The following is a 72089-nucleotide window of genomic DNA, read 5'->3' as shown; positions in this document are numbered from 1 at the left end:
TCTTCGCACTTTCACTTCTACAAGATATGCACATGGTTCACATATAAACATGAGCACATATGAAGTGAAGCTAACCAAGTCTTTAAAAATCTTAGAGAACTACAAACATTGTAAACATGGCTGATAATTCCCAGGAATGCCCAAATAGAGTTGTCTTGTTTGAAACCAAGGTCTAAGATGAGATATTTTAGTGGTTCAATCTTGTGCTCCTCAATGAAGAACAAAGAAGCAAGGGAAAGCAGCATGGGAGAATTGTGGCTTGTAGTTTGATTCTTTTACAATAGATTATGAGTCAGACTAGGAGAGAAATGGATAAAACGTGGGCTGTGTGGGTATTCAGGAAAGATCTTGTTTGAGGAATATAAAGCCTCATTAAGACATGGTAACACGGACAATTATATTCATTTTATATGATTTACCAGGCTGTTCTCAGTGAAGGACTACATGTGGAGAAATAACTGAAAATAGTTGCATCATCTGACAGTTATTAGTATATGAGGGGCCTTGCATTGGATGCAGTATAACCGAGCAACTTCTAAATTACTGAGTGGCAGATAAACACAGACATCGGTTTGTCAAAGTTTGAAGTGGGTAAAAGTAGTCAGCAGAGGAAATAGCTAGGAGTTATTTAAGGACATTTTGTGAGATTATATAATTTTTAGATTCGGATGATCTCAGGGGAAGAGAGTGAATACAGGAATATATATATATATATATATATTTATATATATATATATATATATAATCAAGAATAACTAATGTGAATTGTAGATGGGCAAACAGAAAAAAAAGTTTGTTTTTAATGACATTCAACAGAATCCCGAGATTCTACTTTATGCTTTGGAGTTTAACCCAGAAGATGTCTCGAAGCAGAGACAGAGGGTGGTGCTGGTGGTGGTAGGATGCGGGGAGGATGAGGATAAGGGAGATGGAGGGACAGTGTAGATGCAAACTGATCTCAGCAGAAGTCCCCGAGTCTACATTAATCATGACAACGCCACTTACACAGTTTACACGCTAGATTTTTACTTTGAATTCCCTATTACATTCTGATTTTTAAGCTGTCCTGTTTAACTCTAGTTTGATTCTTCTGGTGTCATGCAGAAGAAAGAGAGAGAGAGAGAGAGAGAGAGAGAGAGAGAGAGAGAGAGAGAGAGAGAGAGAGAGAGAGAGAGAGAGAGAGCGTCAGGTGGATTTGAGTTCTCTCACCCATCTGCTACTTCTCTAAAATAAAATTAATTGGAAAAATCCAACCTATCACATCCCACCTAAATAAAGGAATACTGTACAATCCTTAAGGTAAGAGATGCACTAAATATCTATGCTTATGCCCACGGACTGAGGCTAATCTCATCCTTAGTCAGAGATACCCCTCCTCTCTGTGAATGTAAAGCTGTATAAGACAGTGATGATACAGTACTGGCGAGGGCTCAGCCCTCAGTGAGAAATTTACACCACTCCCTTAAGGCACATGGATTGGTAGGAAAGAGGGCTGGAGAGCAGGTGTAAGTTACAGGGTGGGGCGAGGGGATGTGAAATATCACCTCTTAAGCAGAGTATGGATCCGAGAATGACAAACACAACAGTTATACGAAGAGTCCACAGAAGTTGGACCTTCTTAACACTCAGCTGTGGATGGGGAAGGGACCCATGGAGGTTGTATCACATAGTGCCGATACGTTTGTAGGTTCCGGGAGAGTAGGTAAGCACAGTGTAAAATTGTGTACCTACTGGTGCACTAGCCGGTGCTGATGGTTAGTCTCAAACTCAGGATCTCCCACAGGGTCACAGCTAATCTCTATATAACATTTAACAAAATAAAACTAAAAAAAAACATGTAGTGGAAAGTGGTGGTGGTAAGGGCAGGAGGGAATTGGGAGAAGGTAGGTGAAGAGTGTTCAAAATGCACTATGTATGTATGAAAGTGTGAAAGAGCAAAATTTGCTAGTAAAACTTTATGCCTGTCTATTGCAAGGGGTTTATTGAGTTGAGATTCATGAACTTCCTCATAGGGGTGTTTCATTAAGGTGATGTCATCTTAAAGCATCTCATTTTAGAACTGTTCTTTTGCAACTTTTCTGTCCTGAGACTGAGAACCAAGTGCACGTGGGTGCAGCTCAGATTCCCCGATCCTCTTAGGATGCTGTGATTTAAGCATATATGCTTTTGGTTTGCCTATCTCAGGGTTACTTGCTAGCCATAGTTGTTATTTATAAATTGTTATTTTCAGGACTGTCAGGGCAATCCCATTTCGCCTTCCTAAAGTAGAAAATACAAGCAGCCAGGGGAAGAAATCGAAATACCGACTATAATGTCAACATTGAGGAAGGTTCCATGGAATTGATTTTAGATATGTGATTTGATTTTGAATATAGAGCTACTTGATAAGATGTGCAACAGAGATATATGAAAGATAATAACTTTGAAAAAGGCAGAATTAGAACTAAACATTTGAATCATTGACATAGATATAATAGTCAGAAGTCTAACAATTTTTAAAAAAATTTTTAATATTTTATTAATATATTCATATTACATCTCAATTGTTAGAGGGTCCCTTGTGTCCTCCCATTCCTCCCTCCCTCCCGCTTTCGCCCTACTCCCCTCCCCTATGTCTGTGACTGAGGAGGACCTCCTCCCCCTGCATATGCTCATAGGGTATCGATTCTCTTCTTGGTAGGCAGCTACTCTTCCTCTCAGGGCCACCAGGCCTCCCCAGTGTAAGACTGAAGATCAGAAATGTGATTTAGGAATCTAATTGCAGGCTGCGGAAATTCCCTTGTCCTCCAGTTGCTGGTGTCACGCTGACCTTGTAGATAGCTTGACCTCTGTGCTCTGTCTTCCACCTGGAAGCCTGTTCTGTTATTCTGACTCATTCTCTGTGCTCTAAGTTTATTCAGGTCCCATTTTGCCGAGGCACTCTCCAGAAGGAAGATGATATATTGCTTTCTGACTTTTGGAAAAATAAGGAAATCCCATCATTGGATGAAATAATGCGGAATGTTTCCCTTTCCTCTACACAGCTGGTGATTAGTGTTCCACTGTGGAGCTCCACATGAGCCTCTCAGGGAGGGCCGAATGGGAGCCCATTTTCCCTGGGAACTACCACTGTCATTACTTGCTCATAGTCGTTTTTCAAAAACGCCATCTCAGCAACAGGGACATACTTTAGAGACCACAGTGCACTATGTAATATTCACAACCACAGTAAAATTGGCCTAAATAATTTTGAAAAATTCCAGATGTGGGCCAAGGTATAGAAAAATAGCTACATAATTTATAGGTCCCATTTAAGTGTCCTTCCTGTGAAAGTCAATCCCAATCCTTTCCTTACGACCACTGGAAACAACAGTTTCCTGGCACAAAGACTGTCTGTTAACTCCTAATGAACCTGCCAACCAGATGAACATGGAACCTGAGGTCAGGAAGAATCAAGGCAACTCCACTCCATTTTCCAGATGGATGAATCCAAGAGCTGATCATGACTAACCTAAGAGAAAGCAGTTGTGGTTTATGGGAGAGTGAAGCATGGTTTTGGAATGATGGTGTTCTATAATCTTGTCCAAGACTGCTGCGTTGTTCCAGGAGTTCTGCTCTGCTATTCCCTAGTCACAAATCACTGTTTTTTTAGCCTGCTGCACTACTGAACACTCGCCTCTTTTTTTTTAAACCATGTATCAATTGTTTGAGTAAAGCATTCAATTATGATATTTCTATATGTGTATGTAATGTTTGGTCACAGTCACCTCACACTACTCTTCGTTATCACTACTCCCTCCTTTTACTTCTACAACCTGAATATAATCCTCTTTCTACTTTCACCTTTTTCTTCTCTTATTCCAGGTTACATATGCTTGAAAACTTGGAATCTTTGTCTGTCTGGGTCTGGCCTTTTTTCCCCCCCTCTTAACATAATGATTTCCAGTTCCATGCATGTTTCTTAAAGCAGTGTAATTCATCTTCTCCAAGAGCAACTGTTCTTCCTGAAGGCAGCTTTCCTCTAATTATTACCACATATTATTTTAAAATAATAAAATATGCTTGAATTTTTTTCTGGTTTTAAAACAACAAATATCAATAAATATAAATATATATCCAAAGAAACAAAAAAGTGTCAGTTTGCCCCTCAAATAAATTTGCCTTTTAGAAGAAACACAGTTTTTACAATAAACATAAATTAAAAAAATTCCCCAGAGCTGGAGAAAAATGCTTTGATAAAGATCACACCTATCTTATATGTAGATTATTGAGAAGTCAGATTTTGAGTAAATTTCTAAGTTTAGTACTCAATGACAGCTCAAGATTCACAGTTGAATTAGTCTGGACTCTTACAAGTTATCAACCCAATTAAAACTGCCTAGGAGATAACAAAGGAAGTAAAGCAATTTCAGACAGATATCAGATCATGGATCTTCAAAACCGTGTCTGTTTATCATCCACCATTTACCTATCTCCACTTCTCAGTTTTGCTTTCCATGGGTTTGTTTCAGGTTGTCACTCTAGGCAAAGTGAAAGAATTAACTACAGTATCAATTTTACAACTCAGAAAGTTCAGGACAGAGTGAAAGGGAAGACAGCCTTTCTTAGGTGTGAGTCCTAGCTGTATTGTACATCTAACTTGAATGGTTATAAACTCGTTTCTTCTCAACTTAGAGACTATTTCATCTAATAATTACTAACTAGTTACTGACATGTATAGATGAAGTACATACCTCTCGAAGTATAAAGAAGGCCAAGGCTATTTTGTCTCTGTCGTTTAAAATAGAAAGTCAATACTTTCAGGAGGAAACCTGATAGTCTGTTACAGAAAATGAGAGAGAAGATTGGAGCAGGGAAGAGCTGCAGGTGTTTCTTAGGCACATATTGGCTGAATGCTGCCATATTACCATGAGGGATTAAATATATAAAGTACACTATTTTAACTACAACTTTAACTACTTTTTAAAAACCCCTTTTGCCAATGTGAGTCTAGTAGATAGGATCCTAGGCAATAAGGCATGCACATATCAGTACAATTTTCTTTCATATCTGTCAGTGTTTTGTCTTATATTCCTCTGTCCTCCATTTCTCTTACTTTGAGCTCAGAGAACACTTCCTAGAGTTAGTCATTCTACCAAAACCCTTTGACTTTCGTCCATTTTCTTTGTTTGTTTCTCCATTAGGTGATAATATGCTGCGATATAAGTCCTGATGTTCAGGGGCCTAGTTTGAACTCTTCCCTCACTTTGTCACCCTCTTCAGAGAAAAACAATCTCTGTTATGATTTTACTAGATAACTTGAGGGGAAAGTGTGGCGATGGGTGAGAGGACAAGAATGAGAGGAGAGGAGGGAAGGAGGCCATAAGCAGATCGTAAAGGAAATAAATAAATTAATGGGAAATAAAAGGGAAAATACACTAGTGGTTGTATTTAATCAGCTGCTCTGTGAAAAGCTCAGTTATAAAGCTTATCTCCTAGTCTGTGTTTAGTAAAATCTCTCCATTTTTTAAAAAGATTTTATTTTATTTTTTTGGTATATACATTTATATTATTACACATAAATTAAAAATAAAACAAAACTACATACAGCAAGAAGAACCATGAAACAATCAGAAGTTATATAAATGTTACATTCAAGGTGTTTTGGCTAATTTTACTTGGCAACCTTGAGGAAAACATTTTTTTCTATCTTGGTGTGTCTAAAATTCGGAATGAAAATCAATATCTATCATATCTCATCTCTATCAACTTAAAACATCTATCTAGACCTAAAAATATCTTAACCCCTAAGCAACTAAGCTTAATTGTAAGACTAAACTATCTGGTCTTTAACCCCATCAGAGACTTGAGAAGGAATAGGACTTAATTGCCTGAGTAAATTGGGAGTGTAGATTATCAGCTTCCAAAATGAGAAAATGACAGAGACAGTTTGCTGCCTGAACAGTCACCCAGAACTCTCTATAATGTTGGAGCATCATCCTCAGTTTTCTGGCCCAATATATCTGACAGACATATTGTTAGTTGATTAAATCATGATCATGTCAACTACCAGTCTATTTTTATCATATGAATATACATCTTAGGTTTAACAGATAGATATGATTCTATAGATAGATAAGGTAAAATAATTGAATAAGGTCTTCAAAAGCCTCAGAGACCTACAGAAAATGGCATTTAAAGATGCCTCTAATATTTTAAAGACTTTTTGACAACAAAACAGGTTAACTCCTGGCAACACTAAGCCTACCTCAAGAAGATGATGACGATCGAAGAACCTCCGTAGGGAGATGGCTTCAAACTTGGCAAACCAGCCACAGAGAAAAATATTCTCGTCTCTGCCAAAGAAAGAATTATGCCTAAAAATGGGAAAATAGGAATGCAGGCAGAGTCAATGGCCAAACTCTACCAAGACTGGGTAAACAAGTCCTCAGTAGTTTCTGCCTCATAAACATGTCTCTCTTTTTTCTTATTCTGATTCTCTGCAAAGATTTTCATCTCTCATTATCCTGAATTACAAACTTCCTTTAATTAAATTGCTGTTTCTAATCCTTAATATCTTTTATACATATCCAGACTATCTTTAATTTCAATATATGGTCAGGAAAAAGCAAAGCAACTAAGGCCAGACTTAACCTATACAAGAACAGCAACAGATACAACTTACGTGAGAATGAAAAATCTTCTCTCATCCATAAGCTTTCTCTCTACTCATCCATAGTGACAATACTCTTTGATATAATGTGCTATTGAATTAATCAGCCACAATTATGATCTCATTTATATGGACAGAATTATTAGCATGATTATAGAAAAACAAAAGTTAATCAGAGCAACCTAGAAAGTAGAGAAATTTGAAAGGAAAAGAAGCATGAGAATAGAACCAGAGCTGACAGTATACTTTAATGATGGCTAGAACCTTTGGTGTACCATAGCAGTGGCAGCATAGTCATAGTGGGGGGAAGTGGAGGCTGATTTCAGGGGACAAGGTACACAGCCATGCGTTTGTCCACCTATGTATTCATCCAGCAGATACAAAATACAATACAAAATTTGTCTCTGGGACACTTTGGTTGAAAAAGATAGGTAATGTTTTTATTCTGAGGCTTGTAGTATAGTGAATGTGACAGGCATTGAATTATATGAAATTTCTTATGAGATGCTTGCTCACATAAGGTCATAAAATGCCTTATAATTACAAAGTAGGTAACAGGCATTCTTTACAGGTAGACATATATCTATCATAGATTGCTTAAAATCTTGGGACACATTTTGTAATCTTTGTGGGCAGATTAGAGTAGAATTGGTATGGAATAAGAATCACTTGAAAAAACCAAACAGTGTGGATCAATAGCCATAATTTTGTTTTCTTTTTTTTTTTACATGAAAAAACCCTATTGAGTTTCATATGTATATTATTTACTAATTCTAAGATTTAATGCACTGAAATACAATCATATTATTGATGAGAAGTAATAACTTATTGAAAAAATAGATACTATAAATTACATAAAACAAAAAATAACTTGCCTAAAAATAATAAGAGTAAGCCAAGACTGAAAGGAGGTATGAAGGTATGAATAAGATAAGTCATAACTAGTTATTTATAACAAAATTATCTTTAGTCCTCATAATGAAATATTTCCAAAGTGAATGTGTAACTCTTGGGTGTTTTTTTTTTCTCACTAAGATTTTATTTTTAAAACTCTAAGTTGTTCAACTAAACAGAATCAATGCTTGGAGATAAATAAATAAATATATATTTACATATATATGGAAAAGTAAACAAGGAGATCCATTTTTACTTATTTTTATTTTTAAAGGATGGTTATGGACATTTATTATGTACAATAAATTATTTTAAAACATGACTTTCTATGAAATGGCTCTCCACTTTTGACTTTCCTAAACTCTTAAGTTTAACTAGTTCTGAAGGCTCGGTTACACTTAGGTTCTGCCCAGAAAGCAAAGGAAGATTCAAATGGGGAAAATGCTCTCTAAGTTAAATTCAGCATACTGTCATGTCCATCTCTTCTAAATAAGTCAGCAATGAAACCAGAATTTTGACCGCACATGTTATTTATAGCTATGGTGAGTACACATACTTGTTCTAGAAAGTTACAAATTCTGTATGTGATCTGTGTTCCCTATACTCATTCATGGTAAAGTGTGTTTGATCAAGACTGGATAGGTATTAAGTCATCAATTTCTTTCTCCTAAGCAAACAAGGCAACCATAGCTTGAGATCAATGTAAGGGAAAATGAATATGCGCCTGCTCAGGCATGACTAATAAACTTGAATCACTGTGGCATTTGTTCCCTTTCCATGACAAACAAGGATATTATGCATTAAACGTGGTGAACTCACAAGATGAAAGAAGACTGGGTCTCTAGGGAGCTGCACAGAGGAGCTTCCCACGGACAGCTGCCCATCAACCGTTATTCCTGTCAGGCAGACAGATTTGGCAAGGTTGTTACTGCAGCATAATCCTTAATGCAAACAGATTAATTCCCTTGAGGTTTGAAACTTTCCAAGAATATATACACATTGTGATTCATTAATTCCAAGGCATATTTTTTTCTAGATTGAGTTAGTTAATCAAAAGGAATGAAGAAAGTAATTTTTTCTTCCCTTCGTAAAACTCTGGCACAACAGTCTGGGCATCCATTACTGTCCTAGCTAGCTCTGTTTTGCATCCCTTGGTGTACTTTCTACTTATCATATCACACCTGGGAACACCTTAGTCCATCAAAGGAGGTCAGTGATTGAAACTGAGTCTCAAAGGGTGGTGTTTGCAGTGACTGTCACTTTCTCCACGTGGGCTCCAGATCCCTTTGTTGTTTTACTCCACTCACGCTCACAGAAGTGCTTTGTGGACCAGAGAGAACTGAGGGACACCCTGGGTTGGTATGTGAGAATCTCCTTTAAATCTTTCCTAAAGAGACTTGCAAAGGATAGCACACTTAGCGTGTAAGTAACGAATATCCATAACATAAAAAAAAATTGTGGGTACATGTGTGTGTGTATATGTGTGTATGTGTGTGTGTGTGCATGCACGTGTGTGCATGTATGTGCATGCTCTTAGACAGCCTCAAAAGGGAAAATAGGCTTCCCAGACATTTAAACTAGGGGAGTACAGCTCAGCTACACCTCCAGTCCTTAATTTTTTTCTATTATGATCTTTCCTTTTTCTTTTAGTTTGTAAATGAACTACAGGAAGGAGAGCAAGAAAGTAGGGAGCTCCGACACAGCAGCAGAAACTAAGGCATGATGTGACTCCTTAGCTGTAGTCAACTGGAAGTTCATGAGTAATCATTTCTCCACAGTGATTTCTGCTGAAGGCTTTCAGATCAACTCTAAGTTGATGTAAATTTCCTGATAAATTTTCAGCCATGTTGAATGAATGTAAATAATCTCTCAAGGCTGTATGGTAAAATAGGAAAGTGATTATTTTTGCATGAAAATTCTAACTTTTCTTTATTAACCATATATCACCTGACTTGTTTTGTAAAATATTTTTAAAGTATTGTTTTTATTTATTGGTGTATGAGAAATAGGAGTGGTAACATGTTGGTTGCACCTAGCTTCAGGTTATAAGAATTTTAGAACAAGTAAAAATTTTCCTTGGGAACACAGGACATGAAGAAATTACAACAACGTAGAAAAACCAGGGCTAAAAAAAAAATCACCAACATTTGTCTTGGTTTTCGTAAGAAAGGAAAGAAGGAGGAAAAGTGGAGTTGCCTGCAGACAGACCAATTGCAGTTAATCATGGGAAAGCACTCAGCTAACTTCAAGGAAGCTTAATATTTGTTATTGGCATAGGAGATGTTGAGCAGTGCATTAGCTACATATATTATGGGGAAGCTAAAAATAGATTTGGTCCTATACTACAGAATCAGACAGGAGACTCTAAATCTGTATGTGTTAATCACAGAAGCTCTGAAGACAGCTGTGCTCTGCTAGTGCACTGCACATCTGCCTGAGTCCCATGCACCATGCAGAGCAGAACAGTAACCCGCCACTGCAAATGCTAGTTTGTATCACCTGCAGTATCAGATCTATATGCAAGGGTCAGGAATTCCTACTCTTCTTGATATTCTTTCTTCGCATTAGCCATCACCAAAAATCTGGTATTGAAAATGCCTCAGAACCTATGCATTTGACATGACAAAAACAGTACTAATAAGTGAGAAGAAAAACCAGAAAGAACAAATGGAAGGATGTGGTATAGCCACAGCGCTTGTCCAGAGATAGGACAAATTGTCAGGCAACTACATTTTCTCCCCAGAAAATAACTCTGCTTTGCTTTTTTTCCATTGTCTGGGATTTTATGGGCTTCTTGCTTCTTGTCTCTAGTTGACCTTTTTATTATTCTTCAATATTTTCCTTGCCATGGTTATTTGAAAGCAACCTAAAGAAAGTTGTAATATGTCTTGGTGGCATGTGATGAAAGCATTCTGGAAAAATTATCTAAGCAAATTGTAGGATCAAAAGCATTCCGTTTTTTTTTTTTAATTTTTAATTTTTTTTTTTTTTTGGTATAAGCACTTTCAGGAAAAATCCTACTGGCAAGATCAGAGATCACAGGGCAACCATTTGACCTTCTATTTATTAAATAAGTCAGAAGCCAGAACAATGTGTAATATACCTTACAGCTTTGGGAAACAAGGAAACAATCCTGGAAGCAGATATGCTTGACAAGCAACTTATACAAGAAAAGAATTCCCAAGGCTTATAGTTCGGGGGAACTTAGCTCATTGTGGCCCAGATGGCATGGCTGCAGGCACATTAGGCGGTCAGGAATCAGAAAGCAGACAGGAAGTGGGACAAGGCTATAAAACACTAAGTTCCACACAAGTGACCCACTTTCTCCACCTAGGCTTCACCTCAAGCCTTTTCCCACCACCTCCAAGGCTGAAGACAGAGTGTTCAAGTACAGAAGCCTCAGCGGACATTTTACAATTAAACTGTATTAAGTAAAGTTAAATATTAGTTCATAACTTCCCATGGTAAACCTGGGAAACTTTTCTGCAATGAAGCAGAGAGATCATATTAACCAGTATCGAAGGAGTGACATTTAATCCCCCCCTTTCCTTGGCCATACTGCACATCCAATGAAGGATACAGTCATTTTTGGACAGGAGAGCACTGGGCTTTGAGGATGCCAGTCTTTTTCCAGCATGCACAGGGCATGATTGACACCCGTAAGCATACAGGGCAGACGTACCTTCACGTATGCCTCTATAAAGTTTTGTTGGACTAGAAAGAAAATACTTGAGGACTTTCTCATGGGCAATAACAAGAATGACACTGACTACAGTGGAAACCTCAGGGCTCAGCTTTGCAGCTACAGATGTTTTGTGAGCAAATCATAACTCTTTTTCCTGCAGTGATGTGCAGTGTCACGTTTTCAACATCTGCCACCGGAATTAGTCTCGTAACGGGTTTCTTGGCCTCCAGTGTAACTCACTGTTGTAGCCATGTAAATAATTCTAAAATTTAAACAGAAAATACTTCCTGCTTAAAACTTCTCAGCAGCACTTTAATGGGGGTGGGGAGAGAGACACACAGAGAGGGACAGAGACAGAGGCAGAGACAGAGGCAGAGACAGAGGCAGAGAGAGTAGGGAGAGAGAGGGAGGAGAGAGAGAGGGAGGGAGTGAAGCAGGGAGAGAAGAGAGAGAGAGAGAGAGAGAGAGAGAGAGAGAGAGAGAGAGAGAGAGAGAGAGAGAGAGAAGAATCTGTAATTTAGGACTCACAGTATTTCATCTTTCTAACCTTGAAGCATGTATATTTTTTTCCCATAAACTCACCTTCAGCTTGGCTGTAAGACTGTGTTTCCATCTTTTGTCTTTACTGTGCAGGTTTCATGCTGCTGTGCCCTTGCTCACACATGACTCCCTCAATTGGATTCCACTTTCTTTCCATTTTAACTTTTCATTAAGTCTTTAAAGACAAGACCACATTTTGCATGGGTCGTAAGGCATCTTGACTCCTCTGTCTGTGTGTTACCATAGGTTCCCCCCCCACACCCGCCACTTTGTGCTACTTGACCTATATTTATTACAAACCTGAGTTACAGATTGCTTGACATTCAGAATGAACTTTTCTTGCTCGAGTTTTTTTTCACTGCTTAGCAGAGGCTCTAAGATAGTTTGGTTGCTCTGACATTAGTGAATAGTTGAATTAATCTTTAAACTTTGTTATAAAGACATGTGGTGGTTATATGAGAGGAAAGGGGTCTGCCTTTGTCCTTTAGAACACTAAAAAATATAAGTCATTAAAAAGTGTTAATCATTGAGGTGAGGCCTCCTGATCAACTTCAGATCCTTCCCTTAGTCACCTTAGTGGTACCAAGGTTCCAATTATGTGCTATTTCATTTGACTAGATTGGAGGCTTGGTCTCTGGTGGATATTGTTAGAAAACCATCCTTACTTCAGATACTTGCAAGAGTTCTGGATAAAGATTCTGCTCGATTTCAAGAAAGAACATTTTTTCCCAGTGAAGGACTCAAAATAGATTTTATATTCATAGCCAGCTTAGGCTATACAATAAGCCCTTGGCTCAAAACAAACACACATATGTATGGCTTACATATTAACTCTTGACATCAAATCTATCCAATAAAAACTAAAATTATTACTTTCCCATATAGATTGCAAATTTGTTATCCACCAAGAAAAATTAAATCGTGACATTAGCAGAAAATGAATGGAGCTGGAAACCATTCTGTCAAGCTAACTGACTAAGCCAGAGCCAAAATGAAAGTACTTCATGCTCTCCCCTCATATATGGAGCATTAGGTTTAAAATTAAATAGAGGTGTGTGTGTGTGTGTGTGTGTGTGTGTGTGTGTGTGTGTGTGTGTGTGTGTGTAATCTTAAGTGGTGAGAGAGGGTAACAAAGTCACAGGGAAAGAAAGGCAGAAACAGGCTCTGTGGGGGTGGGGTGGGGGGAAAGGGATCAGGACGAGAAGAGAAGGGGAAGAAGGAAAGGGTTAAACTAGAAGAAGACAGTGTGCACGAAAATTCCATAAAGTGATTCATGCTTTGTGTGTTAAAATTTAATTAAAAAAAAAAGATAAAGCAGTGGAGTTCCCATTTCTTAAACAATTTTTGTTTTCTCACTATAATATTTTAAAATTTTATTTTATTAATTTATTCAGATTACACCTCAATTGTTATCCCTGTACTTTTATCTTCCCATTCCTTCCTCCCTCCCTCTTTCACCTTTTCCTCCTCCCCTAGGTCTGTGACAGAAAGGGACCTTTTTCCCCACCATGAGGTCACAGCCTCTCAAGTCTCATCCTGGTAGCCTGCTTATCTTTTTTCTGAGTGCCATCAGGCCTCCCCACCAAAGGGAAGTGATCAAATATAGGGCACCAGAGTTCATGTCAGAGTCAGTGCCTGCTCTCCACAACTGTGGAAAATGTCCTGGCCATTGGTTAGATCTGAATGGGAGCTCAAGGTTTTCTGTATGTATTGTCCTTGGTTAGGGCAGTAGTTTGAGCAGACCCTCCTGCCCCCCCACCCCGCCCTGGGTTCAGATCCGCCCATCATGATGTTTTCCTTCTGGGTTTCTATGACCTTCTGGATCCTTCTATTTCCCCATTCTCCCATTTTTCCACCACCTAGAGTCCCAATATTAAGTCCCCATTTCTATCCTGATCTCCTGGTAAGTGAAGACTTTCATTGGACATCCCTTTTGGGCTAGTGTCCAATTATAAGTGAGTATATATCATGTGAGTCTTTCTGGGTCTGGGTTAACTCACTCAGGATGATCATTTCTAGTTCCATCTGTTTGTCCATAAATTTCAGCATTTCCTTCTTTTTGATAGCTGAGTAGGACTTCATGGTGAGAAGCTTCTATAAGGCAGAAGACACTGTCAACAGAACAAAGCGACAGCCTACAGACTGGGAAAAGATCTTCACCAACCCTACATCTGACAAAGGTCTAATATCCAAAATATATAAAGAGCTCAAGAAATTAAACACCACAAAATCAAAGAACCCAATTAAGAAATGGGGCTCAGAACTAAACAGAGAATTCTCAACAGAGGAATATCGAATGGCTGAGCAACACTTAATGAAATGCTCAACTTCCTTAGTCATCAGGGAATTGTTTTTTCACTATAATTTAAACAAGAGTTTCTACATCAGGATTTTACATGTGTGTTGCTGAGATGATGGCAGACAGAGGGATCTCTTGCGGGTAGCTAACTTCAACTTCACTTCATTATGGGAACTGCAGTTGCTATTAAGCCTATAAGCAATATTCTCAGTGGTTCCAAAACTTTAATATCTTCTTTCAAATCTCCAAGGAGCCCAAGAACTGATATATGAGGGAACTCGTACAGTGGGGTCAGTCCAAACTTGCTCTCTTATATTTTTGAAACATGTTTATTCGGGGGAATTTAATATTTCTTTCATTTTATTTTATTATCCCATTGTGTTGCCGAAAAGAGGGTTTTCATTTTAAAGTATTCCATATTTGAAAATTTCCACTGCCTTTCATTTTAATGGCTCAGTCCTGTGATCCACTCCCTTCCCCTACGAAGCCTCATGCTGGCATATGCAGCTGTTTGAAGTTAAAGAGGTCTAAATGCATACTCACAAATGCTTTCCTCATGGAGCATTAAAGCGCACAGTATTACATGGAAGTACATGTCACCAAAGGAAACAGAAGAGCATAAGACATTCTGAGGCTGCTGGAGAAAGCATCGATGGAGACCAAAGTCATGGCTCCTATCAGCCGTGTGTTGCACACTCTGGGGGAAATCATGCTATTCACTTCTGTTTATGCACCATCTGTATTCAGGTAGCTGGCACTTTGTCATTTTATCCATTTATTTTTATTTATTGAGGAACAATAACCCTAGCATTTGAGAGTCTGTGGCTGTGGGATTGCAGAGTTCAAGCTCAGTCTGGCCTGTAACAAAAAGCATATTTGCCTGTAATATATATTACTACTTAAAAAAACCTTGACTTCAAAGCTAGCCACTGGACACTCAAATTATTTTCTTACCATACTCTTAAACCTCTAATCTTACAGCCAGCTCTAATTCAATATAATCTGACACATCACTGTGTCTACACATACTAAATGCAGCATGCATGCATTTGTTTGTTACATTTTTATAATGTTGCATCTGATCATATTTCCAAGGCACGATTCTGTATGTTTCCTTCTCAAGGTTACAGAGGGAACCAGAAATAAAAATTAGATTTTGTTGTTTGACTTTCCTGTAGATTTAGGATTCTGGTTAATGCTAAATGAAAGGTATATATTCTTCTCCATAAATGAGACCAGAGGACAGTTTCAGTACTGATATTTGTCCTCTTCACTCCTCTATTAAATCAATGGTGGAAATGCACCAGCCTTTAAGACAAAGGTGAACTGTAGTGCAGAGATTATGGTTGGTGATCTGAAGGTTGTTAACTCAAGTGGAAAGGAATCTTCTGCTTGATGGTGAAAAACCTTCAGACTCTTCTTTCTCTGCCTTTGCCTTACAGAGCTCCTCCTTTGTCTCTTATCTTCCATCCTCTTCTGAACTGCATGGTCTATTCTCTTCTATCCCACTCTCCTCTTTAACTCTTCATCTTACTATAGTATTTGAAGAATCATTCTTATGAGGTTTTTGAAGACCTCATCTAACTATTCTATCTTATCTTTCTATAGAAACATATCTATCTGCCTCACCTAAGATGTATATTCTTGTGATAAAAGTAGGCTAGTGATTGACATGACCATGATTTGATCAGCTAACAATTAACTGTATAATGTATTTATCCTTAACAGCTTGCAATAGCACTTTCAAAGTATTGGAAGTAAGCCTTGTATTATAATTGGGTTATATGTGTACAATACCACACATTAGAGTATATACATATATATAGAGAGAATATACATATATATTGTGTGTAAAGAATAAATCTACATTTGAATTCTATATTATTGTATTTAAAATTAAACTTATTCTGCATCTATATACAAAATTCTATACCAGAGAATAAAAAATAACCTTGTGACAATCGAGGCATTAAGTTGAGGAGTATCTTCACTAATTTACTTTTTGTTCTATCTTCCTTATATATTTCTACATTCCTCCTTCTTTCTTTTCAACCTTATCTACAAACCTAAAAATGTAAGATAAGGAAAAAGAGAGACATCACTGAGTCTAAACTTCTTTTCTTCCTAAATAAGACCAAAAATAACTTATAAACAACCCTTGATAAAAAAAAAACCCTTTATAGCACTATGGCATTTAAAAATATTTTTATTATTTTAATGACTAACTGACAATGAGACAGGTTACTCCTGACAACACCCAGCCTACCTCAGAGAGCATGATGAGCATCAAAGAACCTCCTTATGGAAATGGCTTCAAATGCGACAAACAAAATGTCCTCATTTCTACCACAGACAGAATTCAGCCAAAAAAAGGGCAAGCTTAGATGCAGGCAGAGTCGACAGCCAAACTCTGCCAAGACAGGGTAAGCAAGTCCTCTATAGTTTCTGCCTCACAAATATATCTGTTAGATATATTGGGCTAGAAGGCTGAGGAAGATGTTCCAACATAATAGAGTTTTGGGTGACTATTTGGGTAGCAAACTGTGTCTGTCATCTTCTCATTTGGAAAGCTACTAACCTGCACTCCCGGCATACTCAGATAATCAAATTTACTCCTTCTCAAGTCTCTGATGGAGTTGATGACCAGGTAGCCCAGTTTTACAATGAAGCTTAGTTGTTTAGAGTTTAAGATGTTTTTAGGTCTAGATAGATGTTTTAAGTTGATAATGACAAGATGTGACAGAGATTCATTTACATTCAGAATTTCAGACGCATCAAGATAGGAAAGATGTTTTCCTCAAGGCTGTCAAATACAAATAGCCAAAACACTAAGAATGCAGCATTTATATAATTCCTGATTGTGTCACGGTTCTTGTTGCTATAGGTAGTTTATTGTATATACATGTAATAATATAGATTTATATGTAAAAAATTTTAAATGCAATAAACATGAAGCAAAAAAGAATCATTCTTCTTTGTGGCACATGGACATAACTGAGTACTGTAAAACTGTTTATATTTGTGTCAAATATCTTTATATAGAAAATGTAAGCTGGATGTGGTGGTGCATGCCTTTAGTCCCAGCACTCGGGAGGCAGAGGCAGGTAGATCGCTGTGAGTTCGATGCCAGCCTGGTCTACAAAGTGAGTTCAGGATAGCCAAGGCTAACACAGAGAGACTCTGTCTCAAAAAACTAATAAATAAATAAATAAATAAATAAATAAATAAGCATATAATGCACTTAGTTTTTAAATTACAAAAAATCTATATGTGAAAAAATCATATTTTACTAAATATTTCCCTACTATACCTAGCATCTTATAAAACACAAAATTCTTGTGTGGGTGATGTGCTTGTACTGCTATATAGTGTGCCTTTGGTTTTCTATATTTTAAACTCTCTGCTTATTTAGTATACATTACAACTAATATTGCATGCCATTTTGAAGGAAACTTTAAGAACCTATCAGCTGCATTTATTGAATGCAGTTATTTTGCCTCTGCTAAATTTTTACTATAGTAAATAATTTAGAGCATATACCAAAGTCATAAAGAATATGTTAAATGAGAAAATTAAACTAAAATGAGATTTAAAACAAGTCAATGCTATGGTAATATTTCAACTACTTCAAACCCTAAGGGAGTAAACACATACAGGAGCATTTCTTTGGTGAAGGGCAACAGGACTCCAAGTGGAAGTGGCAACTGTGATTAGAATGCGGCTTGTTCCACCTCCTTTCTCCACTGATGTCTTGAGTCCCATTGTGGGCTAAGATTTCCCAGGCTTAATCAGTTAGCCCAGACAGACCTATGAGCTCTGCAAACCAGTTGTGCCTTCTGCTTCTTTCAGGAAAAAAATAAAACAACACACACACACACACACACACACACACACACACACATGCACACACACACACACCACACATACACCTCACATACAAGATACAGACAAATTCACACTTCACGCATACACACAAACACATACCCACACACATATATGTGTATATACACAAACACCACACACACATGTATACACACTCATCACACAAATACATACCAGACACACATTCCCCCCACACATCACAGACAAATAACACATGTCACACACACATTGTACACACCACATATACACATACACAGAGAGAACACAAACACATTATAATTAATTTAAAGTAAAAATAAACAAATTTTAAAGGAAGTAAACTATTTTCATACATATGTATTCTTTACATTTTTACTCTGTTTAATACTCTCCATCCTTAAAAGCAAGACTCAGATGATTCAGGGACTGTACCCAGGAGTTAAGCATGAGCAGACTGCCACCTCGTGGTCATTTAGCTCACTCTTTAACTGTCAGCTTACCCGTCCTTTAAATGACAACTGGTCACATGACATTTGTTTCTGACTTCAAGAGTTATGAGTACCAGTCCTGTTGATGTGTAGAGAAGAATGAAGTCTTACAGGCAGTTTATGACTTTCTGAAAAGAAAAGATTATTTTATTAGTGTGTTTCATTTCTATCTGTTTTGCTACCAACACTTTTCTGAATGAATTACTGTCTTTAGTCTGTGAAGGTCCTTTGACTTGAAGTTCACAAAGCACCTTACTGTATGTGTTTGCTTCATGCTGAGGACATTTCCCAAATGAGAGAAAGTCTGTCCATATAAGACTATACATTAATCTATTAGAAAAGGTATTATAGAGATGTCTTAGACTTAAATAGTATATGAGAAAGAAGAAGAAAAACCCTCAAACATACATAGTCCTCTATTCATTTGTTTTTCAGCCTTTTGGAAAAACAAACAAAAAACCGTATGATGGATTCCTGGTTGCTGTGCAGCATTTTTTAAGTGGCAGATGGTTTCTTAGTGAAATAATCAGTGATGGAATTACTAAAAATGTGAAATTGTCAGAAAGGCTTCTGATCTGCCCTACAGGTATCAATGACATGGAAAGTATTGTACTCAACAACCGTCACCAGTGCTATTGTATTTCCAGTCCCAGAAACAACCACAGCAGCAACACAGCTCCTAAGAAGCCAACTGGCCTGTAGAGATGTCAGTCCTCTTCTCCTTCTGACTTGAGTTCAGGGAAATGTGCTTTTCCCTGGCAATCACAATCACCAGGCTTTCTAAATGGCCTGAGTTTTTGTCCTTTCAATCATGTTTCTTCTCCTTTTATTTTTGTCAGTTCTGTCAAGAAACTCTCCTCAACCACCAAGTGAAAATTATCAAAATCCTTCATCCCTAAAAATTTAGAAAAAAGAAAAAAATGAAAGCAGTAAGGGCGTGTTTTGCTCCCTCCTCTATTTTGTTTAAACTTTCACTTCTCAGAGCCATTCTTTCTTTAAGTCTCTCCTTTGTTTTGGTAACGTGACCCAGACACAAGAACTCAACAGGATACATAGAAAAAGATACCATCAAGAGGATGGTATCACTTAAAGTTGTCATAGTGGAAAAGCATCCCAAAGAATAAATCTATTGAAAAATAGAACAAAATTGAGGAGTAAAGATTAAAAACTGTCCAATCATAAGAAGTGGCCAGAGAAATAAATGTCAGCAGAAGTGCCTCAGACAGAACTCTAAGCCACAGTGTTGTTTTCCTTGTTTTCAGTAAGAAAACTGAAAGAATATTGAAAATAAAAATGAGACAGAGAGAGAGAGAGAGAGAGAGAGAGAGAGAGAGAGAGAGAGAGAGAGAGAGAGAGGGGACTAAAGGATGAGAGAACCGTGGGGATTTAGAGTCATGGAGAACCAGACACAATAGCAGAAAGAGTATTAAAATCAAGAACAATAAATACATTGCTGTTCTCTATGTTAACCTCAGATTTTTATACTTGATAAACTAAGAGGTATGTTATTTACCAGTAAGTATGTAGCACATGTTCACAGCACAGTCAGTCAGGCCTCAGAAATTTCCTGTAGGGGACTAGATGAATGGAAGGTTGTGTGTTCAATTTATTGAGGCAGGGGCCATTGACTGGCTGCTCTGCTTTGTGATCTCATGGCAGCCTGTTTTTTTCTTGTTGCCAAAGTAATTTTGTTTGTCTTTGGTGGAATTAAAAAAGATTTATAAGAATAACAAATGAAATATATCAGACCACGTGCGTCCTCCCTTCTGCAAATGCACCAATGTTTTGTCATAATGAATGCCTTAAAAACTTTACCTTCTTCACAAGGCACTGTTTGCTGGCTGCATAGAAGAGCCTACCTAACCTGTTCCTATTTTATTCAAATTCTTGGCCTCAGCATTACAAAGCACTTTTTAAAGCCACCTTGTCTCTCACCTCATACTTCTGAACATACTTGCACCACCCTTCCTAGTTTTATATTCTCCACCCTTATCCAGTGTCATTGACTTCTAGGTTCAAGTTGTTGTCTGGGTATAACTCTTTAGGTCAAGGTTACTCAACACCCCCATCCTGGACAGATTTAATCTCTTCTAGACCTGAGCTTACTAGATACCTCTTATGAAATGTCCTTTTGGTAGATCTCTTTTGTTTCCTTTCACGATTCTTTCTGGATGCCTTTTTTTTTTTTTTTAATAGCATGGCTCTGCAGCAAAGCCACTCTCAATTTGTTACAACTAAGAGAGCACACCTGTGATTGTGGATGACCTTATTTACTTAATCTTTGTTATAATCTTCACTATCACCTTTTATAGTTTATAGTAAACCAAGGTTTCCAAAGGTCATACCTACTGAGCTAGTTGGCTTAAGGTGGTAGAGTAAATAAGTTTAATCAGAGCAAAGGTTGATGAGACTAAGTTTATATGGAAGACTCTTGGGAACATCCCAAAAGCTTCCACAAGCTCAACTGGACTTGGAATTTGTCTAAAGACCAGATGAAAAATACATTTTTGTAGCCGGTGCTGATGGCTATTTTTAATGCTGAGTTGCCAAAGAATCCTGGGTATAGATGAGCTCAGCTGGAGCAGAAAGAACAGGAGCCTGCCTAAGCTAAGCAAAGGGGAAGGGAAAAGAGAATGTGCACTGTGTGATCACCTTTCCCGAAGTGGGATGTTATACACATCTGATTCTTGAGACAAGTTCAAACATGGATCTCGTGTACATAGAGAATAAAATTCAATTTTTGATATTGCTTTATGGAGATACTTGCAATGTCCACAACTAAAAATTGCATAGAGTCACAGTTGAGACTTTGAGATTTATGAAAAAAAAGTATTAGGTGTATTAAAGATTACAGGAGTTTTTCAAGTTGTACCAAATAGATTTGTATTGTGAAATGGGGCTGTGGATACCATGTCATTGAATGTGAAATGTCCCCCATAGGGTCATGTGTTTACATATTTGGTCTTTAGTTAATAGGACTCTTAGTAAAGGAATATATTGAAACTTTAAGAGGCTAGTGTTGTTAGAAACTAGCTTCTAGGGAGTGAACCTTCAGGTTTACAGCCCGGCCCATTTTCTCTCTCTCTCTCTCTCTCTCTCTCTCTCTCTCTCTCTCTCTCTCTCTCTCTCTTCTCTCTCCCCTCTCCTCTCTCTCTCTCTCTTTTTTGTTTTGTTTTCATTTATTTTATAAATTTTTAAAAATATATTTTATTAATTTATTCATATTACATCTCAATTGTTATCCCATCCCTTGTATCCTCCCATTCCTCCCTACCTCCCATTTTCCCCTTACTTCCCTCCCCTATGACTGTGACTAAGGAGGACCTTCCCCCACCCCCTTTATGTGCTCATAAGGTATCAAGTCTCTTCTTGATAGCCTGCTATCCTTCTTCTGAGTGCCAGGAATTAAATGGTTGGTAAAGTTGAAATTTGCCAGTAAAAATTAACAATATTTTAAGACAAAAATGCTGCCATCCAGTTGATCCACTGCCTTCTACTGATTTCTTGGTGACCATATAATATCACATGTTTACCCTGTCAAAGGATTTGGCCAGGAAAATATGATGTATCATTTTCCTTAAGCCAGACTTACAGAACCAGACATTTGGTATACTCTGTAAAACTCTTGTTTCACCAGAACACAACAGTTATCCTAACATTACTTAAAGCATGTTTAAGAGAATTAAAAGATATAATTTATAGATCTCTTTCACGCCCCCCCCGACTTATACTCAAATATTAAGTGATAACCCGTAGCTTGAACTTTATTACATGATCCGTTGAGACTTATAACTCTGACAGGCTATCTCAGGGATACTCTACTGTTCAAGTCACTTTTATTGCCTTCTCATCTCATGAGAGTAAAGATGAGTTTCTCTTTGATTGCCTTCAGGGATGCAATTAAGTTGGGAACATTCGAACTCAAGGTGAGTCTCCTTCACCTTTGTCCTAATGCTTGATCTGGTTAGGGTAGCCAAAGACTCAAAGGTCTATTGTAAATGAAATGGCATGAGAACACTTGGATCTTTCTAGGGACAGGCAAATTGCACTGGATTTCAATTGCACACTTTCTGGAATCCTAAATCACTTCTCAGATACAACAGAATTTACACTGTCATGTTCTGGTGTGGATTTATCTTTTCATGGGATGCAAAAACACTCTGCCCTCTTGCCATATATTTTTCTTAGTTCTGTGATGAATTCTCAAAACTTTGTCCTACTCCGTGAAGGTCATAAAATAGAACTAGAGAAGAGGAAGAAGAAGAAATACAGAAAAATGGAGGAGATTAAGCAAATATAGGAAAGTTAAGTGTATTGTAAAGACCACTGAAGATTTGAGCAAGCGGGAAGAGTGTTATGTGGAGACATTTTAGGTATATTTTGTTTATTCTTTGAGAATTTTATAGCTGTATACAATTAGGACATATCCACTCCCTCTTCAACTCTTTTGAGATTATTTTCCAACATGTCCTCCTCCAAATTATATGTCTTCAAAAAGGTTTTTTTTTCATAACCACTGATTGCAATTAGTGTTGCCTGATGTGAGGGCCATGCTTTGAATCACAGGAAATCTCTGCAGGGTCATATCCACTAAAGGAAATCTCTCTCCTCTCACTCTTCCAGTAGTTACCTACTACTACTAGATTCCCTGGTAGGGATGTGGTCTTTGTGCTCCATCCCACCAAGGCTAACATATTGAGTGACTTGATCTTCTGCAGTTGCAGTGTGTTCCTAAGTGAAATGACCATGTCATCACCAGATGACACAGTAACATAACACTCTTCTCCAATCTCTGGCCTTTACAGTCTTTTCACTACCTCTTCCATGATATTCTCTAAACTTTAGGTGAGGGTATATTATGTCAATGTCCATCTAAGCCTGAGTACTCGACAGTCATTTATTCTTTGTACTTTGACCAAAAATGAGTGTCTGTATTAACCTTTGCTCACTGGAAAAAAAGAAGCTTCTCTGAGCAAGGCTGAGAGCTTCATTAATCTATAGCTATAAAGATAAACACTCAAAATGCAGTGTGATACTATGTCCATTTAACAAAATAAGGGCAGGAGGCTCTCCCCTTGGCCTTATGGCTCCCTAATTAGCTTTTATTTCCAACACAAAATTGTCTAGAGTCATCTGAAATGGAAGCCTTGACTGAAGAATTGCCTGCGTCAGATTGGCGTGTGCACATGTCTTAAGGGTTGTCTTGATTATTATTAGCTGATATAGAATGGCTTAGTCCATTGTAGATACTACCATATCTGTGAAGTTGGTCCTGGGTTGTATATGAACAATAGCTAAGCCTGAGCTGGGGAGTGAGCCACCAAACAGTATTCCTCCATGAGTTCGGCTTCAAGTTCTGACTTGAGTGTCTGCCTTGATTTCCCTCAGGATGGACACTGACTTAGATTTATAAGCTGAATTACACATGTTGCTTTTAACTAGAGTATTGTATAGTCACAGAAAGAAACTAATACTTCATAGCCATGACTTTCTATCTGAGTTTATAATACCAAGTATAAATTTGCTCCTGTGAAGCAGGGCTTATATCTGATTAGAAAGAAGCTGGTCACCCCCATCACATTCATATCACTATCATAATGATAGGAGTATCTTGCCATGCCAATCAGAATTTTGGCTTGCATAGCTCACAGTTAGGTAAAACTGTTGATGGCTTTTTTCTCCTAGAAGGCTGCAGAGCACCGACTGGCACATAGCTGGTTGGCAAGAAGGAAACTTCCAGGTCAGAACCAGCTTTATTTCTACATGTACTTTGGCCAAATGTGTGCTGCCTTCAGCAAAAAGATCTTACCATAAGTTCTTGTAGGCAATCAATAGCAATGGCAATAGCTTGTATTTCGGGGTGGGGTGGGGTTGGGAGTTCTCTGAGACCCTCAACCAACGACTCAAAGGAAAGTGTCCTACACTTAGCATTGAGAGTTTTGTTTAATAACTTGTGGCTTCTTAGAGCATTATTCTTCTGTGTTGGGTAACTTCATTTATACTCCTCTCTATTATAAGATTTAGTGAGTTTATAAAGTAGTAAGTTTCCATATGGGTTTTCTAAACACGCTGTATTGAGTTATCCCTCTCCCATCCACTCCTCTTTCTTACCTTCTCATCTTCCTCCCCATTTCCCCCTCCATACTCCATGAGTTCTACTATCTCCACCTCTTCAGGTATCCGCCAAACGGATGGGCCCATTCAAGTCTCATTATTTCCTCATGTACTCCAAGTTAAGCACACAAATTGTGGTATTTGTATTTCTGGGTATCTTTCTAGGTCTAGATAAATGTTTAAAGCAATCACTTTCCTCAATAGCAAATGCAGTTAAAGTCTGGCTCTGGAAGAGCTAGCTAATGCTCATCATGGGTACTCTTTGATTCTGTTATAGCCTTTGTTTCTGATCAGAAGCTTCTTTTAAATGACGATGAAGATGTGTTATTCACATATCAAGTTATTGTAAAATTTAAATGTGCTTTTCTCTATACCCAAGCTAATATCCTCTCATCAAGTGATAACATTGGATGAATAGGCAGCTAACAAATAATGTCTTTTTGCAGTGTGAAATCAAGATTTTGCTCTCTTAATGCTTCTTTGATGATGAAAATGCTCTTAATCTTCCTTAGGCTACAGAAAAATACAGGCTTGTTGTTATATGTGTGTTAAATTATGCACCAGGATCAGAGTTAATCATCTCATAAGTAAATATGTGATGTTGATGCATAATACATATATATCTTGCCAATATTTGACTTAAGTAGAAATTTAAAGGAAAGCAGAATGTTTCTTGTGATTTTAGTAGATTCTAGAAAGCTAGAGAATTAAACTATAACAGATTTTGACAGTTTGCTAATGAACAGTTCATGTTCACAGAAGTGGAGATGAAGGCAATTGTGTTTTTCACCCAGTCTCACAGTTCTGCCATCTAAAATAGCAATGCAGTGAAAAAGTTTTATTGGACTTGTTAGAAAACAGCACACATACTCCTCTTCATACTGCAGATTAGAGTATATCGTATAAATACATTTTCTACAAATACTACTTAATGTGCTTATGTTTGTATGTATTTATGCAATGTATGTTCAGGTGTCTAAGAAGCCTGTGATGTCATCAGATGCCCCAAAGGTAGAAGTACAGGTCATAGTGAACAGCCAAGTATAGGTGCTAGGAGCTGAACCTGAGTCCTCAGCAAGAGCAGAAAGTGTTCATAGCTGCAGAGCTATTTCCCCTGCTCTCTAAATAAATATTTTCAACAACATATACCTTACTTTTTCTACTACATGGGTGATGGCTTGGCAAACAGTTTTGTAAAGTGAGAAAAAGAGTGTTAGGCTTTGCAAACCATCACAGCTGGAACCAATTGTAAATGAGTGTCATGGTTTTTTTTTGCCAACTTTTTATATATAGACAAACAACTCTGATGAGGACCATTGTTAGCACATCATTGATATAATACCGGATTCTGAAAGTTCTAACTCACAAATCAGAAGATTTGAAAGTATGAGCCAATACTCGAATTGTCTGGAAATAGCTTCCATGACTGTATTACAAGATAGCAAATGACATCATGAAAAGAACACATACTAAAGAGCTACATTGAAGAGAGAGGAAGTTAGAGATGAAAGTCACAGCTAGATTATCTTTATATTTTCTTTAAGCAAAACAAAATAATCCCACTTTCATGAAGATCCAATAAGCACTAACTTAGTTTTTCTGAGGCAGCCATTGATCATTACTTACACTAGTTTCCATTTTTCACAAAGTTCACTGTCAGTAACTGTGAGCACAGAAACGATAAAGATATTTAGCATGCATGCATGTAAAAATATGTATGTATAATAATATCTATACGAAAGACATGCTCATTCACTAATTTAAAATACATATAAAATAAAATTTCTCTTTTCAAATTTATTTTCTCTTTTAATTATCAAATCAGTCATGACATATGAATGCAGGCATCATTATTTCATTATTTTTATTTGTTAGAAGGTGTTAAGATACTAGCTAATTTATGGAAGATAAACAAGTGCTCCCAATCCCATATCTGCTTTCTGCTTTGGATGATCTTTAAACGAATTCACTCATAAAAATAGTGATTCTGAAATAAGCATATACCCAGATTTTCAATGTTATTTATTATATAGTATAGTTACTAGGCACACCTAAATTACAGAAGATGATTAATATATTTTGTATTTGTTTGTAAATTCTAAGAGGAATTTACAGATATGTTTGCCATGTAAGAACATGGGCTTACATATCTAAAATGTGAACATATTCCTATGCAAGAACAGACACAAGTCAATTTGGATAGGGTGGCTGGCCATTGCGTGTCAGGGATCCACCTGCTTCTGCCTCTCCCAGGCTGGGATTCCAAGTGTACACCACTGTACAAGGCTTACTTATATGGTATCTAGTGACATATCTCAGGTCTTAATGCTTACAGGGCCAGCAACTTACTGGCTGAGCTATGCCCACAACTTTTGTACTTTATGGAGTAGGAAAAACAGTTTTTCTTTCAAAAAGAAAGATTACAACTTTTTAAAAAAAGATTTATTTATTTTATTTATTGTATATCAGTGCTTTATCTGCCGAAGAAGGCATCAGACCACATTATAGATGGTTGTGAGCCACCATGTGGTTGCTGGGAATTGAACTCAGGACCTCTGGAAGAGCAGTCAGTGCTCTTAACCACTGAGCCATTTCTCCAGCCCCAATTACAACTTATACTTCAAGATGTGGGAGCACGTTGCACACTTACAGTAATTAAGATAGTGTACAGCCGGAACAAGCATACAAACCAATTAGTGTAGAGAGCTCAGTGAACAAACACTGAGACAGCTGTCCAGATCACTGAGAAAGAAAAGGGCAAGTTAGTTCTACAAATGGTTTAAGAAAGAAAACAAAACCAAACCCAAAACAAGCAAAAAAGTCAAACATATACTCAGATGCAAAGGAGTGAAATAGAAACCGTCACACATAAAAGTAGACTCAAAAGTGGATTAACAACAGATAAGTTGTAGGATTTGTTTAGATAACAAATAAGTTATATAAAATGATAAGAATGCTAGAAGAAAAATATAAGAGAAAACTGAGGGATGTTGTGGTCAATAATGATTTCCTAGATTTGACATCAAAGCCAGAAAACAAAGGAAGAAAATACAAATGGAAAAATCAGACTTAAGAACTTCCATTCATCAAATGATACAATTAAAAAAGTGCAGAAAAGCAAAATAAAGAATAACAGAAAATGTGTGCAAAGCACATGTCAAATAAAGGGCTAGTATTGAGATTTAAAGAACTCCTTCCACTTTGCTATAAACACAAAAATCAATAATATTATGGCAGACAGACAAGGGGCTTAAGCAGTTATTGCTCCAGAGTGGAGACAGAGAAAACCACAAGCATATGAAGGAGGGTTCAATATCACTAATCACTCGAGAAATGCAAGTAAGCCATAAGGATGTATCACATCTCTTGTGAATTTTGAAAAACAAGTAACAAGTGTGGTTGAAGACAGAAAACCCGGAACCCTGTTATTTATAATTATGTACAACTGCTACATAAAACAGTATCAAAGTTTCTCAAAGATTAAAAATTGGGTGGTCATGTGAGCCAACAATCTTAGCTCTGACTATATATCCATATGAGCTCTAAGTGTCATAGAGATATTTCACACCCATGCTTTTTGTACTCTTGATCATAATAGCTAAGGGGTAGGAGCTACCAACAGCTGCATTGATGACTGTAATGTGTTGCCCAGATAGTGGCTTGTTTACCATCTTTTGAAAGATTGTAAATTATTTTGTTGTGGGAACAACATTACTTAGTGTAGCCCCTCAATGAATGTTCAGTTGCTTGTGGGTAAGCAGTGGGAAATCAACTTGCATTCATGATGCTTCATGTCTTAAGACTCCTTGAGAAAGTCTTTGATTCCCCTCTAACAACTAAATAATTCCAATTTCTTAACTACACTCCATGATTCTATGGAAAGACCTTCATCTTTCCTAAACACACAAAGGAAGTTATTTATATCTCATGCTCTTGTCCAGTGCACTTTGGTACGGATAAGCAGTAACATCTATCACAGGATAAAACAATAATTAACAAAAGCCAAAGTCCAAAATTAAACTTCTAACTGGAAGGAAAAATGGCTTGGCTATAGACAAATTTCCTAGAAAATATTTAGAAGTTTTAGTGGGATAATTTTTTTTGGTCTGGAATATTTATATACTTCATATTCTTTTGTTATTTCTCATACTGTTATTCATTGCTAAATCCTATGTTCTAACTCTTTGTACTAGCCACTATAAAAGCATATCTCTCTCTTTCTCTCTCTCTCTCTCTCTCTCTCTCTCTCTCTCTCTCTCTCTCTCTCTGTGTGTGTGTGTGTGTGTGTGTGTGCGTGTGTCTATCTGTCTATCGCTTAGCACTTGCAACTAACTTTCATGTGGCTATCACAATTTTACAGATGAAAACAATGGGTTTTGAACTGTCATAACTCTCCTTAAGTCCATAAAGCAGACTATAACTTATAACGTAGATTTGGCAAAACAAAACCCCCAAATTACAAGTAAATAAAAGACATGACTTGACTACTATATCCTATTTTCAGAAAACTTGACGTTTATCTCTTCTTTACAAGACCACCTATTGAATTTTAATCTATCCCATAAAGAACATCACGTCATATTTTCAAAGTTAGTTGATTCCTTATAATCAGAGGCCTTTCATTGGCAAATATGGTTTCTGTTCAAGGTATAAACATGACTGAACAGTACACAGAGTGACTTCCTAAGAAACATTGTGGGCTGATTCTTTTCTTTCTTTTTTTTCTATTATTTTAAAATTTTATTAATTTAGTCAGATTGCAACTCAATTATTGTCCCATAACTTGTATCCTCCCATTCCTCCCTCTCTCCCGCTTTCACCCTATTCCTCTCCCCTAGGTCTATGACCAAGGGGAACTCCTCCCCGACTATATGGTCACAGACTATCAAGTCTCATTTGGTATCCTGCTAATTCTTTCTTTGAGTGCCACCAGACCTCCCCACCAAGGGGAGGTAGTCAAATATGGAGTGCCAGAATTCATGCCAAAGCCAGTCCCTGCTCTCCACATAACTGTGGAGAATGTCCTGTCCATTGGGTAGATCAGAGTAGGGGTTTGATGTTTACTATTGTATTGTCCTTGGTTAGTGCAATAGTTTGAACAGACACCCCTGGGCCTCGATCCACCCATTATGATGCTCTTCTTGTAGGTTTCTAGGACCCTCTGGGTCCTTCTATTTCCCCATCTCCTATATTTCTCTTACCTAGAGTCTTAGTAGGATGTCCTCACATCTATCCCAATCTCCTGGTAAGTGAAGACTTTCGTGGGACATGCCTTTTGGGCTAGTGCCCAATTATAAGTGAGTATATACCATGTGAGTCTTTCTTCTTCTGGGTTAACTCACTCATTATGATCATCTCTAGTCTGTGGGCTGATTCTTACACGTAAATTACATGGGAAGTCAAATTTAACTCACGAACAAAAGCAAAAGTAGTTGTTTCTGTTGCTTTCCTAATATAAGTAGGCCTACTTTCTCTTGATTTTTATTTTCATGTCATTTTGATATTGACTTTCACCAATCAGGCATGTGGGACATTTCCATTATTTACTGACAGGAAATGAGCAAACCAAGAACTCTACCTTATAGACTGAAATACAACCATCAACACTTAGACTAATAGCACTGTTGGATGCTTTTCCTCCTGTATGAGAATGCTGACCATAGCAGGGCAGGCATCTTCTGCAGGACGTTGGAGAATGAGCTGCTCCTTTCATGACTATTTCCCTCATGCAAACTTAACCAGGGATTAGGTGCTAGAATGTGAGGACATCCTATAAATTTCTTTGATTAGAAACAAATAACCTCACCACTAGCCTACAATTTAGCCCAAGGCAGTGACTGCCTTTCCACTGGGTGGAAAGGGTGATTTCACAAGCTGTTTGCTGAAGGCAGTGCTGTGCAGGGTGACTCTTCACCGTCAGCATGCACAGTTTTCACAATGAATAATAAGTTCCATTCCGTCTCTGCTTGCAATAACCCTTCTTCATTTCTTCTTCATATTCCCATCCAACTGTCCATATTTTAGAGAATAAACCAGGGTTACAATACCTCCTCAGCACAGGACATGTGGTAGCTGGCAACATAAAAGATAGCAGGAACTGAGAAACAGAAAGAGCTAGAAATACAAGTAATATAATTAACGTGCCTTTAATACTGACTAGATTACAGTCTAACCAAACAAGGATCCTGAAGTCTTCAGGACGTTCTGGGCCTTTGAATATGTCTTGTTTTTTTGTTGTTGTTGTTGTTGTTGTTGTTTTGTTTTTTGTTTTTTGTTTTTTTAAGCTTTTGGTTGCAGTATATTGGCAGAAAGCCATTTGGAGAGGCTTCTATCTCAGTCTGTTTCTAGGACTCAAAGTCCCCTGCATTTCCCGGTGTCTGGGAGTTCCCGTCAACCAGGAAGGAGTGCTGACCTGAAAATGTTAGCTGTAAGAACAAAGTTTGGTTGTTCCATACGGTGAGGCATACAGTGAGAATCTGGGTGTTGTCATCTCACTAGAAACCTGAATGACAGCTGGAAACTGAAAGGATGGAACAAGATATTATAGGCAAAGGTATCAAAACCAAGTAGGAATATGTAGACTCATATCTGATAAAGCAAATTTTATATTAAAGCTACTGAAAAGATAAAAAGTTACTACATATTATACCCTCTGTGAAGAGAACATATAATAATTATATACATTCCAAATATTTTTGTACTTGATTTAATAGAGCAAACATTGCTGGGCATAAAGGTTTAGATAGAGTCTTATAATAAAATATACCTTTATTTGTAAATAAGGTCAGTTATTTTACATATTTTTATAGTTATATAAAGAGAAAAGTAAAATAAATGTAACTGTCAGCAACAGTTGACTCTTTCCCTCTTGGGGCTTAATTTTATTTTTTTTATTTTTTTTCCTTTATTAATTTATTCTTGTTACATCTCAATGGTTATCCCATCCCTTGTATCCTCCCATTCTTCCCTCCCTCCCATTTTCCCCTTATTCCCCTCCCCTATGACTGTTCCTGAGGGGAATTACCCCTCCCCCTGTATATGGGGCTTAATTTTTTAAATCCAATTTTCATGTCTATAAGCCCAAGCCAACCAAGAATTTCTCTTTATCTTCAGTTAAGCAAATCAGATCCTCAATAGGCCATGCTGCTTGTTTCACCTTTTGCTGCTCATTAGTTGAGGGATTGGTAAGGCTCCTGCAGTTGAGGAGCAAAGGCCCTTGCTCTTCCTAATCAATGGCTGTTTCAACTGGATATACGTTCTAAACATCCTACTTGTTAACTCTATGATTCTTTTGTCATTAGCCCGTTTTAGTATCAAATACTGTTCTCTGTTGTTCTTAATGTGTTGACTCTGAAATCTGCTTTCTTAAAATGTTTAATCGATATCTGTTGTCACAAATGCAAACATTTGTGACACCTGGAGCTCAGTGAGAAGATACTGGATTTTCTTTATGTCAAAATGGCACACTTCACCCTATTACCACTTCCTATATGAATTTTTGACCTAAAATTATACTACTGAATTTAAGAGTTCTTTTGTTTTTCTTGAAAAGTTGTTAATGTGATTCTGTGTATTACAAACTGGATGAACCTTGAATGGAATGATTTTTAACAGAGAATAGGAAAAGATTATGAGGACATTAAATGCTACTCAAAGTAAAAATTGGTAACAATGCAGAAAAAATAGCAGATCATAACAGACTGATAGATTGATATCATAGCTAATAAACATTTATATTCTAAATGCAATACACTCTTTTTACTGAAGCATTATTTAGAGCCTTGACAACCACTTTGCAACCAATGGGAATCACATGGATAATAGTTCTTCTGGGGTAAATTTTAATTAAAAGTATCAGTGCCCCTTGATTTTTCAGCTATAAACTTGTAGTACTTAACCTTGGACCTCATGGATGTAATGGTTGTGTTTTGAACAAGAATCCACTGTCTCTTACAAGGTGTTTACAAGTCTGGTAGATTGAATATTAACACATAATAATGTTAATATTAAACGAAATAGTTCAATCTCTGAAAGTCAAACAAGTCTCTGATTTTCCGCTGAGAATACCATAAGTCAAAATCAAAATAAAACAAAATAAAGGGGTGCCTTGGACATAATAGTGCTGTAGTACCAGACCACTGCAAGAAAGCAGAGTAGTAAAAGGGTCTCAGTATATATCTATTAAAGTTATGTTCTTATCATACTATGGTCTATGACTTGTACAGTAGCTTCTAAATGTATGTACTTGGATTGAAAAATATCTCATTGATTATCATAGTTCAGGTTACTGTTGCTGTGCTGAAATACCATGACAAAGAGCAACTTGGGGAGGGACAGGATTATTCAGCTTACATATGCTGAATTATAGTCAGCTGAGGAAAGGCAAGAGAGGAGCTCAAAACAGGGAGCAACTTGGAAGCAGCAATCATGAAAGAGTGTTACTTACTGGCTTGTTTCTCATGATTTTTCCAGATGAAGAGTAATTGTAATATCATCAGGCAAGAAAAACAATTGTATTTATCACTGTCACCATATTAGGTGACAAGGTACATTTTGAATAAATAATATTTTGAAAATTATCCTTTGTTGAGCAGTTGACTTAAATTATTCAGTGAATTGTGTTACAAAATGGATGTGTAGTCATCAAAGAATTACCATTTCACTTAGGGCATACTTGGAGCCCTAGAGATTTTCAGGATGGTAAATGGGCATTGATTTCCACTTAAAGTCATCAGTTACCCTAGCCCTTAAGAGGTATCTTGTCCTTTGATGTCCAGCATTGAACTTTATTCTCTGACTACTAAAAGCATGGATAATTTCTTAATGTAATAGTAAGTTACTTATCTGCATTGAAAAATCTGTTACCTAGTGGCTCCACCTTCATTCCTTAATCTGGATAGATCTGGATAATCTATCACAACTTCTACATTGACATTTGCTAGTTTAATCATGATCTTTTATACTGTTGAAATGGCCTTCCTTCTTAAACATTATGAAATGACCCTTTCTTTATCTTCTGTACCTCTCCCAGACCTCACAGAACTACGGGGAGCAGAAATTACTGTAGATTAAAAGTAAGGAAATGCTGTGGCTAGTTTGAGTCTATCCATCCTGCTATAGCAGTCTCTATTTCAGCATTAAGTCGGCTTTTATTTTCACCATTGTAGGACTTTCCATTTTTTAAAGTGTTTCTCCTTGATGGAATGACTTAATGTGACAGCTGCATGACTCTTCCGCTCAGCCACACACTTATGAGCCATTGTAACAGACTAATATAGAGAGACAAAGGGAAATGGCCAATGGTTCAAGCACAGCACGCACATTTACCATGTTCACTGCTCATGACATGGAAATAATTATAGTAGTAACGTAAAGCGTCTCGACTATAGATCACCACAGACAAACACAGTTGTGTTTGTATTTTCATGTTCTGCTTCAGGAATAAAAATGCTGAATTAGTCAAATTTTATCATTTCCATGTTTCCTAATGATGTTTAACTTTTACTTTAAAAAAATCTACGAGATAAAAAAGCATGCTAGCTGATAAATCTACTCCCTCTACTTCTAGCAGTTAACTTCAGAAGATATATGAAGTCCAGATTGAAAAGATTCAAGTAGTAAAATAATTGCTTTAGAATGTCATGGATAACAAAATCAAGTGCACAATATAAGAAAAAAAGCAGTGTTGGGAGACTTACTCGCACAGGATTATCATAGTCCTTCAGTTTGTAAATATACGATATCTGCAAAGCTGAATATATTAAAGGAAACAAGACAAGGAATGCCTGCCTCATGATAAAAATAATTAACAGTGTAGGTTAAGGTAAAGATTCAATGTCCCATTTACAGCACTTCCATCAATTATACACAGCTATGGGAGAAATGTAAATAACTGACGCACAAGGGGGTTAATGAGAGGTGGGAAGTCTTTATACTTCTTGTGACTGGCTTTGGAACATTCTCACACCTAAAACAGGTCCCTGAAGAGAATTACAAAATGAAAATGCCTTCTGCCATGAGCTAATAATCAAAGACTAACTCAGTTATCCAAAAACAAAATTAAGAAGAGACTTGATACCCTATGAACATATACGGGGGGAGGAGGTCCCCCTCAGTCACAGTCATAGGGCAGGGGAGTAAGGGGAAAGTGGGAGGGAGGGAAGAATGGGAGGATACAAGGGATGGGATAACCATTGAGATGTAATATGAATAAATTAATAAAATATATGTTAAAAAAGAGTTTCTTCTGTTTAAGAGAATATGTTTGGCCATTGAACATCATAAATAATGTAAATTTTCTCCTTTTTGTTTTTGACTACTTTCCATAATAGCTTGTATTTAAAAGTTATAGGATGTAGATCTTTTGCCTCTATCTCCAATAAGTAGTTGTTTGTAGAATCAGACTTCTAGACACACACAGGCTGGAATGGGCAGACATTGCTGAAAACAGATTGGAAGAATTGCAGGGTGTGAAGCAAGAACTTAGTGTGGGCAACAAAAATTGAACTAGAGGGTCCAGACAGGCTACAGAGTTGAGAAGACATCACTGAATCTTGTATAATAGATAGGATTTATAGAGAGGAGGGCAGAGAAGTGTGAATAAACAGACAGTATCTCACAAACATCATACTGAAGATGCTTGCAGTTGTCCAAGAGTTGACAAATAGCAGAAGTTGGCATATTCTACTACATCTTCCTTATCCTCTCATTTGACTTGGTCCTAACTCTAAATTTACCCATTGGATACAATGGGTGAAAATGAAGGAGTAAAGGATAAAATAATGTGGCCACAGATGATTTGTCAATCACTGGTAAGTCCATTTTATGAGTCTGAGAGTCAAGGGAGATTATATTTAGAAGATGACCACTGTGAGTGCAAAGATATTAGAACAAATGTGGTCAGGAAGTTTAAGATTCGGGAGTCTCACAATGTCTTATCCCAGAATTTCAGGGGAAGCTCAGGAAAGTAAAGTGCTTTATTAACAGCAACTCAGTTGTGACTGAGCCACGCTATGAGCAAAGGTCTTTGGATTACTAGTTCCTTGCTCTTTACCCTCCACTGCACTACCTCCGCAATGATAGGAAGCAGATGCCACTGACAATTGTGTTTGCATTTTCATGTTCTACTTCAGGAATAAAAATGCTGAAGTAGTCAAATTTTATCACTTCCATGTTTCCTAACAATGTTTAACTTTTATTTAAAAAAAAAAAAAAAACAACCTAAGGGATAAAAACGCACGCTAGCTGCTAAATCCACTCCCTCTAACCCTTATAGCTAACTTAGGAAAGTATCTGAAGTCCTTGTCTGGCTTATGCTTCAGGAGAAAACCCTGAGAAAATCTCGTGGCCAGATTCCGATCTCTATTTGTTATCCCTCCTCCGTACCTTGGTACCAGCTTCATCACCAATTATTTTTCACAGACAGCTTTTGAGAACTTTGAGGATAATTATTTGGAACCTGAAAATTTGCCCATATATCGGTGATTCTCAAACTCTTCAGAGAATCACATTCTTCCTTCCATCTCAAAAAAGCATCGGCTGCGGGAGTATCTTGCGGAGCCCTGCTTGAAAGAGACTCTCCTGTTCCGCTTCCAAGCATGGGGGTGAAGAGTTTTGAAGCTTGGGATTATGTTGTATTTGCAGGCCTCTTCGTGATTTCCTCTGGAATTGGTGTGTTCTTTGCCATCAAGGAGAGAAAAAAAGCAACGTCTGGGGAATTTTTAGTCGGAGGAAGGCAAATGAGCTTTGGCCCTGTAGCTTTGTCTCTGACCGCCAGCTTCATGTCAGCTGTCACTGTCTTGGGGACTCCTGCTGAAGTCTACCGCTTTGGGGCATCCTTCTTCCTTTTCCTCATTGCGTACCTGTTTGTAGTCCTCTTCACATCTGAGCTCTTTCTTCCTGTGTTCTACAGATCTGGCATCACAAGCACCTATGAGGTAAGAGACCATTTCCCCCCTATCCACAGCAAGGAAATGCATCTCATCTTGACATCAGCAGTAGACTACTATTTCCAAGGCAATTCTATACTGTTTAAAAGATGATGTGTAGTATTGAGGGATGCTTTGTTTGGGCTGGAGCTACAACTGTTTGTCACTTCTTAAAAGGCAAATAGAAATATCACTCCTGTTGTCTATTTCCATGATTTAATGAACACCAATGTATAAAAACTGATGCACTGTTTAATTGGTGAAGGAAGATGAAAACAAGAGAGATAATATTATTTTTATTATCATTAGCATGCCAACTCTGAAAAGGCAATCAGAACACATGTTATTAGTATTATAACTTTCCAGGGGGAGAAAACTGATATAGGCATGTTCTAATAGTAGATAAAAATCTACTGAGAAGCTAGTATTTGTATATGATTATTTATGGCCTGCATACCAAGCAGTAGATCTTTAATGATAGTTATTACTGAACTCTAATTTTAAGTAGCAGGTGGAAATATTTTTGAGAAGTGAGAAATATTTTAGTAGGATGAAAATGCAAAATAGTAAAAATATAGAAATTATTGTAACAAGTAGGAAATAAGACCATGGAATTTTGGTGTTGAATCCATGCTTAACAAAACCAACATGTTCAATCTGGACTTTCATGCCCAGTATTTTAGATGTTTTGTGAAGAAAAAATATTGAATTTCATTGGCAATAGAAACCCTAAAAAGTCACAGCAGAAAACTCACAAAAAATTTTACTTTAAAAATCTGTGAGATAATTTATCATAAAATGTTTATCTAGCCTTTCAAAGCCATTTGGACAAAATAAACACTTAGCAGAAGGTCTTAAGAAATACAGTTTCACAGCTGACTATATCGCAGATGTTCAACATTAATTATCATGATGATAAAAATTTAATCACAGTTGGACAATTCAACAGGCACAATCTGAGACAAAACTCAAGAGAAAATAACTAAATTTATCCTTAGTTCTATAAAATGTGCAATATGCCATTAAATTATAATGTACTTCTGAAAATGTAAATACTGCCTAGATTTTCCCATCCATAAAGACTTGGCTAAAAAAGATATTGCTGAGTTTTCTAGTTTTGTTCTAGAAATTTTAAAGACATTTTTGACTCTCTTTTTTTGTTTTTGTTTTTGTTTTTTGTTTTGGGACAGGGTTTCTCTGTGTAGCCTTGGCTGTCCTAGACTCACTTTGTAGACCAAGCTGGCCTTGAACTCACAATGATCCGATTGCCTCTGCCTCCTGAGTGCTGGGATTAAAGGCATGCACCACCATGCATGGCTAACATTTTCAACTCTTATGTCCATGTTTCTTCTTGGAATCTATGTTATAAATAGCCATTCATTCAGTAAATACTCATACAGTACTTTCTCTGCCATCGTGGGGCTTAGTTTCAAGCAAAAGAGACAAACAATAAATACATAAAACAATTATTTTTTGCTCATAAATGGTTTATTTTGAATGTTTTGAGGAAGGATAGAGTTAGGTCATAATTATAAAAATTAAGTGTTTTCAGGCACTACAATTTGTGACACAGTTTAGCTGTCGACTCTTCCTGCTTCCAAGCTTGCTCTTTTTTTGGCAGAATTATGTCTGTGGTAGAAACGAGGACATTTCCCCAAGTGGCTTATTTGCCACATTTGAAGCCATCTCCATAAGGAGATTCTTTGATGCTCCTCATCCTCTTTGAGGTAGCCAGGGTGTTGGCAGGAGTTAACCTGTTTCATTGTAAATGTGTCTTTAAAATAATAAAAATCATTTTAAATGCCATATTCTGTACGTCTCTAAGGTTTTTGAAGACCTTATCTTTTTACTTTATCTTTCTATAGAATCATATCTATCTGTTACATATAAGATATATATACTTGTGATAAAAATAGGCTAGCAATTGATATGACTATGATTTGATCAACTAACAATTAACTCGCATAACTTATTTATCCTATACAGCCTGCAATAGCACTTTCAAAGTATTGGAAGTAAACATTGTATTATAATTGAGTTATATGCATACAAATTTCTCAACATTTAGAAACTGAACCACAAATGCTATTCCTAGTTTGTGTAAGCATTTATCCAATTTTATTTGACCTCCTAAAAATGTACTATTTGCCCACAATCAGTGAGAAGAAACCTTAAGAGAATGACACCCATTTCCTTTAAGGGGGTTGGGTAGGTATTTTGGTTGTTTTCTTGGCCTATAGAGGATTGTTTTCAATGGGAGTTGGTTACAAGTTGTTCTTGCTCTTATTTAGAGAGAAAACAAGGTTGGACTTAGGGATGTCTCTCTTTTCCTTTTGCTTCCATTCTTAGGTTTGGAGATAGGAGTTGAAAAGAAAGAAGGGGGAATATAGAAATATATAGGGATGATTGGACAAAAAGTCACTTGGTGAATGCACTCCCCAACTTAATGCCTCAATTGTTATTCACAAGGTTATTTTTAATTCACTGGTATAGAATTTTGTATATAGATGCAAAATAAGTTTAATTTTAGATAAAGTGGTATAGACTTCAAATGTAAAATTTTTCTTTACACACACACTATATATATTTTTTTCTACTCAAACATGAGGGATTGTACCAATGTGTTACATTTTGGTAAACTAATTTTAATTCTTCAGTGAATTTGAGTCTGTGGTATTAATATTTTGATAAATAATATGTCTAAATATTATATAACATTACTTCAGCAAAAATATTACAAAATATTTGTCCTAAAATGGAATTTAATATATGATAAGAACTAATCCAATATTATGAGGGTTTTAGTTCAAGTAGATGGGTCATTATACTGTTAAGTTGAGGAGTGGCATGTTTTCTGTGGTTTCTGTTTTAGGGACGTATTCTAGCTGTATGCTGGGAATCAATTTTAGTGTTTGGATCACTAATGCAATTGGGCTAAATAGGAGTCTGTTGCTACAATATACAGGAAAAGGTTATTTTAAAGCCACATCAGAAGAAATGAACTAAGCGTCTTTGTCTGAAAGTGTGGTGTGGGTACCAGGCTCCCTGCATGAACTGGATGTAGGTTGTGAGAGCTGAAGAAGTGATATTAGCTTCATATTATTGCTATTTTAGTGTGAGCAACCATGGGAAGTAGCTTTACTGTGTCTTGAGTTAGAAAGTACTGTGGCTGAGCCAAGTTTAAGAAAGAAAAATGATGATACTAAATATTACCTCTGGTACTTATAAAACCAGGCATGAAATATGCAGGTTTTTTTTCTGGCAGACTCAGTTTTTGCTTTCTATTGTAGTTAAAAGCTTATATATCCATCAAAGACAACCAATAGTTGAGTGAAAAATACATTGAAAGAAAGAGCATATACAACCTTTCAGATGTGAAGTCTACGATTTGATGCATGAGCAAATACACTTAGATCACAGAAGTGGGTACCAGACTCCAGGGCAGTGGAGCCAGAAGCAAAAGACTACCAGCAGATACCAAGAGTGCAGAGAAATTCAAATATGCATAAACGTTAAGCACATCTGTGAGAATGTGGCACCACAACAGTGACTTGGCCTAGGGAAATTCATTTTGGATTTTTGTTCTTCATAAATGAAACGTTATAAATTTCTACAGTGTTAAGCCACCTTTATGCACAGAGAGCCAGAGAGGGAGGATTGTATTGAATATATTCAGTATATCTGAGTAACAGAGCTCAGAAAGAAGATTATGCATAGGAATATGGATGCCACCTGGATCAACCTTATTGAAAGACAACTGAAAGTGTTGGGAACAAATTTGAAACTTTAAATGTGAAGAGAATGTCTTTCTCATTTTTAATTAATTCTGGAGAAGTGAAAAAAAAACCCAGTTGTTGGTTTCTACCAACATGAGAGTGAAATTTATTGCAGGATGTAGAATTCTTAACTTCTCCAGCACTACGTCTGCCGGTGAGCCACCAAGCTTCTCACTCTGATGACATCAACTAAACCTCTGAAATCAACTCCCAAATAAGTGCTTTCCTCTTTAAGAGTTTCCATAGTCATGGTGTCTCTTCACAGCAACAGAACACGGACTAAGACAACTCTCATCTAAAACCCTCTGACTGTATGTCTTTCTCTGTGTTTTAGTACCTACAGCTACGATTCAACAAACCAGTTCGCTATGCAGCTACTGTCATCTACATTGTGCAGACGGTGAGGAGCAAGGGATGTGGCAGGACTAAAAAGTGAGGGTGACCAGATATAGCTACAGTTCTGTTTATTTTGGGGTAAATTATCTCAATAAAAACAGCTTCGATGCTAAGAAGTTACTACTGTCTTCTAAAAGATAGCTCTTTAAAGATGTGTAATTATCTTGAGATGAATGCACTCAGCATAGATTCTTTGTTTCTGAAGTAACAACTAGAAACAAATTGTATCTTAGCCCAGGCCTTTAGTCTCAATGTTTGTGTGGCAGATGCAGGTGGATCGCCCTGAATTCACAGACACACTGGTTCACACAGTGAGTGACGTTAACCAGTCTTAAAACAAACCTTCTCTCCTTGTCTCCAAACAAACACTATACACACACACACACACACACACACACACACACACACACACACACACACATACACACATACGTATATATATATACACACCAATATATATGAATGTATATGTGTATATATATACATATATACACATACATATGGGTGTATTATATATAAACAAACTGTCAAGATGCCACAGAAGAAACATTTTTCTTCAAATTTATTTCCTTCCTTTAAGTTTTTAAGATTTAATTATGGAATAATCTGGCCAGTCTTTTGGTGTGAGATGCGTTCTCCCTGTGTGTTTCAGGCTGGAAATTCTCCTCACTCTATATCCCAACACCTGGGATCAGGCATGTGTTACTATGCTTGGCTTAAGTTTTTAAACCAGTAAGCTGAGCCACACTAGAAATGCCTGCTTTTCCATGAGTCCCCTGCCTCCACTGCAGTAGTTTTCATTAATACACTGACTTCTCTCGTATGCACTTCCTCTTATTGGCTTTGAGATTCTTAAAGCTGCCCAGGCTCATCAGCTATATACACACAAAAGCTGCTTCCTATTCCTGCACTTCCTGTACTTTTTGTTATAAGATAAGCCCTGCCCTCCTAAAATTCTGCCTCTGTCTGAAGGATTTATCTAGAAAATATGAGGCAAATAATATTTTTTCAACTGTTAGCTTTATTTAAGTAGTAAGTGCATCAAAGTGCACAATATAAGTTTTTTTTTTTTTTATCTCAACCAGCCTTACGTTTTTTGGAGATTATAATTTAAATGTAAAATTTCTCTCTTCTCTTCTTTCCTCCAAACCCTCTTGTGTACCCAATCCTGCTCACCTTAAAATTTCTGGCCTCTTTTTTCCACTAATTTTTATTGCATGCATATATGCACATGTACACACACACACACACACACGCACACACACACACACACACACACACACACACACACACACCACATACTAAATATAACCTGTTCAGTCCATATAGTGCTAATTGTATGTATGTTTTTCAGGGCTTACCGCCTGACCCTGGATAATCAATTGATTAAAAATCAATACTTCTTGAATGGATAGATATTTGCATTTTAAATCCATGGCATTCACATGGGATTCATATTTACAGAGTTCTAGATAATGGAACTCAGCTTAAAATAAAATGGAAGTTAACAAATTTCCACTAGTGAAGCAGTTGTAAGCAGGACCTGCATGGTTCTGTTTCAGATGCTCTGTGTGTATGTGAGGGCTGTTAGCTTGGTGTTTTTGTGGGACCTCCAAAAGAAACAACGGGTGTATCTCTGATTCTTTCACCTGTTCTTGGGACTCTTTTCCTCCTACTGGGTGCCCTTGTCTAGTCTGCATATGAGGGCTTTCACTTCATCTTATTGTATCTTGTTTTCTTCTCTTTGACTATCACCTTTTTTTTTTTTTTTTTTTTTTTTAAATCTGAGGGAGTGATGAGGTGGGAAGAAGCTAGGATGAATGGAGGGAGGGGAAACTGTGTTTGGGAAGTAGGAGACAAGAATTTATTTTCAGTAAAAAATTAAAAATATAAAGCTAGGAACAAAAAAAAAAGACTAAGATAAATAACGAGCTTTTTAGTCAGACTTTCCCCTCATACCACTTTCTCTCCATTCCTGTGTCTACACCAGATTCTCTACACAGGAGTTGTGGTCTATGCCCCTGCCCTGGCTCTCAATCAAGGTGAGTTACTGGGCATATTTTCACCCAAATTTTCTGAATTCTCAGCTTTGAAAAAATATACTTAATATCTTGTAAGGGAGATATCTAGTAGTTAGTGGACTTGGAATATTGGTGGCCATGTTTGTGAAGATCTAAAAGGGCACTCAACACTGAAAACAATACAAAGTTACTTACTGGATTTTGCATTATAAAACTGCTTGGTTGTATACACACAGTTCAGTTGCATGTTGTTTGTTTGGACATTTCAGTGTTGTTTCCCAGTCCATGAAATGGTGGCAGGTTTGGTGCTGTACATTCATAAGTAGTAAGTAAGGTCACTTGGGCTGAGAACCACTTCATAAAGGAGATCAGAACATAGGAGTAAGAGGTGTCTATGAACTACATTGAGATGGATAGTTGATCCTTTCAAGGTAATAGAATCCTGGAAACAAAAATAAAGGAAAAATAATAAAACAGAATATACTTTCCTCGGTGACACCTCATCTTCCTTGTTGAAAGAACTTATCAACGAAATTAATTGAGCTGGTTTGTCTACTGAAAAGTACAAGTTCTTCAAAACACCATCTTCAAGATTATTTCCTGTATTGCCAAAAAGTATATCAAGTATATGTTTAATATTAAAAATTAGTGGCAGTCTTGAAATCCATGGTCTTTCTCCACGTGATGTTTATAAATAAACAACGGAGGCAAAAATGTCAGTATAGATGGTTTCAGATTGCTTCGAAATTAGCTAAACAACAAAAGTGGACCTAGAATCGGAGCTACAGAATTAAAGTAGGGCAAATTTGTTGTTTTACTTCTTGCAGAAAAGACTGCCTTAATTTTTAAAATGATTTTTCTTGTTTTGCAGTGACTGGGTTTAATCTCTGGGCCTCTGTATTTGCAACAGGAATCGTTTGCACATTCTACTGTAGCTTGGTATGTACAAGGCTGTGAAAAAATATTATGAATTAATTCTCATATGAGATGAGGGAAATTTCCAATAATAGGGCATCTAATTATGGAGGGAAATATTATTCCAAAACTAAATGAAAGCAGAATATTGCCTTATCTGTCATAATTTCTTGAAGAAGTCACTGTTATTTTCTTTAAAAGTCTTTGTAGTATCTGTTATAGAAAGAATTTGAGTTTTGAATTCATTCAGAAAAATAAAGATTTATTGATTGGGGCCTCCTGTAGATGGCAGCTGAGTGTAGGACTATCTCACTAGCCTTTGGTCTTTGCAAAAATTTGAACTGACTTGAGTTTCAAAAGTTACTTTGCTTCATGCAATGTAGAAAAGTGTGAAATGGGTCTGGAGGAAAATACAATTAAGAATATAAAATAACCCAATTAAAATTCCAAAATAATAAAGCTTTATTCAGCAGAATAAAACAATTGACATCAAGAAAATCATATCTAATGAGAAATAATTTAGTTCAAGAAATATGTCTTTGATCAGAGGATAATGACTTTTTTGTAACCTCTGAAAAAAGAATGCTGGGAATTTCCTTAAGTGCTTTTCTTCTCAGCCATTAGAGATTTCTCTGCTCAGAATTCTCTGTTTAGCTTTACACCTCATATTTTGATTGGGTTATTTTGTTTGCTGATGTTAATTTCTTGAATTCTTTGTACACTTTGAGTATTATCCTTCTGTCAGATGTAGGGTTGGGAACAACCTTCCCCCAATCCATAGGCTGCTGTTTTGTCTTCTTGATGGTATCCTTTGTTTTACAGAAGCTTTTCATGAGGTCCCATTTATTAATTGCTGATGTTAGAGATTGAGCTGTTGGTGTTCTGTTCAGAAAGTTGTCCCCTGTCCCAATGAATTTAAGGCTCTTCCCCACTTTATCAGATTTAGTGTTTCTTATTTTATGTTGAGGCCTTTGGTCTACTTAGACTTGATTTTTGTGCAGGGTGATAAATATGGATTTATTTGCATTCTTCTACATGCAGACATCCAGTTAGTCTAGCACTGCTTATTGAACATATTATCTTTTTCTATTGTATGGTTTTAACTTATGTGTCAGAAATCAAATATCTGTAGGTATGTTGTTTTATTTCTAGGTCTTCAATTCTATTTCATTGATCACCCTGTCTGCTTTTATGCCAATACCATGCTTTTTATTACTATTGCTTTGTAGGACAGCTTGAAATCAAGGATGCTGATACGTCTAGAAGTTCTTTTATTGGACAGGATTGTTTTAGATATCCTTGGTTTTTTACTTTTTTCAAATAGAGTTGTGGATTGTTTTATCTAGGTCTGTAAAGACTAGTGTAGGTATTTTGGAAGGGATTTTATTAAATCTATAGATTGGCTTTGTTAAGATGGCCATTTTTGCTGAGGTCATTTCCTAATGCACAGGCATGAGAAATATTTCCATCTTCTGATATCTTCTTCAATTTCTTTCTACGGAGACTTGAAGTTCTTGTCACACAAGTCTTTTACTTGGTTTGTTACAGTTACACTAAGATATTTTATATAATTTGTGGCTATTCTGAGGGACAATTTTCTCTCATGAAATTTATTGTTAGTATAAAGGTGGGCTACTAATTTTTTAAGTTAAGTTTGTATCCAGCCACTTTGTTGAAGGTGTTTATCAGGTGTAGGAGTTCTCTGGTAGAATTTTGGGTCACTTATGTATACTATCATATATCACCTTTGAATAGCAATATGTTGACTTCTTCCTTTCCAATTTATATCCTCTTAATTTCCTTTAATTGTCTTATTATTTGTCTAGCTAGAACTCAAATACTGTATTGAATATATATGGAGAGTGTGGGTAGTCTTGTCTTATTCTTGATTTTAGTGGAATTGCTTTAAGTTTCTCCTCATTTAATTTGATGTTGGCTATTGGCTTGCTGTATATTGCCTTTATTGTGGTTAGGTATGAGACTTGTAGCCCTGATCTCTCCAAGACTTTTAACATGAATAAGTCTTGAATTTTGTCAGAGGTTTAAAACTATAACCTTTGAAAAAAGCCAATTAGCAATAACCCAATTGAAATCCTAAAATAATATATCACCAGAAATAGAAGATAGCATGAATGATGAACAATAAAGTCTTAAACAAAATTTAGGCTGTTTGGAATATCACATGTTGAATTCCAAGATGTTACATAAGGGACAGATATGCATAAACTAGTTCAATCATGTATATCAAGAATGGTTAAGTTACAACTTTATAATGAATGGGATAAATTTGGAAAGAGGATTGTCATCTTGGAAGATACATCTGAATAAATAACAGAATGTTTCATAAAGATGATGAATGAAAAAAAAGAAATGAAGATACATTGATGACAAAATGAGAGTTAGTTTATGTTTAATTGGAGTCTAGGAGGAGAATATAGCAAAAATGGACAAGAGTCCATTGTAAAGGAATTTTAAACCAGCAACATGTCTTCTCTGGCAAGGAATCACATCCAAAGAACTTCTAGGTTTATATGATCCAGCTGGAAAGCAGATATGCCACAGTTACTGTATGATCTGACTAGAATGCAGACACATCCTTACTACACACCTTTAATCCCTAACAAGATAAGGTTAGTTTGTAGAAGAAAGCAGCCATATTTGAAAGAGATTTCTAATTGAGGGGCAGACAAAGTGACAAGTCAGAGAAAGATTTCGCAAAATGAGTCAAGGATAGGCTAGACCCAACTCACAACAGAACAACACAGGAAAGTGAGTCAACTTAAGAGGAGAGAGAGAGAGAGAGAGAGAGAGAGAGAGAGAGAGAGAGAGAGAGAGAGAGAGAGAGAGAGAGAGACAGAGAGAGAGAGACAGAGAGAGAGAGACAGAGACAGAGAGAAGTGTTTACAACACCACCAAAGAGTCAGGTAAAACTTCATATTACAATCAAGTAAGACCCCACAGTGGCTATACATGACTTTAGAAGAACATTTGAAAGTCTTGGATGGCCAGCTGATGTTCAGGAATATGAAAAATTATATACAACTAATGATAAGTACTCTCTTAAAATGGAACCCTTTGGTATTTGGTCTTCATCATACTTAAAAACTGAGGTTTGAATTAGAAAGACTTAACATCTTTGTGTTTGTTTATTTATTCATTTACTTTTGTTGTTGTTTTGTTTTTTAGATAGGGTTTTATTACTTGTTTTGGCTATCATGAACTCACTATATAGACCAGGCTGGCTTTGAACTCACAGAAATCTGCCTGCTTCTGCCTCCCAAGTGCTGGGATTGAAGGCGTGTGCTGCCATGCCTCGTGGGTTTTACTATTTTAAAGTCAAGACAGTGCTTTACAAAAGATATGTATGTGAGCAGGGGGCACTCACTATTCTTCAAAACATGATTTGAAAAATTATATGCAAATATAATGTTTTTAGCAGAGACTTCATGTTTATTTTTAAATTATGTTTTAATTAGCTAATAAGTGATGTGAAACTCCAGGGTCTTCTTTCCTTTTAAGATAAAGATAACTGTGTCATCTTTTCATAGAAGTTACTGACACTCTGGAGGAGTAACGGGATGATAATTCTATTTTCCAGTGTTAAAAATATCTCTTCCTTTCATTTTACTGGCACTATTCACTTGCAAAACATCTTTTATGTGCCACTTTATTTAATCTTTTCTTAAATTCCTTTGCCATGCTCGCTATGGTCCTAGGGACTCAAGTCATGAGATGCTACAGCAAGCTCTCATTTTCCTCCCTCTTCTCTGCCCACATGTTTCCTGCAAAAATTCTACATTAGACTCATTTATGGAACTTTGAAAAATTAGGAAGAAAAAGAACCAATCCTAGACTCAGTTAATTCAGGATCCTGGGGGAAGAATATGATCAGTTTTCTTGCTGCCCCCTTCTCTAAAAGGGAGGCAAGTTTGGTATAATCACTGCTTTATCTCTTGCCTAATAACTATGCTAAACTTAACTATTAGATTAATCTTTCTGAAATTCTGATGCAGTTGCCTATCTGTCTAATCCCCATGTTTCTCTTAAAACTCATTCCTCCACATATATTTAGAAACTGGTATTTATTCCTTTGTAATTCTTCTCTGTCTGTGTGTGTGCGTCTCTCTCTGCATCTCTGTCTCTCTGTGTCTCTTTCTCACCTTGTCCCTGTCTCTCATTTCCAAAATATGCTGCCACTAGTTACATCAAAAGTTTATCTATGTCCAGATGGACCTGTGTGATTACACTCGATTCCTTCATTTCCTCCTTACCTGTATTTAATATACTGTAATAATCTTATCTCTTGACTATCTCAAAGCCACAGGCTTCTTTCCTTCTCTGTCCAGCTTCATACCATTGATCATCTTGCTGTGGTCATATGGTAGGGGAGAAGGTCTCCTTCCATCAGAGGTCTAGGAAAGCAGAATAGGGTAGAAGAGGAAAGGAGGGTGGGAATGAGAAGATACAAGTGAGGGATAACATGTGGGATGTAATCTGAATAAATTCTAATACATTAAAATTAAAAATTAAAAAGAAGAATAACTTGTAACTTTCTCTTCTACCACAGCTAATTTACTGTAGCTGTTCAATGGGTACTGTGAAACAAATCTCTTCATATGGTTCTCTTCCTCCTTGGGAAATTATTTAAATGGTTTATCTAAATTTATCTTCTCTGACTTCCACAAAATTCATCACCTTGCCTTCCAGTCTACCCACACCTTCCATCTGTATCTCCCAAGCTTTTCTCATGTCTTCACAGATCTACACTTCTTCTTCTTCCTTCGTGCCTTCTGAACAGAATCTCAATTTGTCTGTTGCACCTTGACTCTACTCTACTTCTCAAAAGTAACTAGTTTTTCATTACCCTTCCTTCACCTTTATATAAAGATTTGTAACTTTTTCAATGCCCAGTTCTACCATTAACCTATAAGCTCATGGAATTACTTCATGGGGAACTATCTTCACTTTCCATTTTATTGCCCTATATGATTCAGAACTTGCCACTTAAAAGATGTTCAGTAACAGTTCAGAATGAGTTCATGCATGATTCAGGAGTGGGGAGACTGCTTGGAGTTGGGGGCGTTACATGTCTCATTTTCAATAACTCACACTATTCTTCCCATTTCAGGGAGGATTAAAAGCAGTGGTGTGGACCGATGCATTTCAGATGGTTGTCATGATTGTGGGCTTCTTAATCGTTCTCATTCAAGGATCAAATTATGCTGGTGGATTCCACAACGTATTAGAACAAGCAAGGAATGGATCCCGGCTAAATGTGGTCGAGTATGTCCAATGCTATTTTTCCATGCTTTATAAAAATTAATTACATAACCTCATAAAATGATAATAGCTGGGAATTAAGAAAATATCTCAGTTACTTCTTTCTGTGCCACAGCTTTGATGCAGATCCTCTTAGAAGGCATACTTTTTGGACAATTACAGTAGGTGGAACGTTTACCTGGCTTGGAATCTATGGAGTTAACCAATCAACCATCCAGAGATGCATCTCTTGCAAAACAGAAAAGCAGGCTAAGCTGTAAGTTGTTGATTAAGAAGAAAACTCTGTTATCTTTTACCTTGGTGAGTTATTACATGAGTATGCATACATGTAAAAGAGAGAGAGGTAAAAAAAAATTTCCTACTCAAAGCCTTTCTGTTCATTTGGTTGTGCATTTGCGTGTGTGAGTATGTATACATGTATTTTGTATGCAGAAGTATGTGTCGGGGGTCAGGAGTAAGTGCACACGTGTGGAAGCTAGAGAAGGATTTTGGATGCCCTGCGACTTCACCCTTCATCTCAAGTTTTTGTTTGCTTGTTCGTTTGAGACAGAGTTTCTACACATAGCTCCAGCTGCTCTAAGGCTTACTAGGTAGACAAGACTGCCTGCCCACAAACTCATAGAGATCTGCCTGTGTTTGCTCCTGGGGTGTTAGGTTAAAGGCATATGTGACCAGGCCCCTCCAGGTCTTATTACTTTGAGAGAAGATCTTTCTCTGGATCTGGAGCTATCCTCTTGTCTCCCTGCTTTTCACAGGCCTGGGGTGCATGGACAGCCAGTTCTTACTTTTTGCATGAGTGTTGAATTCAATTGCAGGTCTGCACATGCTTAAGTAGAAACTACTCTCATATAGCCCCTTTCAACAACTGTCTCAGCCAAACCTCTTTCCATCTCAGCACACTCTCCGTGGCGTTTCTTTTAATTAACTTCTGTATTCATTTGCTGAGAAATAAATAGGTTAAATTGGGTACTTTATTTTAACTTTTATCTGCCCTCATCTCCAAAGCAACTGTAACCAATACTTGTCTATTTTTATATTATCTCCTTAAGAGAAAATTTATTAAAATGTAAGTTGGCTTTTTTGACAGTTCCATTAATTGAGTAGGGAGAAATCACTTAAAGTTATGTAATAAGAACAATCAGTATGTAAGATTTTATACCAGAAAATAGGCCATATACCACACATATTGCAAACTACTGAGGGAAAACTCATTTTTAAAGGAAAATTAATGTAACATTCTTAATTTATCCCAAATCAGTAATTGTCTTAAAAAGTGTAAGAACTAAGCTGGGCATGGTGATGCACACCTGTAATCCCAGCACCAGGGGAGGCATAGGCAGGAGGATCTCCTTGAGTTCAAGGCCAGCTTAGTCTACAAAGCAAGTCCAAGACAGCCAAGGCTACACAGAAAATCCCTGCCTTGAGAAAAAGAAAAGAGAAAAAGAAAAAAGTGCAATGACATTTTAAATGTGAAGTTGTAAAATGTAGTGCTTCTTGAAAGCTGGAGACTGCATCCTTTTGAAGCGTGGCCTTACCCTGCTACAGTGTGGCATACAGCCTACCAATCGGCCCGTGGCTTCTCTTCCAGTGCCCTGTACTTCAACTTGTTGGGTCTCTGGATCATCGGGGTGTGTGCCATCTTCTCTGGCCTGATCATGTACTCCTACTTCAAAGACTGTGACCCTTGGACTTCTGGTGATGTTTCAGCACCAGACCAGGTATGTGTTTTCTTGATTTCACAGCAGAATGTCTGGAATACATTATAAAGTAGGTGGGGTTATCTTTATCTGCCTGGACCTTCACCCACTGGCAAAGCACAAACCTCTAGCTTCTTACCTGAATTCCTGGGTGACGTCACTCACTCTGCATTCTAATATGTAGATATGGGCCTACTGAAAGAGGACACTTCCTTCTGTTCATGAAGACAGTCTAAAGACAGGCTAAACTCAGAGGAAGGACAGCAGGTTACCGAGAAGAGACTTGATACCCTATGAACATATACAGGGGGAGGTAATCCCCCTCAGGAACAGTCATAGGGGAGGGGAATAAGGGGAAAATGGGAGGGAGGGAAGAATGGGAGGATACAAGGGATGGGATAACCATTGAGATATAACATGAATAAATTAATAATAAAAAATAAAAATAAATAAAAATAAAAATAAATAAATAAAGACAGGCTAAGTAGATAGTAAGTTTAAACTGATGGGTTTGACTATTGAAGATACTTTATCCTTCTTTTCTACATAATTTGAGGTTTATCAGTGACTCTCTAGCTAAAAATTGAATAAAAACGAGGATGAAGTCATGTGTGTGGAATTATAGTATTTAAAAGTGAAGCCAGAGGATCAGGAGTTTAAGGCTAGCATTGGTTACACAGTGAATTTGAGCAGAAACCCTGGGCTATATGAGACTATGTTTGAAAACCACAAAAATTCATCAAGGTAACATTAAATAACACAACTGAACAGACAATGCTTATTCTTATAATGCCTATTATCATATATTCCTAATGTAGTGCAAACATATCATGAAAATATAGAACAATAAATATGGCTTTGAAAACTTAACTTAGACTGCATACCATGAGAAACATTCACTCCCCTTTTCTCTCCATATGCACTCAGCTGCTCCTGTCTGTCATGTATAGCTTCCTTCTCCACGAGCTGGCTATACCTAGGTTCCCTGAAGGCATAAGTTAAAGACTGGTTTTAGAGCTTAATTCTAAATTCAGAGAAAACAGACAAGACAAATTCATACATTGATGATGCTGGGGAACACATTTCTCATCTCCTTTTGCTAGAATTGATATTTTAGATATTGCTGAGGGGACTATTAACCCACCACCTTCTCTCCCCCTTTCCCCATCTCTGCTTTTTTTCTAGCTGATGCCATACTTTGTCATGGAGATTTTTGCTACTATGCCAGGGCTGCCAGGACTTTTTGTGGCTTGTGCCTTTAGTGGAACTCTGAGGTCAGTATGTTGACAAGCTGAGGTGATGGTGGCAGTGGCAGTGGCGATGATGTGCTGACTGGATGATGATGGTCATGATCAGCTGCCTATTGAGCACTTGTTGAGTGCCAGTTGGCCAACTGCAATGCTGGGTTCCTACGTGAGCACTGGTATCACACAGCACGTGAAGGCGAAGCTTTACTCACACTCTCATCAGTTTGCAGATAAGGAAAATGGGATTATACAAAGATGAGGGAGACAACTTCCCTATGGAAAGTGAGGAAAGTGTAGAGGCAGCATTCTGGTATTTTTTTTTTACCCATACTTTAAAACTTTCTGGTCACTGTTTGAATTTTGTCTATATTTATTCCATCACCAAAGACTCCAGAATTTTCACGGCTCCAGCAATGGGCAAAGGCCAAAGGTCATTGCTCCCCACCACAGTCAGGGCAAACTCAGCTGTGAGTGCTTGAGAAGATTTTTTTCCATGCTTTCAAATTCTGGTGGGTCAAACAAAAGGGGTGATGAGTCAAAGACAAAATCAGACCTCAGCAGTGCAGATATTAAATCCTAACATTCCATGTCAGATACCTTGGAAGCATCATACAGCAATACGGGTTCCCTAAGGTTTGAGCAGTTCCAACTCTGTGACTTTGCTGTTGGAGCTCAGGTGGTCAATACTTCAAGCTGGCTTTTCCAACTGTTTGTATCTTATTCCAATGGCCAATGCATGTTGCTGTCTTTCCTACATTCATTAAGTCTCTATTACAGCATCTACAGGATCTACTCCACTACACTATCCTATAAAGGGTCCCTTCCAGCAATATGACCCTGCAAGCACTCTGCTCAGTTGCCAAGCAATCTTTGAGATATTTACATTATAAATCATATTTGATAACATCTTTTCTGGTTCACAATTTGTCCAGTAATGCTAATCTATATTATGTTATTAACTATTAAAATCATTATGTCTCCCCTCAAAATTATCACTCATTTGTCTTCTTTTTTTAGTAAGTAAGCCATCTCTTCACCAGTGACTTGAAATATTACTTTTATTTAATCCTAATTCTTCTATAGATTTCAAATATTTTACAAATTCTACTTTGTATTCCTCTCATCTGTTGGTCTATAGATATAAAGATGTCATTGCTTTTAAAAAACATGTATGAACTGTATGTATCAGAAGCTTGTTATTAGTTTTCTTCTACATAAGTTTCTGTGCATTGCAATTTTGTTTCAATTACTTCTAGTTAATTTTCTGGGATATTTTCCTTAAAATTATTAAAGTCACAAATATTATTGAGGTGTTTTTCTTTTCTCCTAAATATGATCCTTTGTCTTCCTATATATTATGTTTGTGAGCAATGACAAATAACTGAAGTTGAAATCATTATTTTATTATATTCTTTAGAAGGAACCATTCTTTGTTGTTAATTTTTCACCTTTAATTTAATTCAGTTATGTATCTAACTAACTAAAGGATTCTTGCCTTATGTGAAGAATTTAAATAAGCTTTTATGCTATTTTGTTATGAAAACATCAACTATTTGATCCTCTGACGTGTATATCAAAATTCAATTTTTTGTGGGGAGGAAAGATATATATATATATATATATATATATATCTTTATATATATATATATATATATATATATATATATAATATATATATATATATATATATAATATATATATATAATATATATATATATATAATATATAATATATAATATATATATATATAAATATATATATATATATATATATATATATATATATATATATAGAGAGAGAGAGAGAGAGAGAGAGAGAGAGAGAGAGAGACAGGAGTCATTTTTAGCTATGTTAGCTAGTTATGGTTTTTGTTCCTTCAAGGTGTAGAAGTCAAAAAGGACCACCAACTTCTATCAGCTTCAGGGTAACTTAGAACTGTCCTTCATTATAATTTCACAACTGTAATAAATTGCAAAATTGGTTGCTGGATGTCTGTATTTCAAAATAGACTGCAAGGATTATGATTTTTAACATGTATGCATGAATAAACAAATACACCGATAAATACATTTTTAGTTAATGAAAACTTTTGGATTAGGAAAGTCACTACTTTGTTGCTTCCAGTTGAGCCTAGAGAGACACTCCCCTCCACATACACATATGCATGCGCACACATTGGTATATGTGTGAAAAATTCCTCCACTCTTGCCCTCTATTTGTTACTACATTGTCAAGGAAAATTAATGAGGGTTGTAAAATGAACACTTAGCTTCTTCCAGAGAGCACTTGCCTAGATAAAGCGTTCAAGAATGAGAAAACAGGTCATGTAGTTCCCTGGGTTCTAGGGAATGTAAACATATGTGGATATCTGTGTTCACAAGAATCTGTGTTGCCTTCCTCTCTTGGATGATAAAGTTGACATATAACTTATTCTTTTTGGTTCATACCTTGTTTGTTTGTTTTTTCTTTCTGTAGCACAGTGGCTGCCAGCATCAATGCTTTAGCAACAGTGACCTTTGAGGATTTTGTCAAGAGCTGTTTTCCACATCTCTCTGACAAGCTGAGTACCTGGATCAGTAAAGGCTTATGTAGGTATAGCTGGTGAAACTATTCGACTCCATTTTATTAAAGTTACATGAGCCAAATATCAGAATCTTACATGTGCTGCTCAGGACTCATAAGTGGACATGACATAAATGCATATAAGCATGTAGATTCTCAAGCATCCAAAGTCCTCAGCGGGTACCAAGAAGAAATGAATAATTAGTTTACCTTGCTTTGGTCTTACTTTTCTTTTCAAGTATCTCTTGCTCTAATCTCTTCACATCAGTGTCTTTTTGATAATGCTGAATTGATCCTACCAGACATTTCACATAAGGCAATGCTCTGTTCAGTATGACTGGCCACTTCACCTAATAATTAACTCCTGAAACCAAAATCCAATGAACGTACTCTCAGGAAATGGGTGTTCCTTGTTTAACTCAGAGTTGTGTGCTATTTCCTTGGCTAGAGGTGTGTTCTTGTTTGTTCCCCAGTCATCCATGCTGGAATGTTCACTGGCTTGCTTCATGCAGATCTGTGCAGTCAACTACACCTGCTGTGAGTTCATGGGTGCAGAGGTCCTGTCACGTCCACATGACACAGTTTTGCTTTGGTTCTTCTCAACTTCTGGCTCTTATTTCTCCCTCCTCATGCAGATACTCCTGGAGCTTGAGGCAGAAAGGGTATGAGATAGATGATTGATGATTTATGGTTGTTTAGTGAGGGAGATTCAGTTTGTTAGAGATGTTGTCTCTAAACATGGCTAATCATGCACCAGTGGATGCCCCCATATACTACATGAGTATATTGGCAGCGTTAACTGGACTCTGAAAATTATTTTTAAAAAAATAATAAAGAATACTTGAAGTTGGGAGGCAGGTTTGGGGAGGACCCAGGAGTATCTGGAGGGAGAGAGTGGTGGTTTAATATAATGAAAGTATATGCATAAATAAAATTCTCATTGACTTTTTAATTATTAAAATTGGATATTATAATCACTGAAGCAAATACCACATTGAATTACATTTTCAAAAACTTTGGTGATTTTTTTTTACAATTTGATTTTTATTTTTGAGCTTATATGTGTATGTGTATGTCTGAGGAGGGCTTTGTACACTTGAGTAGAGTACGTATAGGGTGTCAGACACCTACAGTTACAGGCAGTTCTGAGCTACCTGATGTGGGTGCAGGAAACAGAACTCTAGTTCTCTATAAGAACAGTGCGTGTTCTTAGCTAATAGGCATTTAATTCTCTAGCCCTCAAATTTCTTGCTTTTAAGGACAAATAAGTTATATACCTTTTATGCACAATACAGAAAGTACAGGTAATTTAGAAAAATAATTTAGTTTGAAAGTAAAATTATACCTATATAATCCTGTCTCCGGTTGTTTTCATGCAGTGATCCACAGTGTGCATTGCTCTATGTGTGCTTTAAAAATGTAGGAGTTCAGTGGTTATACAATATTCAATTCAGTGTCCTATTTCATTTACGTTTCTTGATATATTTATAGTATACAGTCATTGTATATGGTAATGAGCTTATTAAAGACATTTTCTTTCAAATACCACGTATTTTGAATAATTTGACAGACAAATTTTTTCTCCAGTTCCACCCATTTCACAGGAAGAGAGAAATTTTCATTCTTCTTTATGTCTGACCACAGATCAAGGGTCCTCTGTGTCCCTTAGTTATTGATATTGTGGGAAACTTTTCCCTCTGCAGTTGTTTGCAAGCATGGGACTCCTAAAGTGGCATTCTCACCCTTGAGTCTTTATTTTCAAAGACATTTGGATTTCCATAACTTACAGCTTTTGATGGGTGGAGACATCTTTTAAGAGATTAATACTGTTTCATTTAAGTCGGCATATAAAATGTTAAATAGTATGATGAATTTTTAAATTTTAAATGTATTTTTAAAAGTTTACTTTACATCCCAATTGTAGTCCCCTCTCTCATCTCCTCCAGGTCCCACCCTCCCTCCCTCTTCCATTCTATTCCCTTCCTAAGAGAGGTAGAGACCTTCTCCACTACCAACCAGCCCCAGCCTATCAAGTCTCATAAGGACTGCCTGCATCTCTTCCCCTGTGGTATGATAAGGCACCCCACCAGGAGAAGTTATCAGAGTGCAAAGAATAAAGTTCATGGCTGGGAAAGCACCTGCTCCCCTTAATAAGGGTCCCATATGGAGACTGAGATGCCTATCAGGTACATCTGAGTGGGGAGCCTAGGTCCTCTCCATTCATGGTCCTGGTTTGCTGCATGAGTCTCTGCCATCCCTCGACCCAGAATCTAGATTTTTTTTTTATTCTGTTGGTCTTCTTGTGGAGCTCCTGTCAGTCTACAGATTGGGAAATGGTCTTCACCAATCCTACATCTGACAGAGGGCTAATATTCAATATATATAAAGAACTCAAGAAATTAAACACCAACAAACCAAATAAGCCAATTAAAAAATGGGGTACAGAGCTAAACAAAGAATTCTTAGCAGAAGAATATAAAATGGCTGAGAAGCACTTAAAGAATTGTCCTTAGCCATCAGTGAAATGGAAAACAAAACTACCATCTTACACCTATCATAATGGCTAAACTTTAAAAGCTCAAGTGATAGCACATCCTAGTGAGGATATGGGGAAGGGGGAACACTCTTCCATTTCTTGTGGAAGTGCAAACTTGTACAACCATTTTGGAACTCAATCTGGCACCTACTAAGAAAATTGGGAATAGTGCTACCTCAAGACACAGCTACACCACTCCTGGGAATATACCTGAAATATGCTCCACAACACAACAAGAACATTTGCTCAACTATGTTCATAGCAGCTTTATTTGTAATAGCCAGAAACTGGAAACAACCCAGATGTCTCTCAACTGAAAAATGGAAAAGGAAACTGTGGTACATTTACACAATGGAATTCAGCTACCCAAAACAAGGGCATCATGAAATTTGCAGCTAAATGGATGGAGCTAGAAAAGATCACCCTGAGTGAACTAACCCAGACCCAGAAGGACACACAAGGTATATACTCACTTACAAGCAGATATTAGCCATATGATACAGAATAATCATAGTACAATCCACAGACATAAAGAAGCTAAATAACAAGAAAGATCCTAGGAAAGATGCTTAATTCTCATTCAAAAGGGCAACTAGGATAGACAATGGAAGCTGTTGAAGAGAGGAAACAGGCCACAGTCTACCATAGGTGTCCTCTAAAAGGGATCAAGGTAGAAGCTGAGTCTCACAGCCAAACATTGGGAGAAGAACAGGGAGTCCTACGGAAGAGCAGGTATTGTGTGTGTGTGTGTGTGTGTGTGTGTCTGTGTGTGTGTGTAGGATAGATGAGTGGGTCTGTCCTGAGGTTTCTTTTTAATTATAGCTACTTTCTTGGCACTACCTCCTCTGCAACTTTAAATTGTCTCTTTCAAATATCTATTCTATTCTCCATATTTTTCTCTCCAGTCTTTCCTGTCCTTTTTCTTTTTAATGATATTGTGGATCATATGATTTTCTTATATGATTTTTTCCTATTCAATTACTTACCAGGCTATATCCTACTAAGATGCCAAGATCAGATTAGATATTAAATTCAGGGTGATATGGCCACAAACCATATAATATCTTCTAAAATTATATCAGTGTGAAATTGGTACAATTTTTTACTCATTTTTGTCCTTTTATTTCCCTGTGTAAAGTTAATGCATAGTCATTTACCCAACTCTTGTCTACTCAAAAAATTTAGATTGGATTTTATAGAACTGTGATTATTGTATATAATAGTTTAATTTTCCATTTTTTTATTCTTCTTATATTATATGTTTTTCCCTAATTTTTAACTTTTCTTTGTTCTTTTTTGTCATAGTTTTACCTCTGCCTTCTTCAAATAGTTCTCTCAATAGTAATGTGAACTAGCATCAATTAGAAATCTCTTCACAATAGTTATTTTACTATTGGACTTAATTTTTGTTCCTAATATTTAATTGTAAAAATAATGTAGTCACATACCAATACCATTTTATAAATATAGGATTCCCCATTTTCCTAAACTGTTTTACATATTCATCCAGTTCTTTGTCAATCCATTTATCCATCATACCATTTAGCTATTTAAAAGCAAATCATTTTCAAAATCATTTCATTTTCCATAATTATTTTAGCATTCATATTGTTAACTAGAATTTAATCTCCATTTCAAGGCTTTTAATATAAAATGGCCTATAGTGTAATGGAAAACTTTTAAGTACATACTTTTTTGATTTTGACAAATGCATTGTCCTAGCTAGGGTTACTGTTGCTGTGATGAAACACTATCACTGAAAGCAAATTGAGGAGGAAAGGATTGATTTGGTTTACTCTTTCATATAACAGTTCAGCATAAAAGGATGTAATGACAGGAACTCAAACAAGGCAGGAACCTGGATGCAGGACCTGACCCAGAACAATGGAGGGCTGCTGTTTACTGGCTTGCATGGTCTCTCACTCAGTCTGGTTTCTTCTACAACCCAAGACCACCTGCCCAGGCATGGCCCCACCCACAAGAGTCAGGACCCTCCCACATTAATTACTAATTAAGAAAATGCCCTACACACAAACTCTGGTGCCCCATATTTGACCACATTCACTGGATGGGGAGGCCTGGTGGCACTCAGAGGAAGAATAGCAGGCTACCAAGAAGAGACTTGATACCCTATGAGCATATACAGGGGGAAGAGGTCCCCCTCAGTCACAATCATAGGGGAGGGGAGTAGGGGGAAAACAGGAGGGAGGGAGGAATGGAAGAATACAAGGGATGAGATAACTATTGAGATGTAATATGAATGAATCAATAAAAGAGAAAAGAAAAAAGAAAAAATGCCCTGCAATTTGCCTATAGCCACATTTACATTTCCTCAATTTAGGCACTCTCCTCTCAGATGACTCTTTTGTCATGTTGAAATGAAATTAGCACATGCACTTACCTATGAAACCCAATTACTTCTAAGATATATCATCATGATCAATATTGTAGAATGTCTTCTCATTATCTGCTCTCACCTTCTTCTAGAGGAGACCACCAAGCATATTTTTTCACTATTGATTTTTATCTTTCTAGAATTTAATATAAATGGACTCACACAGTGACCCATACTTTGTAAAGTCTGTGTGTTCGGTACAGGATATATATATATATCCTGAGTGGCACCTGAAGTTCCTTGTGATGATGTGTAAACAAATCTTTATGTTTATGTAAGAACACATCAGTTGTTAGTTGTAATATTGCTAGAGCATTACTAAGAACCATAAAGATGGTATGAATAAAGCACCAAAGCGAAAAGCCAGAATAGCTTTTAGATTCTTCAGTCTGTGAGGCAGAATGTGTCAATGCTGATTCACCATATTAAAGGTGAAAATCTGTCCATATTTCAGAGCCTGGTAGCCTCTCCTTTAGCTTATTCATGGTGAGTGGCTGAATGAGAATTAGTGCCCACAGTATTATTTTGGATTTGTTTGGACCCTTTCCACCTTCATGTTGTTTCACATGGTAGGCTTCTGAAATGTTATTGAGAAATCTTTGGATTCTGGACTCTAGGTCATTTGCCCTGAGGGATGATTACTAAAATCCTGAGTAGAGGCTGTGCTGGCTGTGTATAAACAACATTCCTTCTACAGTTTTTCAGTAGGACTTGACCTGCGTACAGTGCTGGGTGCTCAGGGATGACCTTATAGAAATGTATCATCATATATTTTCTTTCTTTCAGGTCTCTTTTTTGGTATTGTGTGTACCTCCATGGCTGTGGTTGCATCCTTCATGGGGAGTGTTGTACAGGTAATGAAAGAAAAACAAGGACACTTGATTTTTACAGCAAATTTCCCTGTTATTCTTTGTAACGTTGTGCCTATTCCTCCAAGGGCCACTATTATTATTTATGGATAACAGATCCAATGAAGCATACATGAACATTTCAACAAAAATTTCTTTCTGAAGGTGTAACTGTAATAGGATGATATGTTATGGTCTCATTTTCTCAGTCCTTAGATCAGAAAATGTGTTCTCTGCTCTCTCTAATGTCTTATGATCCTTTGTTTTGTCTTTTTCACTATCATCAGTAGTAACTAAAAAAGACAAACAAGTTCATCATGTCCAATTTGGTGAAACTATGAGTCTTTAAAAATTTTTTGAGAAATAGATTTTTTTCATTTTTCAGCTCATTTATAGTTAAGGTGCACCAGGCTCCAGAGGAGGCAAGGATACCCCCAGTGACCGATGGAAAGAAACAGAATTAAGATCCTTGGAGTTATCTCTCCTCTGCCCTTGTCAGCTGAGTATATTGGCCTAACTGACTTGACAATTGTTATTTTATACTATAAAGCTTTGATTTTTTAAATATAATACATCTATATTCAGAATCTGATTTTACATATGGAAACCAACAGAAACATAAGTTGCAGGTGTGTAAAGGATAAGATTGGGTTTAAGTTCCTGTTGACAAAACCACATTATACTTATGGAATGCATTTGTGGGTTATGCTGGTGCCCACAGCTTTCAGGCCATAAGGGCACAATCAATTTTTTTTAAGTAATTGTTTTTATTTGGTGTGTTGTTCATTCAAGTTTGGTTTTCAAGTTCTGTGGTGCTGTTTTAGTGCAGGAATTTACAAAAATGTGTCCTGAAATTTTCAATCTGTGAAATGTTCCAAGGGAGACTATTTCCACAGTCAGGTCCCCTGTGGAGAATATCACATGTAAGGTGTTCCTTTAATATATGAGATCAAACATATATTAGTATTCTGAAGGCTGTGTGAAATCCATGGCAAGGAAAGTTGTTTCACTTGAAACAGGATGCTGGAGAATGCAGGGAGGGATCAGGTGAGAGCAGGAAGGCTTTTTCCCTAATGAAGGCCTTGCAGAGCTTCTGTGAGACACCTTTGATTTGTAGCTCTTCATCCTCCTAATCTATTGACTGTTTCTTATGTCCCACGTTCTGCCATTTCCTAGTGTCAAGTCTGAATAACTAAAGATGTAAAATTTCAGCTGGATTTCTTTCAGAAAAGGAAGATGTTAAAATGAGTAAAGTGATGTCAAGATTCATTATGATTAAAATTTGAAAACCTTTTAAGATCTTGAGAATTAATATACTGACAGAAATCTTTCCATATAATATGCTGTTGCACACAGCACTACCGGAATCCTGCTAGTGGATAGAATAATTTTAATAATTTTTTTAATCTTAACTAAAGCAGGTCTTCTCTAGATTTTCAGCATTCTACCATACAGAAGCAATGACACAGAAAACAAAGCTCCCTAGCAGCGAACAGTAGTGATAAATACAGTGAGAGCAATGGGCATTTCAGGGCAACCCATAATATGTGGAATAGTATTCAGACATTTTTCTGAGTTTTCTTTTGGAGTTCACATTAAATCTTGGCCAGATAAAAGTTTAGAAAGTAAGTATGATGAGATGTCCTTCTAATGTTTTCAGCAAGGTAAATGCCAAGGCTTACAAGCAGCTCCAGCCCTACAGTACAAAGTCCTGTATATTATTCTCTACTTGTAGGAGACATTCAGAAATATCTGGACATTGAAGTAGACACTAAGTTAAGTTAGCTTGAAGTTTGCTTCCAATTAAAGACACTGAATGACAACAAAAACAAGTTAAAAATGGAACTCTATTGCCTTTGCAGACTACAGAGGCACACAAAGAACATGTGAATATACGTGGTTAAAATAGAAATTCTTGGATTGATTTTCTGGTGATTTTTGCTTTGAGGAATAAGTTTGTCTGCTCTATCTCAGCCCCTTACTTTCAAAGGGAGATAAATGCCTTTAGATTTTATTGACTCTTCTCATGGTAGCTGCCTATCTCCAAAATTCACCTACCACAACAATGATGAATCAATCCTACTACCAGCAAAAGAAATGCCACAAATACTAAATGACTAAATGAGAAATGAAATGCGTCCCTGTCTTACAAAAGATGTAATAGGAATTGAATTCTTGTAAAATGAATATGCAGAAGAAACCATAATAGTACATTGCAGATCATATTTCAGGTCAAACAATTTACATTATGGCTGGAATAAATGGGATTTTTTTTGTCTTTTATAGTTTTAAATAGCAAGAAGAAAGTGAAAGTTGACTGAATATAAGTTAATGACAGGATTTCAAATCTTAGTGATATGTGGCAGGTTATAGTGAGAATTCAGATACAGACTCTGCCAAAGCCATTTTTGTTCCCAAAATAAGTAAGGCATTGTGGTGATCTGCGCTCTTAATATTTCATCTACCATCTAGCTATCTGTCATATATCATCATTTTATTCATTTTTAGTGTTTTGATGCAAGGTTTCTCTGTGTAGCCCTGGCTGCCCTGAAACCAGCTCTGGAGACCAGTCTGGCCTCAAACCCACAACCTGGTCTCCAAAGAGAGTTTCAGGACAAACATGGCTGTTACACAGAGAAACCTCGCCTTGAAAACACACACACACACACACACACACACACACACACACACACACTCATATACACACACTCACACATACACACACACACAAACACACAGCTCTGGATAGATATTAAAACCTGCAGAGTGTTTTTGGTAAAGAAAATGTAAATTTTAAAAGACTGATTCAAGTAAAAAATAATGTAGAAATTTAAAGCCCTACAAATCCAGATCTATATGTGATCCTTGCCCACTCTCTAAATGAAAGTAGACTTGAATGTCTTTCTTTTAGCATGAAGTTTTTTTTTCCTACAAATTTTGGTTCCTGTTACTGAACTGGGTAAATGTGAGGATTAAATGAGTCATTGACTAGATTATACAGGTGGACTCTTGACTTCCTGACACATGAGTGGCACATGATGAACTGTTCCAAGATCTTGGGAGCATTGTAAAGCTTGGACCTTGATATAAAAACCCCAAGATAATATTACAGACGTAGAAAGTGCTGTGTAATTAAAGCAGTTTCATGTGTGTTGTGTGTGCATATGCCCATGTACACACTCATTTGCACAATTCAGTGCATTTCTATTTTCCAGATCTTGGAAGGTCTTAGACACTCTTCATGCTGACAGAAGATTTTATCAGTCTTGCCAAATTGCTATTTTTCTCTTATGTTACCCTTAAGCTTCCACAGACATAGTTATAGAGACTCCGAAAAATATACTTTTACTTAGGTTTATAAATTCCAAGGAAGTTTATTAGGGTTAGTCATTTAAATGGTGAGAGATATTGAAATGCTTCACTCAAAATTTCTTAATATCCAAAAGAGATATTAAGACAATATCCATAAACACAAAGAGAAATAGAAGGAAGGAGTTGTGGAGTATCCGGTGGCCTCCTCACAGTTTTCTAGGTAAAGTTTTCAGTGTCTCAGAAGTGGTATGGGTGGAGTGGCAGTGGCTGGGTTCCAGATAACTATCATTGAAATGACAAAAAAAATATCAAACCAAATTAAAGCAGCAGACCAGCCATGTAGAATATGAAAAACAGTTATAGATGTATTGACTTAGCAAGTTACTTAACAAACAAAACCATCTTCTGTGGTGCTGGAAATTAGACCAGGGCCTTGTGCATTCTAGGCAATTGAAAAGCTGCCATTTGCCATTATAACAAAGTAAAATAGCTCCAACAATGTCAAGTTAACTAAATTGGCTATTTTCTAAACATATACATACACATACACACATTCATGTACATAAGCATAAGCATAACCTGTATGTGAGTATGTGTGTGTTTTAATGGTATGAATGTGCTTGTATGTATTTCTTTTTTATACAGTGCTTGGCAATGAACTTATAATTTATTTGAAGAAAACACATCATTAATGAGTGTGGCTCAAGTTTATCCAAGATTCAAGAAAGGAGTGGTAGAGTCAAGCTCAGGGGATGTTAAAGGTCCTGAGATATTTGGGCTGATCTTATTGCTTTATCCTACAGGCCGCCCTCAGCATCCTTGGCATGTGTGGGGGACCAATGCTAGGTTTATTCACTTTGGGAATCGTGTTTCCTTTTGTAAACTGGAAGGTAAGGATTCTATACAACTCTCCATAAGCTCATTTCAAATAAGGCTCTTCTTATTTTCTATATACTCTTCTTCTTGTGAAGGCTGTTTGGTTTTTGCCAAAAATAAATAAATAAACTAACTAACAAACAACCCCCCTAAGTTTGTGCTATTTATATTTCTTTCTTTTTTCTTGATCACTCCTTTACTAGAAATTGTAAAATAATGCTAATCTCACCCATTATTCCACCAGCATTTTTTATCTTGAATTATTCTTACTTATTTTTTTTCAATAGAAAAACCAAGATTATCCAACTTTTTATTTATTTATTTATTTTAAAATTTTTATTAATTTATTCTTGTTACATCTCAATGGTTATTCCATCCCTTGTATCCTCCCATTCTTCCCTCCCTCCCATTTTCCCCTTATTCCTCTCCCCTATGACTGTTCCTGAGGGGGACTACCTCCCCTCTATATGCTCATAGGGTATCAAGATCTAGCCAATGGACAGAACATTCTCCACAGTTGAGTGGAGAGTCGGGTATGACTTTCCCATGAACTCTGTTGCCTCATATTTTACCATGTCCCCTGGAGGGGGAGACCTGGTAGCACTCAGAGGAAGGATAGAAGGTTACCAAGAAGAGACTTGATACCCTATTCTTACTTATTTTTATTTTTGGTTTTTATTTTATTTTTAAAAATTTGTTCACTTTATACCCTGGTTGTAACCCCCTCCCTCACCACCTACCAATCCTACCCTTCTTCCCTCTTCCTCCCCTAGTGTTTCTGTTTTACAAACATACACATATACTTAGGTATAGAACTGAACAGGATCTGGCCTCTCCTGTATCAGACTATACTAAGACCCATTTAGAAGCAAAAGGCAAATTAGGGAAAAGGTGACCTTGAACTATCGTATGACAAATGACTAATACATAGCAAAAACAAACCAGAGACATTCTTACATCTGGCTCTTCCTTTGCTCATAGCAAATCTTCAAATAAATGGAGGTAGAGTGTGTCAGGTAAAGATCAGAAGAAAACTTTTTAAGAGAAGTAACATAGCAACTACTGAAACCATTTATATATATATATATAATACAATTTTTCAATCTAGTTAAACATTCACTTTTATTATCCTCTGCACATTTACATACACAGTTGTAGAGACTCCAGAAAGCCTGTCTCTACTTATGTGTAAATGTTGGCTTAGTACAAACATAGCTGGTTAATCTTTGGGAGTATAATCTTGGCAATCTAAGAATGTTTGGGCACTTGGTTAACTCAAAATAATTATGTTTCGCAACACATTAATATCAATGTCAACATTCATCAATAAGCTCTGGAGGGAACACACCCAGCCTCTTGAATTTGGTATTGCCCATGACGGTTTTGTGGTACAATGGCCAGGAAGAATAGCAGTGACACATACTTCATAGATCACAAAACCTAAAATTATGCAGCTCACTATCTACAGAAGTTTTCAGACCTCTTGTGTGGGTCAAAGCACAAGTGTTCATTTGCACACCTTGGTTTAATTTCAGGAAAAGTAAGGGAGAAATGATTGTGAGCCCAGCCAAAGGACTCCTTTTGTGCCTAACAGGAACTTAAACAAATGGTTTCCTCCATGAAATTCTCAGTTATATAATGGCAAACTGAAGCACTTAATGTAGTTTTTCCAGCTGTCCTAGTCTTTGCTAGACTTGTTCTGCTTTCTAACAGAATAAATTATTCATCATTTTTAACTGTTTATTAAGAAACATAACCTTTAACCAGCAGGGAAAATAAAAATACACTTACTCAAGTTTAGAATCAATCAATTTATCAAGCAAACAAACCCCAAAACTTGAGCATCAGAACTTGTGATACAAAATAGCAGCCAGACTTTCTGTATAGTATCTGTTAATAAAAATTGACCAAATTGTCTAAAGTTTCTCATAGTTTCTGAAACTTTTCTATTGATCATAGGTTTCAACACGAACAAGAGGAACAAATAAGAGGCAGAAAAACTTTACTCAATAAACAACTTACTCTTACTTAAAATAACTTCATTAGTCTGGGAGGGCAGGGTTAAGATCCAGTGGTAGAGAACTGCCTTGACATGCATAAGACCATAGAAGCCATACCAAGAACTGAAAATAAAGAAGTGAATGAATAAGTAAGTAAATCTGCTTTTTGAGAGTTGGCATGGAGGCAGTTTGATTTGTTCTCAGTTTATGTGGTCAAGATTTAAGTTGGACAGCAAGTTTCCCCACTGCACATATCAGTATTCATAGGAGGAAAAGCTTTAACACCTCATATCAATATTCTTGCAAGAAAAATATTTGTCTAATATCTTATTATCTTCTATTTTTCTCCATCAAGGGAGCACTAGGAGGCCTCCTTACTGGAATCGTGTTGTCATTTTGGGTTGGCATCGGAGCTTTCATTTACCCTGCACCAGCCTATAAGACATTACCTTTACCTCTATCAACAGACCAGTGTGTCCAACCAAATATAACAGCAACAATAGCAACAACAACAGTAGCTCCACAGGTTTCCAGCAGGTATATTGACTTTCAAAATTGTACTAAGTTCCAAAGTAGGCCAGCAAATCCGAAGAGCGATGTCTCTCAAAGGCAATTTGATGAGCTAGTTCTTACTTCCCTGGAACCGCTTAGCAATGGAGAGTACTGTGCAAGACTACACAGATTTATGCAGATGGCTATTCTGCTGTACTCAGGTACACAGGAGTATAATAATTTTATTGTAAGGTTGAAGAAGAGACAGAGGGTGATGATCCTACTGTAAGGTATCTGAAAGCTGCGCTCTTTCTGGGTAGTCTATAATCCTTTTCTCTAATCCCATGAAATCACTAAAAAGTCCCTTTGGAGGTTTTCTGTCAGTTCATACACATGGACAAGCATCTGTTGCATTTCCTTCCAGTAAAAGACATGATCCTCATTGGAAAAAATCTCTCTCTCTCTCTCTCTCTCTCTAAATATCTAAATATCTAAATTTCTCTCTCTAAGTTTCTCTCTAAATGTCCCTTTTTATGTATGTATATACATATATATATATATACATATTATGTCCATTTATCTATATTTATAAATCAGGGATTATCTAGATTGTGTATAATTAAAATCAAAACTAGTTCATGATTATTTTTTTATTAAAGAATCAAATTGCAGAACATTAAACTTTAGGATTTTAAGAGATATCAGAACCTAAATGAACAGTGACTGTAGCCTGAGTGACAGGTTGCTATTTCTGAGTGATGAATGGAGTGGATGACTTGTGCTGTGTTTCCGTGCAGACCTGTCCTAGCTGACACCTGGTACTCAGTCTCCTACCTCTACTTTAGTGCTGTGGGATGCCTGGCATGCATGGCTGCTGGAATAATCATCAGCCTCCTCACAGGTGAGGTATCTGAGTTCCTCTAGATGAAGATTATTTCACGCCACTATAGACTCCCTGGCAACCTCATGGATTTGCTTCTGAGGCTGCCACAAAATATTCTCTTCACAAAGAAATACACCTACTGTCTTTAGGCTGATCTCCTCTCTCTCTCTCTCTCTCTCTCTCTCTCTCTCTCTCTCTCTCTCTCTCTCTCCCTCACTAAGAATAATGCTGTACAACCATCTTTAAGATCACAGACAGTTACTTTCTTACTGCATTTTCTATTAATTAATATAAAGTTCTTTATCAACAATAAAGGTGTCAAGGGTGCCTAGTCTGTAGAAGGCATTGACTGACATATATCAGTTTAATGAGAAACACATTTTGACAGACTGATTTAATACTGAGGAGCATGTTACTTGAACTTGAAAATATTGTACAGGCACAATATATTAGATATACCATCCGGTCATACCACACAGCTCCCTCCAGGAACCACTAGATGGATTGGCTCTCTCACTCGCTAGCACTTTGTGGGATGCGGTATTTACACTAGTCTTCCTGGACATAAAGTTTGCAAGATTCTGGGAGGATGACCTCATCAACCTTTATATGTCTGACTTGGTCCTCAGAACGACTTAAAGGGGCAGAGCGCTAAACAGATATGTTTTGAGGGTCAGAAATGAAGAGTGAGGGAAGGAAAGATTGGCAGGAAGAATCCTAGAGGACTGTCTAAGGTGTTGATGCAGTAATCGAAGAAAAGGAAACAATGAGAATGATCTTTTTAATTTTATAAATATTAACCTAGATGGTCCAGTAAATAAGTGATTTAGATAAAAATTAAAAAGAAATTTACTTCCTATTATTTCTTCAGGTGGCTCGTTAATGTTACAGCCCTGAACTTCCTTTTTTTTTTTTTAATATGAAAAAAAAGTGTGTATTTAGAATTAGCCAGCTGGACTCAGTTGAGATGATCCCAATCTTGTTGGCAACATCCAGAGCATCATAATCAGGAGCCAGTCGAACATATGCCTTCTTCCCTCCATCAGGCTTTATCAGGGTATTGACTTGGGCCACATCAACGTCATAGAGTTTCTTCACGGCCTGTTTGATCTGGTGCTTGTTAGCCTTGACATCCACAGTGAACACGAGTGTGTCGTTGTCTTCTATTTTCTTCGTGGCTGACTTGGTGGTCAGGGGAAATTTGATGACCGCATAGTGGTCAAGCTTGTTCCTCCTGGGTGCGCTCTTTTGAGGGTATTTGGGCTGCCTGCGGAACGGCAGGGTATTGGGCCGCTGGAAGGTGGGTAACGTGCAGATCTTCTTCTTCTTGTGGCTGTGGACGCCTTTCAGCACTGCCTTCTTGGCTTTCAAGGCCTTTGTTTTGGCTTCAGCTTTGGGAGGGGCAAGAGCTTCCTTCTTCGCTTTCGGCGCCATCTTAGAGACCCTGAACTTTCTTGAGATGACAGTTTGTGAATTTATAACTGCTAGGTCTCACCTCTTCCAGTGGTCATCCACATTTTATGGGTTCACCTCTTAGGTTTGTTTTCAAGCTGGTAAAAACTAACTTGCTCTTCAGGTTGATAATGGCTGTACTGAAATAGAAGGCCTGGAGGGCTGAAGCCATTTAATCCATCTCCCTTTTCTTAACAGGCAAGCAAAGAGGCAAAGACATTGACCCACTTTTAATAAGACCAGTTTGCAATTTATTTTGCTTTTGGTCTAAGAAATACAAAACTCTGTGCTGGTGTGGAGTTCAGCACGACCAGGAAACAGAGCAGGTGAGTGGATGCATAAGCTTCTTAAAACATGCTGGTTTCCACATCACTCCTTTACCCCATTCCCTTACCTCTGTCAGAGAAGTAGTTCTGGGGAAGAACCGAGGCGTGTGTCAGGCGAACTAGAAAGAGTGGAGGGAGGGGAAACTGCCACCAGGGTGTAATGTATGAAAGAAAAATATTAAAAAAAAAAAAGATGTCAAACAACAAACAATTAGGTGTTGGTTTACTAAGTTTTCAACCTTCAGTTGAGTCCATAACCTTTTTAGCCTTCCTAATGCTGGGACCCTTTAATGCAGTTAGTTCCACTTGATGTGGTGACCCTGACCCCAAAATTATTTTCATTGCTACTTCATAACTGTAATGTTGCTAATGTCAGTGTTTCCCACTGGTCTTAGGCAACACCTGTAAAAGGGCTATCAACCCACAGATTGATAACCAGGGGGAGAAAGGCACACCCATACCACTGGGGTGGGGTACTGTTTTGTCTCTGGGAGTACCCTTTTGTCTCTCTGAAACAACTGCCGTGGAAAGGGCTGTAAGGATGGAAAACAGTAAATGCCAGAGCTTGAAAGAATCTAGATTTTGACTTCAGTCTCCCAAATGATGGTCGTGTGTGTGTGTGTGTGTGTGTGTGTGTGTGTGTGTGTGTGTGTGTGTGTTGATGGGCAAACATACTTCCTGGATGGATTGGTGACACTGTGAGTGATCAGTTTCCAAAGTCTCTTTTAGCCCCTGAGAAGGAAAAAAATATAAATATAAGTTTAAGAAGCAGAACAAAATATGAGACAGTCAAATATAATATGTATGTGAGTTGATGATTTTGAATTGGAAAGCCTTGGTTTTAAGTGTCATTTTCCTTTTACTTAGCTTTTGTTATTTAAAAACTTAAGATGATTATACAGAATGACACAGACACAACTTCCTAACTCTCTAGGGTAGTTTTTAACCTTAGTTATTCATGCCTATTATCTCTTAACAAAATTTCTGATGCAAAGCCTTATAGGAGGAGTTGTAAGTTTGTGTTGTTGTTTGTTGTACTTTGGTTTGGTTTTGGCTCACAGGTTCAGATGATTCATCCATGATTGCTTAATTCCATGCACTTGGACAGATTAGGAGATTGGAGGGAGCACGGGAAGGAGGCTGTTCAGTTCCTGGTGGGGGAGGAAACAGAAGGACAAGGAATGCATGCATGAGTCAGAGCAAGATATGGCACCAAGGGAAAGCCACGAGTAACCTCTTTCTTCTCACTTCCTAAACACCACAATGTCCCCTGTATCATCAGCCAAAGTAAAACTGTGAGAAATGCTTCATCTTCAAACCATTACAAGTGTAAAAAGAGGAGCGTTAACAGTCAAAGAAGCAGCAAAATATGCCTCGCTGACTTAGACTCTTTACCCCTAAGAAGTACATTTATGTCAGACAAATTGGAAACTTTTTAACAGTTGTATTCTCATCAGTCCAGACCCACAATGAGTAGCCTGAGCTCTAAATTGCACTGAGGGAGCAAGCTGAGGAGTAATAGGTAATAAGAAACCATTTCTGGAGGGAGTCAGGGTATGCTTTGTATGCTTGGAGCTCCAGTGCAAGGGTTGTGAGAGATGTGGACAGGAAGTGGGAATGAATGAAAAGCTGTGTTGGTCACCCTTTGTAAAAGCGCAGTAGTTACATGATATCCCCTGAGCTGGTTTTAAATACATCAAGACTGTCTTTTAACATCTGTCTTTGCACATTCCTCAGGACGACCCTGACGGTGGTGGTGCCTGGAAACAAGGGGTTGAATCTGCCCTACAGAATGGACTCAAGCAAGAAAGCATGGCCCAGATTCCAGGCTACAACCCCAAGGACAAAAGCTACAGTAACAGCGCACAGGAGAAGACTACTCATTTCTAGGACAATACATGCAACCAATAATATACTCACACACGTGTCACTTCTTCTTGTTGTAGCCTTGAGTACAAATCCTTCTCAGAAAGGAGGTCCAATACCTATTTATACTTATTTATAGAAACGATGTGACTGTTTCTCGGGATATCCTTTGGGAATCACCGAATTCAGATGAGAAAAAAATCAAGTGAGGCCAGAAGTGTTTGATGCTACATGACCTAACAGGACTGAGTTTTACAGCTTTAAAGTTTTACCCATCAAAGTATCATGGTGAGGTAAAGACCGAACATAAAGGGGAACCTGCATACTCATTGCTTCTCTGAAAAGGCTGATAAATGGGAACGGCATCATCTCCAACTTCATGTCTCACATGTATGTAGACATGTAGGCACAGCTATACCTTCTTTGTGGCCACAGCTAGACCACTTAACTTCTATTAGTACCCTCCCGCTGCCTCTGTTACGTGTTCCTTTAGTTATTACTGGTGCTAGAGCTATGATGACCAAACAAGGATAACTGTAGTAAGTACATGAGGAGAAAAGTCAGTCTTGACAGTGGGAACAGTCACATATAAAAACACTATTCACTTTGTGCTGTTGAAGCAGTGCTTCTTCTTCAGTTCAGTCCCTTTAAAATGATAAATTTGGAGGTGGAAAGATGGCTTAGGATTTAGGAGAACTTGTTGCTCTTCCACAAGGCCTGTGCTGAATTCCCAGCAACCAAGTTGAGTAGATTAAGTTGCCTATAAGTCC

General features: G+C 37.1%; 1 protein-coding gene and 1 pseudogene across 2 annotated transcripts; one reads left to right on the top strand and one right to left on the bottom strand.

Moving 5' to 3' along the window:
* The first annotated feature begins 35736 nt into the window (after positions 1-35736).
* On the top strand, positions 35737-71474 carry SLC5A12 (solute carrier family 5 member 12). Its single transcript, XM_084774732.1, has 15 exons — positions 35737-36448; positions 40550-40615; positions 42602-42653; positions 43504-43571; positions 48676-48830; positions 48943-49083; positions 50416-50545; positions 51710-51798; positions 54247-54359; positions 60051-60118; positions 64228-64314; positions 66656-66837; positions 67590-67693; positions 69326-69453; positions 71191-71474. The coding sequence occupies exons 1-15, from the start codon at positions 36110-36112 to the stop codon at positions 71341-71343; spliced, it is 1875 nt and encodes a 624-aa protein (XP_084630858.1). The 5' UTR covers positions 35737-36109; the 3' UTR covers positions 71344-71474.
* LOC311593450 (large ribosomal subunit protein uL23-like) lies at positions 68605-69315 on the bottom strand (annotated as a pseudogene). The gene has a single exon. The product of its transcript is annotated as a large ribosomal subunit protein uL23-like (transcript).
* Positions 71475-72089: the final 615 nt, after the last annotated feature.

Source organism: Acomys minous, assembly GCF_964271855.1.
Source record: "Acomys minous genome assembly, chromosome: 3".
NCBI classification, from domain to species: Eukaryota; Metazoa; Chordata; class Mammalia; order Rodentia; family Muridae; genus Acomys; species Acomys minous.
The sequence above is the reverse complement of the archived record's forward strand: the minus strand, read 5'-3'. Positions and strand labels throughout refer to the sequence as shown.

Excerpts from the sequence above, each read along its gene's own strand:
- SLC5A12 (XM_084774732.1), top strand. The coding sequence starts at position 36,110 with ATGGGGGTGAAGAGTTTTGAAGCTTGGGATTATGTTGTATTTGCAGGC. Across the intron at positions 50,546-51,709 it reads ATGTTTCAGCACCAGACCAG|CTGATGCCATACTTTGTCAT; the intron begins GTATGTGTTTTC and ends CTTTTTTTCTAG. Across the intron at positions 66,838-67,589 it reads GCTCCACAGGTTTCCAGCAG|ACCTGTCCTAGCTGACACCT; the intron begins GTATATTGACTT and ends GTTTCCGTGCAG.